The 72,089-nt window shown below is 44.8% G+C and overlaps 1 protein-coding gene and 3 pseudogenes across 1 annotated transcript; all 4 read right to left on the bottom strand.

Moving 5' to 3' along the window:
• Nucleotides 1-37,836: 37,836 nt before the first annotated feature.
• LOC112890963 lies at nucleotides 37,837-39,670 on the bottom strand (annotated as a pseudogene).
• Nucleotides 39,671-45,055: 5,385 nt separating this feature from the next.
• Nucleotides 45,056-51,663, bottom strand: LOC112889838 (annotated as a pseudogene).
• Nucleotides 51,664-55,885: 4,222 nt separating this feature from the next.
• Nucleotides 55,886-57,974, bottom strand: LOC112889839 (annotated as a pseudogene).
• Nucleotides 57,975-62,683: 4,709 nt separating this feature from the next.
• Nucleotides 62,684-64,078, bottom strand: LOC112890070 (cyclin-P4-1-like). The gene has a single exon (XM_025956916.1). It carries the CDS (start codon nucleotides 64,030-64,032, stop codon nucleotides 63,181-63,183), a length of 852 nt encoding a protein of 283 aa, XP_025812701.1. The 5' UTR covers nucleotides 64,033-64,078; the 3' UTR covers nucleotides 62,684-63,180.
• Between the last annotated feature and the right edge of the window lie 8,011 nt (nucleotides 64,079-72,089).

The raw sequence follows: 72,089 nt of genomic DNA, 5'->3' as shown, positions 1-72,089 counted from the left end.
CCGACGACAGCATTGGATCTTCGATAAGGTTAGTCAGGATGGCATATTGCCACTTCGGGGGAGTAACTAGAGCAGAGGATGGCCTACACATAAGAAATAGCAATAAGAATGCTTACAAGGTGTCGGTGTTTTACCGGCTGCCCATCGAGGGGCATACCCAAAGTGGTAAGTTTAGGTAAGGAGATGCCGAGATTAGTAACTCGAAGGTGCAAGGAACACAAGATTTAGACAGGTTCGGGCCGCGATATGCGTAATACCCTACGTCCTGTATGGTGGTTTGTATTGCCTTGGGTGTAGATGTTGTGTTTTGAGGGGGTCCCTGCCCCCCTTATATATCCGGGAGGATAGGGTTACATGAATCCTAGTCCAATACTAGCCAAGGAATCGTACCCAAGTACAACTCGAGTAGTTTCCTTCTGTACCGACTAGTCCTACTCTCATACGAGCAGAAAACAACATAGATAAGAGATAAAGCAAGCCTTATCTCCTAATCCTGTTTAAACTACATTATGTACACACTCCCGTAGCCCCGAGTCTGACACAAGGAACCTACAACTATACAAGAGCAAAAGTACTCGAACACTTGCAATGTGGATTTATTTACATTTAATTTCTTGTTTTTTAGTGCCTTAGGTGCGGGAGCAGCATCTAAAGCACTTGGCAGTGCTGACTTGCCAGCAGCAGGTAGAGTTTGCCTCGGCGAGGCTATCGCGACAATCACCATTAACCGTGTCCTAGCCGAGGGCACTGATTGCCTCGGCATGGTTCCAGCAGTACCTATTGATGGGTCCACTGTGATGGAGGGTACATCTTGCTCCTTCACAGTATCATCCCTGATTGTTTCCTCAACCCTTAGCTTGGCATGCTTTGCGTTTGGGGAGCTAGGATTGAAGAATCAAAAAAAGGAGATAATTCAATCAAGATCATTAACAGCAGGCAACAAAAAGCACTCTGAAGAACAAGCAAGGCACTTACCTATGTGTTTCATCTTCATCACCACCCGATACAGCGCTAGCTTTGCACTTCTGGGTGGCGACCCTCGGCCCCTTAGGGTGACTAGGCAAAAAGTCACCACCAGGAGAGCTTTGGCCCTCCTAGGAGATCTTCACTTTTTTGCCCCTCATCACATCCGCCAAGGTGCAGTCGTCATCAGTGGCCTCATCGTCCTCCTCGTCCACTGAATCAATAGGGGGTCGAGACGGTATCAGGTGGCTCGAACGTTCAATGTCCGGCATCGGAGGCATACTCCTATATACATTTATATCATCCTACATGATTTCAAGATCTGTCAGTACCAAATTAGAATAAAGGATACCAGAAATACTCGATAGAAAGACACAACTCCTTAGTCCTACCTGTTTTGGAGGATTCTTCGCCGAATAAAGTGTTGGCACATATGGCACGATATCAGCACCCATGAGCACTCAGCTTACTCGCAACACAACTTCACCTTTATGAATAGGGTCTGCAGAAAATTGAGATGGGTCTGAGTTACCAATGTACTCAAAGCCAAATCTGGAGTGTTTTTGCAACTGCTGGATCCGCCTGCCAAGCCATCTGTACATCACCGAGGCACTAGTGACTCCTGCATCCCTGTGCTCCATGATCTTGCCGAGCAAATGTTCGATCTGGTTCATGTCCCGACAAGCCACGGTGCACTTGTCTCTAATCTTGAGTGCTCCGGCGGTCCTCTCGGGAAGAGAGGGTTCATGGTTCCAATGTAGAACCATCGCTCCCTCTAGCTTGACAGACTAGTCGGAAATTTGTAGGGGATGTACTTCTTTTCCATCCACTACCTCAATTGGAGTCCAGCCCCACCAACCTCGTACATTTTGTCCTCACTAGGTTGCGTTTTGAGATGGAAAAGGTAGCAGAAAAGATCAAAATAGGGTTCTATCCCAGGAATGCTTCGCAGAAATGGACAAAGATGGCAATATGAAGAATTGAGTTGGGGTTGAGACGGTGAAGCTGAATGCCATAATAGAAAAGAAGGCTATGGAAGAAATCAGAAGTCGGAAGGGTCAGACCGCGTTCAACAAAATACTGAAATAAAACTATCTCTTCAGCACCTTCATACGGTCTCTTATCACCAGTGGCGGTGCACCACTAGATGATTTCCTTTGGCTGAAGGAGGCCCTCATCTACAAGCGCCTTGAGGTTAGCCTCAGAACGCTTACCATCTCTCCATCCGTCGGCTGCAGTAGCGACGGCCTTGGAATCTTTTCTCTTCGCTTTGGCGGAGCCCTTCTTGCTAGCCATCCTTGAAGTCACAAGTCGCTTCTCGCATGCGCTTGGGGGCTTAAGGAGAAGGTGCGAGATGCGAGCAAGGAGGATGCAGATGCAAGTGCGGCTACATGGCGGGAGGAAGAACAAGATGGAATTGGGCTAGACCTAGATCTGGATTAGCAGTGGCAGTAGCGGTTGTAAGACGAAGGGTTCTCTTAGTGTGGGAGTGACTGAAAGGATAAGTTAACCATAAGTTACCGCATGGTTAAATAACCAATTGGGAATCCAGTTTCACTGTGCAGAAGTTGAAGAGTTTTTATGGGAAATAATTTGTTTTGTGAAGTAATTTAGGATAATTTATAGGAAGTTATTTAAATAACCATTTCTTTTAGAGATTTTATCCCTAGAAAAGGTTTTTTTTAATTTCGAACCAATTTTTCCTATTTTTACCATCATTGCAAATATATAAAATACACTGCAATGTATGCCACATTTATTTGGATCCTTTTTTTCAAATTTTTTAGGATTTGGATTCAAGGCTTGGGGGCTGCGGGATAAGAGTTATCGATAGCTTATTTTTTAAATTCTTTGGGAGATAAAGAAAAGATTCAAGACTAATTTGACCCTCAGATTCTTCGATTCAACCTAAGGCTTGGGGGTTACTCCATATGGAGTACGATTTTCATCGCACCCCATATAAAAGAAGACTTAAAACTACTCGGGGTACGAGCACCTCACATCCTCGAAGCAGTCAAGGAAGTATTTGGAAGACGCCTCCAAGATAAAGTTTCAGAAGAACTCGAGCATGACTTTAGAAGTACTTGGCTACAAAGAGCTCTGAGGCTTGTCAGACCCGGAGCTACGGGACTACATACATAGCATAGAATATTCTAAAATAAGGGTAGGGCATATCCTATACCTTATATCTGTTATAACTACTCGTATGCGGGTAGGACTCATCGAAACAGAAGGAAACTACTCGAGTATTACTCGGGTAGGATTCCTAAGGTAGTTTCGGGCTACAATTCCCTATAACCCTATCCCCCAAAGTATATAAGGGCGGGCAGAGACCCCCTCCAGAGCATAACCAATTCAAGGCAATACAAACCACCATACACGACGTAGGATATTATGCACATCGCGGCCCGAACCTATCTAAACTTTGTGTTGCCCGCACCTTCGAGTTCCTGATCTCAGCGACACCCTGCCTACAAATCTACTACCTTAGGGTATACCTAGGTAGACTTGCTGGTAAAACATCAACACACATAATCAGAAACACTGAGTACAAAAAGGGTACTCAGCAAAATTGATCAGACTAACCAGTATAAGTAAAGGTTTCAAGGGTATGCCTGTCTTGTTGAGTGGACTGGTTGATTTTGGTACAAAACATTTGGACTCACAAGTAAAACCTGTTCTTAATAGGAAACAGCAGAAGAACTTGTAAACTAAAACCTCTGGAACCTCATCAAACTAATATGTAGTAAACTAGGTTGTCAAGCAGTTTTAAGATCATTGCATGATCTTATACTATAATGTTCAAGCGAGATCAAACGGTATTCATAACCGAGAAGTGCGGCGATTCAAATCAATTATACATCCTGAAGATCTGTGTTCGCACGACACGTACGTGCTCCCGGGATGGATTGTACGTGGCAACCATTCATAAGGAAGATATTAAACCATAAACCAAGCTTATCCAGATCTAGATTGGCACCCCCATATTGGACCCCTGTCGAGCCTGATCACAATACGACTTTCAAGCCACGACCCCGCCAACTTCCCACTTTGAGTAGGGTACAACTTGATTCAAGAATTTATGTCAACCAAGTTATATAAGTTTACTGGTCCCATTCGCCAGCATACAAATAGTACGTCCAATACTTAATCCACGGTTAAATATATCATAGATTCTTATTTCTTTCATTTGAAAGTAAGAACAGAGCTAGAACTCCTTTTCTCCCCTTTCTCCCCTGTATTCAACGGCCAACTCTTCTCGCTCAACTTAGTGCATTAAGTAGAAATCCTATTTAGCTACTCATAGTTTGATCTCGTCGAGATATAAAATTATACTTTGACTAGATTTGACTGGTATTTCTAGATAGGTGGCAAAGATATCCTTAATTCAAGAATATTTAAACATACATCAATTAGGATACCTAATCATCCATATGCAATACTGTAATATAAGCAAACTAAGTAAAGTAAGATAAAATTAGTGGGTGCAGATGCTCCTATGCTAAGATAAAATTAGTGGGTGCAGATGCTCCTATGCTGACCTTGATCGGCCTTGGGAAAGCTAAGGTTCGACATGGCACGAGCTTGATCTTGATCAACTTTCTTTTCTTGGCCTGACCCCTCGGCACCCCACGGTTCCCCCTCCCTTCCTTTTTCCCTCGCCACACACCCGGCGGCGGCCAGCGTCGCGGCACCAGGCGGCCGGCGGCGCTGGGGCTCTGCGCCCCCAACGGACTGGCCAGGAGGCATCGCCCTGGCCCCCAGACGGTCCCCGGAGGGGTGGAACGCAGGTCTCCGCGGCGACCCTCCCATGGCCGCCACGGCCATCACGACGAGGAGGTGTTCCGGCCGAAGCCAGACCGGAACCGGCCAGCAAACACCCACAGCACCCTCTCCCCTCACTCTTCCTCTCAGACTTCCCAGAAACGAGCCCAAACCCGAGTTACCCTCGGCTCACCGTGAGACTGCTCTTTCGGCGCGCCGACGAGCGGAAGGAGGAAGACGACGACGTGAGGGATGCTGCGGCGAGGGGTTTGGCTCGGAAACGGATCAAATGGATCTATGAGGTAGCCGTGATGCTGGTGGTGCGAGGAATTGGAGGGAGATCGAGCGAGGGCGAGGAATTTCGGTCGGCAAGGGGGGTCAAGGTTGAAGACGATGAACTGACCGAGAGGCAGGGAAACGATCTGATCCGCTGTATTTATTAAAATTCTTCACTGTTATCCATTGCCACCTCCTGCCTGCTTGTTTCCACGCTGCCTTTGCTCATGATTGACACGTGGTTACTTTGAATTCACCTGCGAATTTGATTCACCGGCGTTGGGGAAGAAGATAAGGATGATCGGATACTGTAGCAGTCTGAAATTTCTGAAACGAGTTCCATTCAGCACTAAATCCCTATATTTAAGCCTCTATTTCTCCAAATTTCACTACTAAAGTTGTAGCCCTGACATTTTGCTACAAATTTGCTTTCAGGCACAGGTTCAGATTCGGCCTCTATCATATCCAAAAAGTTCTCTAAACATGGCAGGTACGGTTCAGGCAACTTTCAGAATTTCAGACTTCCAATTCAAACCGCCCATATTTGAATTCAAATTTGAGCACCTTACTGCACTTTTCCATTTGAATAAATGGCATATCTGTAAATCCTGAACATACAAGTTTCCATTTTGGTACTTTTCATCCAAAGGTTCTACACAAAGTATCATTTTATTTATGTCCAAAGTTTGTCATTTTCTCTATTTTTCAGACTTCAGAATTCCTCAATCTTTGCTGATCCTCAGTCTTTGCTGAATTTTTGTTTTCTCCAAACTTTGAAGCTTTCACACATGATCAAAACACTATTCAAACCCTTCAAACTTAGTTCCATTGCAAATGTATACTTTGCACTAACTTTCCATGTTGACTCAGTCAGCAAAATCTCAAGTTATTATCTGTTGAACATGGCTACTTGACCATTTTCCTTATTTCATGCATTTGAATTACTTTTCCTTCTTTTCCTTTGAATTTGCATTTCAAATCTGACCAATTTGACCAAGTCTGACATCTCTTTATTTCTTTCCTCTTCCTTTTCTTTTCTTTTCTTCTTTCTACATCTTCCTCCATAAACACTTAGGGTTTAACCCTCCATATTAACAAGTGAGTTGTCACAGCCTCCTCCCCTTGAAATAATCTTGTCCCGAGATTCCAGGGAGTATATCTCTGTCATGAGCATGAGAAAGGAAAATGGTTTAAATTCTTCAGCTCTGAATGTTAAATGGTTTAAATTCTTCAGCTCTGAATGTTCTCATGGAGGAACTTGGTGTCACTTGGTGTCATTGCATTTCAAACAGCTTCTCTGGGTACATGGTTTTCATGGTTTTCCGAAACTCTTCATGTTCCCAAGTAGCCTCTTCTTCTGTATATTGATTCCATTGCACCTTGTAAAAGGTGATACTTTTGGTGCGAACGTCACAAGTTTTCTGATCCAGAATCTTAACCAACTTCTCTTCATTGGTTAGATCAGATTTGATCTCAAGATCTGGATCTTTAATTATCTCTTCCGGTACTCTGACACACTTCTTTAACTGAGATACATGAAAAACATCATGTATCATGGATAACAGAATGGGTAGCTCCAATCGGTATGCCACTGGCCCATGTTGCTCTGAGATACGATATGGGCCAATGTACCGAGGAGCTAACTTCCCTTTAACACCAAATCGATGAACTCCTTTCATCGGTGATACCTTCATGTACACATAATTGCCAACCTCAAAAGCTAACGGTTGTCCTCTTTTATCAGCATAACTCTTTTGTCTTGACTGAGCTTCTTTGAGATTGGCTTGCGTCTTTCTAACCTTTTCTTCCATCTCTACCACCATGTCAGCTCCGAAGTAGTTTCTTTCTCTGGACTCAGACCAATTTAAAGGAGTTCTGCACCTTCATCCATAAAGAGCTTCAAAAGGTGACATCTGAATGCTAGCTTGATAGCTGTTATCATAAGAAAACTCAGCTAGAGCCAGCATTCATCCCATTTCTTCAAGAATGTGAGAACACATGCTCTCAGCATATCCTTTAGGATCTGATTAACTCTTTCAATCTAACCTCCAGTTTGAGGGTGATATGCTGAACTTTGAGTGAGTGTAGTGCCCAAACTAGATTGTAGCTGCTCCCAGAATCTAGAGACAAACTGAGTTCCCCGATCAGAAGTAATGGTCTTGGGAACCCCATATAAAGCCACGATTCTGGCGATATACAGACTCACATACTTCAGCATTAGGTATGTGGTCTTGACTAGAATAAAATGAGCAGACTTTGTAAGTCTATCCATAATGACCCAAATGGAATCATGGCCTTGCGATGTCGTGGGCAGATCTACAATGAAATCCATAGATATGTCATCCCATTTCCAGCTTGGAATAGCCAATGGTTGTGGCAAACCAAGGGATTTCTGATGGAATGCTTTAACTCATTGGCATATACCATATTCCGACACGTACTGGGCTATTTCTCTTTTCATTCTGGTCCACAAAATTTGGTCTTCAAATCTTGATACATTTTACTACTACCAGGATGGATAGAATATCTAGTTAAATGTGCTTCATCAAGAATCTTCTTTCCAAGCTCAAAATTCTTGGGTACTACAATTCTTTCTCCAAAGTACACAACCCCAGACTCATCATGAGGAAAACATAGGGATTCACCACTTGCTAATCTGCTTCAGATGTGCTTGATTCCCTTATCTTGTTTTTGGGCTGCTACAATTAGCTCTTTGAGTGTTGGAGTTAGTTCAATATTGGAAAGGGTACCGTGAGTGACCAAACTAATATTCGACTTCTCCAACTCAGCACAGACAGCACTGTTAGTATTTCTTAACATTCATGAATAAATCTGCAAGCGCACCGATATACCGCTATAGCTCTTCACCCGGAGAGTACTCAGGGTACCGTATTTTCTCAAGGAACAGAGGTGTAACGGTCTTCTAACTAGTTTGCCCCCAACAACAAGAGAGAGAATGGCCTAGGTAGAGTGGTTTGTCTAAGGATAAAGAGTCAAGGAAGGATAAACTCTACTACTACTTGTTTACATCGAGCACCGGTCTTACCCTAGTCTGCCAGGACCCTCCGGCTATTAGCTCTACTTCAACCCTGAACGTGAAGGATTTCAAAGGACGGACAGGGCTATCACCACCTGCTGCCTACCCTGCAACACTGTGGGGTATCGTAGCATACAAAGGTAATCTAAGGCTCAGACACAACGTCTATGCCATCGACTACTACTCTAGTGTGGTACAGGGTCATACTAGTTAGAATTAAACCCTATACTAAGTTTGGTGGTTATTTCAATACTGAAAGATGCAGAAGTTGAAGGTTGATTTTGGAACTTAAGTACTGTCAACAACACCCCCACATTTAGTCCTTTGCTCGTCCTCGAGTAAAGGTTTGATGACTAAGGTGGATGCAACTCCTTTGATGTAACCTGCATACAAGCTATTCCATACTTCCTCCAGTTTTTGTGAACTTTTGAGTGGCTACCGTGCTTTCTTGGGTAATTGAAGAATGGAACAATGCAGACTTCAGGTTCCTATCTCTTGCTGCTTAGAAAATTGGGTTTTTTATTTTGAAATAAAGAAATAGTCTTGCTCCTTAAATTATTCTCTTGAATCACTCCTTTTATTTTAAGTCCTCATCAAGGCAAATTTGTCGCCTTCTTTTCTCTTATCATCTAATCAGGCTTGTGTGGAGCTCAGGGTAGGAGTAAAGAGGTATGCTTGCTTTGCTCATGTTACCAAGTCAAAGACACGACCCAAGAATAAACAAGTCATACAATGTGATCAAAATGTGCAAGTGTGTAGTTTTTGCGTATGAACTCATTTTTGTGCATGACTCTCTCTATTTGTTTTATTTTGATATTTGGGATGTGGGCTATCTTTCTCTCTTCTTTTTTTCTTTTTTTCTTGGACTTGCATATGCCCAAACCATGCCTTATTTCTTTTCTTTTTCTTCTTTTGCATAGCCCACATCTTTTTGCTAAGACAGTTGGAGAGAGTCACCTTAATTGGAGCTTTATTTAATTGATGGGTAGACTGATGGCATGTTCTTGCGCAACTTCTGGTTTTGAAGTCGGTAAGTATATGTGGAGTGTACGTGATTTTGATTATGAGAGCATGAAAAGTTTCTAACATGGGGCATAGAATTTTACAAAGCTCAAAGCAAAGGCAAGCTCCATAATCTTAGGGTTTTGCGTGATGCTCAAATTTTCACTCTGGCAGGACTTTATATTAAATTTGAAGAGGCAAGCTATTGTAGTTTTTGATTTTGTAAAAATAAATCCCAAGTACTTTGCAAGGAAGAGCATGTTTCCATTCATCCAATCATATCACATTAGGAAATTACTTAGATAGCATGGGTTCCCTATGAAAATTTTGTTCACAAGCTCAAGGTGAAAGGCTAGGAATAAAGAGTATGCAAGCAAACTGTGAGAAAGCCATGTTCAACATGAGGAGATTGCCAAGATTCATTGAGTTTAATTTTAGCAATCAACATAAAATTCATTTAAACTCACGAACTTTAAGGAGTTTGAGGGTTTTGTTGCACAAACCATCGTTGAAGGAGGAAGAAGAAGGAACTGAGGGGATTTAGAGGTGGTTCGACTGAACCAAAGGTTTAGCCGTCCCTCTCTGGATCCTATATGTCTTGTTGTTACATGTGCTAGGCCGTCTGAAGCTGTGCAACATGTTGGTGGGAGATCTCATAAGAGTTTGCACATTTTAAGTCCCGTTGGTGGGAGAAGTCTCCCCCACACTTATTCTTATACCTATTTTTATTCAAAAGAAGAAACAAAGGTGGAAACAGGCAAGGACTCTACCGGTTCTAAACACCGGGGGTCTAAATTTTATTGAATCAAGGCGCATGAAGTGTTTGAAGCACCTAAATCTTTTTTTGTTATTATTTTCATTGTTTATATTTTTATTTTTTTTTATCATGGCATATAGGGCATGATGTGTGTTTTAGCAGGATGGAGATACGGGGAAGGATGCATGAGGTTTCGGATACTTCCCTAGGTCAGAACAAAATGCCAAAGTTGCGAATGGAACAAAGCTTTGCATTTGTTCTGCTTGGTTCCTCGTGCATCTATCTTCCCATGGGACCAAGGAGTATTGTGTTAGTGTTGGATTTATTGTACACTGCTCCTTGGTTGTGTATTTTATTTACTGCAAAAGGTTAGTGAACAACAAATTCTCGAGGGATGTTTAAAGAATTTTTAAAGGATTTCATTATTGCCTTGAGATTAGTTGTTGACATCCATGTTTATGAAAAATCAGATTCAAAGATTCAATTAGCATGGATCCAAAATGCTTGCCATCATTTTATTTCATCATCATTTTTTTTGAGAGATTATTTTATTTCGAAAAGGTTTTTTTATTGTTCACCAAATTTTTATCTTTTCAGCATAACTCAAACAAGACTGAGATAAAATTACATGATTGTATTAAAGGTTGCACTTTGACAATGTGCTCACAGTGCACCTTGAAAGGTGATACGTGCCTCCTATGTATGCTATGCAATTTTTGTTGAAGTGTGTCCCGAGCCTTGGTTTATCTCTAGCATGAATTTAGCTTGAGGACTTACCAATCTATTTAAAGTCTTCCCTAATGGGGTTAGTCCGTAAAAGATATACATAAAATGCCTATGAAAGTGTTAACTTTGACAGTTCATTAATCAAACTCGACGTCATGTCTAATTTGATTAAAGAAATTGTTTTTAACCTAAGCACCATGCTTAATTTAAAAAGACTTTGAATGTAGGTCGACCATACACTCAAACCGGAGCATACGAGCATAGATGATGGAAGTATGAAAAAATGATCAAGCAATGTTCATATCGAGATAAGTATGAGTAAATGATTGGTGAACATTAAGTTACCTTTGCACGTACCTGAGTGTTCTTACTTACAGCGTATGTGGATGGAAGTTTTTGAAGTTGCTGCAGCGGTGACATAGTCACATATGGTCATCGATGACTCCTCCATTTTGATGCGGGCTGAATCGAAGGAAGGCACTTAGACCATGCCGACTCAAGTGAACAACAAGGTTAAGTCATACACACGGCTAGTGTGTAGGGACCATGGGGCTTGGTGGCATGATCCGTTGGCACAATATTTTAGGATTGGAACGTGAAGTATGTCTCCTTTCGTGTTTGCGAGCAAGTGGCAATTGGAGTGGAGCAGCAAAGGCCTGGAAAGGAAGCGGAGCAATTCCTCTTTCTTGCATGTGCAGGAGCTGCTAGAGTGATTCTACGCAAAGCTGGGAGCGGATGAGGGTTATGCCAAGGCTTTGCAAGCGTAAGTGAGAGCAAGGCTGGGTGGAGCCATGTGGCAAAATAATATCTATTAGGGCGCAATGCCATGGCTTGGAGGCATGCTCATAGTGCGGCCTTTGATCTATGTCGAGTTTGCAAGCTCACTCTCACTCTCTTCCTCTCTTTCCCTTTTCTTTTCTTGTCTTTTTTTCATTTTTTATCTCCCCTTTTCTCTTTATTTTTTCTATTTTTTATTTTTTCTTTATTTCTCTATTCTTTTTTCATTCATTTTTTTCTTCTTCGTCTCCCCTTTTCCCTTTTTTTCTTTTTCTTGACAAGGTAGAACCAACACCATCCTTGGTTCGGATGGATCTTGTTGCGGGGTGCTGACCGATCTTCCCCACACTTGGACTTTTGTGTCTCACGACATCAAAAGCCAAGTGTGCGATATCGGTGTCTCCTTCAGAGTGTGTTCCATCACTAGAGGGTACCAACTGTGCAGTTGGTGCACCTTGTTCTTTTTAATCTCAACCTGAAAATGGTTAGCGACCAAAAATACCCGAAGGTGCATACTATCTAGACAACATATTCTTGCTTTTATTTTTAGAAGAGAGAAGTTTTTTTTGTTTTCAATGATAATCGGGCTATCTCCCGGCAGTGTTTTATTTATGGTCACAAGCTCGAACATGGTTTTTTTTATTGCAACCATGATTGGTGATGTAATCCCAGGTTCACCACCAATTGTCGTTCCATTGTTAAAATTCTAGCTGCAAGGTTAGTGCCAAAGCACAACAAGTTGTGCAAGTTTTTCAATAACCAAATGCATTTGCATCTGTCCATTAGATACATTATGAAATAGAGCTCTAATGAGGATGTAAATCTTGTAGCACTTCCCTAGCACAAGAGGTTAATGAATCTGGAGATTTATGAGAGTGATCATGGGATTTTCTAAGGATGACACTCTCATGCTCATGAAAAGGATCTCATCTTTTTGGGATTCCAGATTAGATAGCTTAGGTTGTTCATGGCCCATGAGTTCTTTGAAGAACATCAAAAAGGAGTTTGAGGGCCTGTCACACCCGATTTATAAGAACATAAATCGAGCAATCATATATGCGCCAGGATCAAGTCACGCATATATACAACAGATTATCAAGATATCACAACACATGTCACGAATAAAAGCGTGTAAATTATAAAAGGAATGTCTTTATTACATCTGAATCAAGAATCAGTTCAAGGAATGCGGAAGCGTAAAATAAATACATGAAGAGCTGGGCGCCACAGGGACGTCGACTGGGAGACAAACGCCTAGAAGTCGTCGAAGCCGCTGACGTAGTCCTCCACGTTGCCGGGCACTGAGCAGCAGTCGAAGATATCCGAAATAGAACAGAAGAGTAGAGAGGCAAGTGTGAGTACAAACTAGTACTCAACAAGTATAACACAAACTATGAGGCTCTAGGCTAGCTGACTCAACTGCATTAGCTTTTAGTCTTAGCAATTTTTATTAAAACTATTTACTATAAGTGGATGAATTACCATAACCCAAGTTGCATAAGAAATTAATCAGTATTAATTAAGAACTACTGAGAACCATCCAAACCAAAACCACCCGGGGAATCTCCCTAATCAAAGGTTGATAACCCCACTAATCAAAAGGAGGATCTGGACCGCTCATGACTGTGAGCACAGCTGATATATCAGTTTTACACTCTCGAGAGATTGCACAACTTTACCCACAAGTCGTGAGCTACGCTAGTTGTTCATCACACTTCCTTAGGTGAGATGGCTAGCAAGCACACTACGAGACCGTTACAAAGGATCACATTGGTAAAGTGTAACCGCTAAGGTTTCTGGATCAGCGACGATGGGGCCCACCTCCGGGGGTACAAGACACACAGCACAGACCAAGCCGGAGGAGCAGGGACCATTGAAGCTTACCACCCCTCTTGCCCACGCAGGTAAGTTACTCCCGAACCAACATGACCTAATTAGTAAGTCAAGACCGTCCCATTCCAGTCTTGTGGTTGCGCGGTTGTCCCAGGTTGTCGCTCTATGAACCGGTCCTTATGGAGAGTGGCCAACCAAGCACTAAGCACCGTGCTGGCCCCCTAAACCAAGTTTTTAACAAAATATCTTTTACGGAGACGTGAGCCACTCAAGCACACAGCACAGAGGGCCACACTCAGGATTAAGTTGCATAAGACCATTAATCAAATTTAATTAAAAAGGACCAAGTTTGTTATAGCGCAGCAACCTAGCACAACTAACCATAATGCAACCCAAAGGATATATATATAGGATATAAAGTGGCTAGGAAAGTTCTTATGGGCATACAGTATTAAAATGCAGTATGAAATCTGTATTTAAAAGTGGTAGGATGTTCATGTTATACTTGCCTTCCTCAAACTCTCCTGACTACTGCTCAAACTGCTCAGAAGATGGTGGCTCCTGGTACTGCTCCGGTGGCTCGACGGCTAATCACGATCGTAATCATCAAGCATGGTCCACACATGCACACACATGCAAACAAGGACAAAAGATAAGAAATAGTACAACATTACATCAAAACAGCACACAAGACTAGTCTAAAGCTATTCTACGTGTTACAACGATCGCGTGAGCGCAAGAATCAACTAAAACGGAGTTAAGACGCGAAATCTACGGCTAAAACAAGGTTCAGGGACCTATTTGCGAGAAAAACTGAGCCACAGGGGGGTTCTGGACAAAAACCATGGACCTAAATGTAATTATAGGGTAGACACAGGGGCTAGCACGTGAAAACCCGGGGCTTGGACAGCGGGCACTAAAACTGGAAAGCTCAGGGGTCTAAACGAGTAAAACAGGACTAAAACATAAATACTTTTGAACTAAAGAGTACTGCGGGTTGGTTTCCCTAAAAGACAGGGGCTCTTTAGCAAGAACGCCAGGCCGAAGCGGTATCCTTCGTTCTGGATCGTCAGATCTAATACCAACGGCTCGGATTAGATCCATCTCGCGAAGGGGTACGCGCTCACCACGGCCGCCCGATCTAAATCGAACGGTCCGGACCTATACTTAAACGGATCTAATCCGGATCGCCCATTCTAAATCTGACGGCCCTGCCTCTCACTCAACTCGAACCGGTACGCGCGAACTCAGACGCTCGGATCTCGATCACACGGTCCAGATCAATGAGCTCCCAATCTAATCCTAGGCGTTAGCAGCGGATCGGACGGCCCGGGACAAAGGGACGCGGGGTGGCGGCGCTGGGTCGCCGGAGCTCGGCTCCCGTGGTGGCGCTTCGCCGGCGCTGGGCAAACGTGACCGTCCGGGCTCCATCTGAGACGAGGTCAAGCCCTGGAGGATGCTGGCGGCATGTGTAATCCATCTGGGCAGTTGTGGTGGAGGATTTGGGCACGACTAGGGCAGAACGACGGTGAGGGCGGCTCGGGGCGGCGAACATCGCTGGCGAGAAGCGTTCCAGGCGCTACAGGTAGCTAAAGGCTACGACTTCTGGTGCAAAAGGACCAGGGGAAGGAGGCGAAGCTTACCAAGGGCTGTGGAGGCCGGAACTGCGGCGGGAGGAGGAAGACGACGGCGACCGGCGGTGGAGAGGATCGGGCTCTCGCGGGAAGTGGTGATGCAGGGGCGATCCAAGCGGCTGATCGCCTTGGACCGGCTCAAGGGGTCCCTGCGGAGGTGTACAAGGAGTCAGCAGGACCGGAGCGGCACCGGCGGCGAGCAATTGCGGCGGCGGACAGACTTACCCACGAAGGTTCCTTCGGGAAATTCCGTCGTCACCGAGGCGTAGAGCTCCAACGCTGAGCTCGAGGGGCTTTAGGACGGCGAGGTGGAGCTCTGGCGAGGAATGTGGTGGTCTGGGGCGAGGAGAAGCAGCCTGACCACGGTGAGGCCGAGGTGACCGGAGCGGGGAAGGAAGGGGCGGCGGCACTGGAGATCTTCGGGCGATGCAGGGCTAGGGCTAGGGTTCAGATGGGTTGGGGCTGCTCTTTGTAGGGCGGCGGAGCCACACTGGCGTGCGGGCCCGGGGAGAGAGGGTCGCCAGCGATCTCGCGGGGGCCGTTGCGCACCGGGGAAGAAGGAGGAGAGGGGGAAGAAGGGCGCTGACCGGTGGGACCGCGCTGCCAGAGAGAGGAAGAGGGGAGAGCGGGCCATGGGCGGCTGCGCGCGTGAGGGGGAGAGCCGGCTCGGGCTGGCTGGCTGCTGGGCCGCGCGGCCCACGCGGGGGAAGGGAAAGAGGGGAGGGGAGCGCTGGGCTGGGCCAAGGGAGAGAGAGCAGGCCGGATGCTGGGCCCTTTTCCTTTCTCCTTCTTTTCTTTTTTTTCTTTTCTACACTCAAACCATTCAAACAAATATTTGAATTCAAATGAATTTGAATTCAAATCCTACAAACTCAACACAGTTAAAACAATTCTCCAGCATGAATGTACAAACAAGTTGATCCTATAATAAATTTTAATTACTTGCGTTTTAAAATTACTTTAAATGCAAGGTAAATTAGAGAAAGCCCTGGAAAATTTATTTGAGCCCAAATAATTCGTTTAAAATTTGGAAAAATTACATTAGGGTGTTACAGGGCCAGAGGAACAAGGTTTAGGCTTTCAAAGAGGGAGATGATGGTTGTTCGGAAAGATGGGTAATAGCCATGGGTGAACGAACATGGATATCACCTCCTCTAGGATTGGTCTTGAGAGGCTCATGAAGGTTTAGCTGGTGCTAAGGGCTCATCACCTAAGAAGGTGAATGCAAAGGGTTTGGACAAGAAACTAGCACCAACAACAAGATTGCATAAGACATCCATCATAGTTCCTTGAATGCGGCATTGAATGGTTTAAAAGGAGATACCAATCTGAATTTCTTCAGAAGAAAAGCTTCTCATCTTTTGACCACTCATTTCGCAAAATGATCATTAATCCCCTCAAGGTTTTATTCAAGAAGCGTTCTTTGATAGGATCAAGGGGGGTTCGGGACCTGGTGGTTTCTTTTGGAAAAGATAATCTAAGGTATGTCCTAAATTTTTGAATAGTTCTTCCTCGAGTTCAAAAGGGAACTCCGGAGGTTGAATTTCTTCTTCCTCTGGTGTTCGTGGTTCGGGTGAGGGCTCTGGGGTTGAATCTAGCAAGGTATGAAGAAAGGATTCAGGTTTAGCCGCCGAGGCTTCCTCATGGCTTGACAAGGCTTCTACCTGGACGGATTCTGTAGTGGAAATATTTCCTAGAACATGGTCTAGAATTTGCTCCCCCATGGAATGGTATTATATTTGAAAAAGCTTCTATTAATGATGTCAAGGTATAGGGCAGACTCTTTGTAAGGCCTAACCAAAAGTGTTGCAGCAACAAATGGTTGGGTAAAGACAAGTCTGAGCCGGAATGGGTTAGAACTGAATACCAAGCTCAGGGTGCACCTATGGTTCCCTTCTCTTGTTGCCGAAAGTCGAAAAATTCAATTGCTCAAACTTTCACAGGAGTTGTTAAGGGTTTATTTTTTTTCAAAAGAAGGGTTGTTCAAGAACCATAGCAATGAAGCCAGGGCGGAGTTCATAGCCAGAAGTTGTGATGGGCTTGGAGGATTGTGGTGGCTCTACAACTCGCATTATGGAGCAGGAATGTTTTTGGATAGAAAAGAATTTTTTTTTCATGGGAAAAAAAGGGTAAAAGAAAGAGAAAGGTAAAAGAAAGGATACATGGGCAAACTAGGTTCGAAGACAACTACAACAACCGTCCCTAAAAATGGCGCCAGAAATGCTTGTTGGTATTTCTTAACGTTCACAAATAAATCCATAAGCACATGGATATACCGCTGTAGCACATCACCTAGAGAGTATTCAGTGTATCGTATTTTCTCTGGGAATGGAGGTGTAATGGTCTTCTAGCAAGTTTTCCCTGAAGAACAAGAGAAAGAATGGCCTAGGTAGAGTGGTTTGTCTAAGGATAAAGGTCAAGGAAAGATAAACTCTGCTACTACTCATTTACTTCAGGCACCGGTCTGACCCTAGTCTGCCAGGACGCTCTGGATATTAGCTCTACTCCAACCCCGAACTTGAGGGATTTCAAGGGAGGAACAAGGCTGGCACCACCTGCCATCTACCCTGCAACACCATGGGGGATCATAGCATACAAAGGTAATCTAAGGCCTAGACACGATGTCTATGCTGTCGACTACTACTCTAGCGTCGTATAGGGTTTACCCATCTTTAATAGAGGCCCTCTACTAGAGCATCCAATACAAGAACGGATGATGATCCTAAAACAAACCGGATTTTTGAAATGAAAATCCGACTCCCTATACCTTCGTGATAGTCCTTGAATCAAGCGCTATCACGTACAGAACTCATTCCAGATACATAACATAGTCATACAGCATGAAAAGTTAATACATGGGTTTATGTAATATATAAACCAAAGGACTGTAAGACGGATTTATTACAAGCCCGTTGGGCTAAATCGAACATACACAAAATAGAAACGCTAGTGAAGCTTCAGGCCATCCTTCATCTTCTAGAATCTCCACCACAGGCAGACTCGAGCGTAGCATGGAACTTCATCTCATCATTCTTCGTGGTTGGGGTCGATCTCCAGGTCGGGGCCTGCACCTACTCCAACTATCCCCAAGGAATGGGATAGGTCCACATAACCATCCGTATGCAAGCTTTAAGGTGAACTATACTAAAGGTATAAAAATTATTCAAGGAAATAAGCTAGGGTTTCCAATGCATAACAACATCATAAGATATATCATCATCCAAACTCCGAACTCGGGCCGTTCCGGCACCCCAGACTCCTTGTCCAACACACACCTTCCAAAACTACCAAGTCAGTGTGAGAACTCCCACCCCTCGTGCCTCAACTGCCCAATGCAGAAAGTAACAACTAGAGGGAGGTAGAAAGCATGAGTAGCACTAACTAATAAGAGTAACAGCAGAGTAGGGTTGTTCATGAATGAGGACACGGCTATACTTATAGTTTTCACCCTGCACGGGTTATACACTTGGACCCACTCGAATCGAAGCCAGCCAGAAGTGACCCAACTAAACAACAAGACACCGGTCTGCTAACACAGAAACTAGTAGCCTCGGTACCGTCCGGCTTTCCCGAATCTTGGACGCATCCTCCCGCAAGAGGTCACCCTAGGACTGTGAGTCCTCCCTTGCATCTCGGGGAACGTGAGCTCAGCACTTCCTCCCCCTGCACTGATACTTGATCCTCCTACCAGCTTGGTACTGCACTTGCTAGTCCCGGATCAGGCCCACACGCATAATGGGTAAGTGGTGTGCACGCTTAACATAGTTCCACAAATCATAGTTACTCTCAACCTATCCTCATATGCTGAAGCGAGCATCTTCATCACATGCATATCCACCGTGGTGGTCCATAGCTGCACCCATTACGAGCAATGACATGTGGCAGCACCAGAGCATGCCACGTGGCATGCTACATTAGCCTGACATCACTGGGTCCTGGCTGACGTCAGTGTTGACTGATCAATGCTGACCGGTCAACGGGTCTACGGGTCAAGGGTCAGTGGGTCCACTGGTCAGCCTCACCCCGAGGCTGATAGGTGGGGCCCTTGGGTCAGGTCGGGTAGAAGAAAGGAAAACAAGAGAGGGCATGGCTCGGTCTCCTAGCTCAAAGCAGTTGGGTTGGCTCAACGGCCCAACTCAGTCTTGGCTTGGCTCATAGGCTGGCTTGGCAGGCTGGCTAGTAGGCCGGCTTGGCTTGCGGCTCGTCGGGCCAGCACACGGCTCGGCCCAATCGCGCTCCTCCCTCTCTTCTCACTGGCAAGGCGGACCCATGGGTCAGCAGCTCTACCTCGCACGCTGATCTGGTGTGGCAGCACCCAGATCCGGTGCGGCACTCCAAGTGTGCGTGTGTTCGTGTGTTCTAGGGCGTGTGCGCCCGTGGGGCGTTCGACGAAAGGTTGCACTAGCCTGACCGCGACGCGAACGTGATGTCGTGGCCGCGCTTGGGTGGTGACCACGCATGGCGAGGCCATGGCACGATAGGCATGGCTCGACGGGGAAACAGGCGAGGCCTTTCGGCCTTTGCTGCGGTGAGCTTGTATGCGCGCGAGTCCCTGGCCTCCCAAGGTCGCAGCGAGATGGCAGGGCCAACGGTGGTGAGGTGAGGCAACGGTAGTTGCGGGATGCAGAGGCAGCATGATGGGCTCCTGCAGAGGAGGCATAACAAGGGGGTTAGGGTTCTAGGGCTCCTCTACAGAGAGTTCCTCAGCGGCACCGGCAGCACAAGGGAGACGAGGAGCAGCAGCGAAGCTCACTGGTCAGGCTCGGGAGCGAAGGTCTTGATGTGGCGGTGAGTCAACACAGGCTGCGCGGCTGCGTCGGTGTAGGTGTACAGGCGCAAGCTCGTCGAAGTCCACCGACAGCTGCGGCAGACCTCCTCCTCATGTTCCTCCTCAGTTTCTTCTCTTCTCCCTTCTCCTCCTCTTATCGGTGTAGAGGGTTGCAACGTGGAAGATTTGGGGGGGTTCTTATAGGCTGGCGCTAGGGTTTTGGGCGGCATGGACGTCAAGGATAGCCCAACGGGGCTCGAGGAATGTGCGGGGCTATGTGGTGGCCATCCAGTGACTACCCGAGGGTTTGAGGCGCGGGTGGAGGGGCGCTGCAGTGGTGGGTGACATAGGCGGGGAGGCGCGGTGTGGCGTCCCTTTGGCGCGGTGCAGGCGAGGTGCGGGCGGTGTTGGGAGGCAGGAGGAAAAGTTGACATGCGGGACTCGCATGTCAGTCGTTCGGTGGAGGGCAGGGTCAGGAAGGTGGTGCTGGGCTACGGTGCATTAACGGGCCACGCGGGTTGGGCTAATGTGGGCTGGACCGGTGTGGGCTGTGTGGTGTGGGGCGCCTGGTAGGCCGAAATGGCTAGCTGGGCTTGCCGGGTGGGGGTTTGGGTTTACTCCTGTCAGCGGGCTGGGTTAGCAGTCTGGGTTGGTTAGTGGGTAGGGTTGGGGTTAGAGTTAGGGTAGTTAGCTTTTGAAATTAAATCTGAATGGCTCAATTCAAATTTAATTTCCACATAGATTTAAACTCAAACCAATTCAAATATTTTTGAAACAAGGAGAGTTCAAATAAATCCAAATAACTCCAACTTATTTCACACTAACATTACGATCCTTAACTCAAATTAAATTTTATTTACTAGGAATGTGAGGGAGATGAGATGCCAACCTTAGGTTATTCTAGCTATTAGCACTTGCACACAAAAACTTTTTAAAAACTCACATTTTTGCATAATTATAACATTTCGGAAAAACCCAGGATGTTACAGATCCCGTAAATGAATAATAGCAAACACAAACTTGCCAAGAACTTTACCACTATAGATAAACTCGGATACAAGGTAGAAGAGAGGCCGACACGTCCGGCTCATCTCCACGCTTCTCCTCCCATGCTCTCTATCGTAATCCTAGAAGTAGGCCCAAGGTGGAGTCCCTCTACATCTCTTCTTCTTCACTTGTATCTTGGTGTTGAAGGGTGCTTTCCTCCTCCTTTTTATAGGTTGGATAGGTCGGTTCCTGGGGGAGGTTTACATGGAAACACTCGGAAACCAACGTAAGGAGCGTGGGAGGCCTTCCTGCCAAAGATGGGCCCAAGAGGCGCTAGCGGTGGGTCGGCTGACCAAGGGGGTCGGCCCACCCCCCACCGACTCCTTTTCCACCGCCCTTCGGCTGAATGACTGCTAGGTGGGTCCTCATGATGGTTTGGGGTATTTGGTGGTGAGTTAAGGCGGTTAATCTGTTTGTGGGCCTCTCATCTTTGTGTGTTCGCAGGATGGGATCTTCTGTGCAATTCTTTTGCGTTCATGCATGTTTTCTCCTGTTATTCACTTATGGTTGCATGCAAATCACAATTCAACAAAACTTGTGGAATTAATTAGAATTAAACCCTATACTAAGTTTGGTGGTTATTTTAATACTAAAAATGTAGAAGTTGACAGTTGATTTTGGAACTTAAGGACCATCAACAAGTACCGTCCTAGGGTTGAGCAGTCATACAATGACACTGTGGGTTTCTGCTCAACACATCGGCAACCACATTTGCCTTTCCGAGGTGATAATGCACTTCAAGGTTATAATCCTTTGTAAGTTCTAACCACCTTCTCTGCCACATGTTCAAATCTAATTGGGTAAATATATACTTGAGACTCTTATGATTAGTGTATATATGACATAAATTACTCAACAGGTAGTGTCTCCACATCTGCAAGGCATCAACTACTGCCGATAACTCCAGATCGTGAGTAGGGTAGTGTTCTTCATGCTTTTTCAGTTGCCTAGAAGCATAGGAAATGACTCAGCCCTCTTGCATCAGTACACAACCGAGTCTGATACCAAAAGGATCGCAATACACATTGAACGTCTTCTGAATATCGCGCTGGGTTAATATTGGTGTTGTGGTCAATAGCGTTTTAGTGTTTGAAAGGCCTCTTGGCACTCATTTGATCACACAAACTTATTTTCTTTCTTCAGCAACTCCATTATTGGTTTAGCTATCTTGGAAAACTTGGGTATAAAATGACGATAATACCCAGCTAATCCAAGGAAGCTGCTGACCTCATGTACATTGGTTGGAGATTTCCAATTCAGAACATCCTTTAACTTCCAAGGATCCACGGCTACACCTTCAGCTAGAAGTCACATTTACTGAACTTGGCATACAACTAGTGCTCTCTAAGTCGATCAAGGACTACTTGCAGATGTTGAGCATGTTCTTCTTCATTTCTAGAGTACACCGGTATGTCATCAATGAATACCACCACAAATTTATCTAATTCCAGCATGAAGATGGAATTCATTAGATATATGAAGTATGCTGGAGCATTGGTTTGTCCAAACGACATAACCAAATACTCTTATAGTCCATATCTGGTTGAGAAAGTTATTTTTGGAACATCTTCCGCCGTAATCTTAACCTGGTGGCATCCAGATCGAAGATCAATTTTTGAAAATACCTTAGCCCCAGCTAGCTGATCAAATAGCAAATCAATTCTAGGCAAGGGATACTTGTTTTTGATTGTAACAGCATTTAACAGTCGGTAGTCAACACATAACCTCAAGGTGTCATCTTTCTGTCACACCCGGTTTTAAGGACAAAACCGAATGTATAAATATATGTATGCCAGGATCAAGTTTCATACATATAGTAACTTCATCAGTGAATAATCAGCAACGGTATCATGAAAAGAGAACTAAAAGACTATAAAGATTATCAGAGATATACAGCTTATTCTGGAAACAAAGGGTTCAACTTCACAAGCAATCCACAAGGGGTTGCGTAGACCTAGAACACAGCATCATCTTCAACAGACTTCATATCAACTTTCTCTTCTGAGCAGCAATTATAACAAGTATTAGTACACTTATGGTTGGTACTCAGCAAGCAAGTGTTGGGAATTATATGACATGAAGGCCAAAAGTAAGGAAAGACTGACTGGCTTACTTCGATAAGCAATTTTAGTTGGTCAAGTTTTATTAGCACCTGATTACCATGCTATAAGTTCATACCAAAACCCACATTAAAAGAAACATAAGAGATATAACTGAAACATAACCATAACCATAACCATGATCCACAATTTATTTCATCTTCGAGTTCATTAATCATGCGAGGGTCTAAGCCGCTCTTAACCGTGAGCACGGCTGATATATTAGTTTTCACTCAGCAGAGGTTGTACACTTTACCCACAATTCGTGTCTCCCAATTTGCCTGACGTAGCTAGCCTCTTAAACACTTCAGAGGTGAGTGGCAAGGGATTCACTACGAGACCTTTATAAAGATTCCCTAACTTACAATGATCCGCTAAGGTTTCAGGCCGCAGTGGTCGTAACCCTCCCTAGTGAGGTGGTACCTTAGCCAAGCACCACAAACAAAGCCTCCAAGAGGACCGGGCTATACCCCATCAACGCACTCCCCTCTTGCCCTTTCGTTAAGATCATCACAAGCTAGAGTTTCTAATTAATTAGCCAAGACCAGAGCCATATAGTATTGTGGTTGCACTATTTTTCTAGGTGGTTCTCCATATTCCGATTAAACAGATATGATCTTGTGATTAACAATACAAAGAGTATGAACATGGATAAAATTGGTGTAGCATCATCATTGTTGTCATCATGGTTATAAATTATTCCCAAACCAGAACCAGCTATAGCAACTAAGTAGAAGCTACCCAACACAAAAGTAAAACCCAGGTTGACAAGGAATGATCATAAAGACTAGGCATATCCTTAATTAGGATCCATCAGGTTAAGACACATGCATGCATAAAAGAAAGTTATATTTATTACGATTATTAGGACAAAAGCATGATCAAGCAACACTTGCCTTTCTTCTAGAGAATAGCTGCTCAGAGTCTTCAACTCTTGTTCTTAAAACTCTTAATCTTCAGAGCTCTTGGACTACGCTCCTTCTAACATCACACAAGCATCGGGCCCAAGCACAACAACAAACAAATAAAAACAACTAAGAATAGATGCACCAAATAAAACAAAAGCTTTAAAAGAGCATACAAAAGGAGAGGGCTCGCTGCTATGGTCACGAGAGTGCAAGAAACGCGAAAAACAGAGCTAGGGTTGAAAAGAAACAGCTATCGAAAGATTTATATTATAAAAGAAAACAAACAACTATAAGTTTCATTTATTTTAATTTAGAAAATAAATATAAATGATATTTGAAAGAAAATATCCTTGATTATAATTAACTCATATTATATTTTGCATATGTAAAAACGGAGTAGAACTTAGTCAAATTTTATTTATAATTCTATATGTATAAATTACACTAATTAAACAATAAATTAGAAAATAAGACTTTTGAGAAGATCTAAGCATATAACTTTATGATTCGAGTTGAACTAAACAAAATTTGAGTTGATATTAATCAAGTTACATTAACTAGATGGGAGGACATTACTCAAAATAAATCCATATTTAATTTTAAAATAGGAACTATGGTACAACAAGACTACTAAACGATAGCTTAGGGTTTTAGAAGACTAACGCAAAAAGAACAGATCAAAATGGATCTAAAACGATCATTCGAGGAAGAAACAAGGTTGCAGGGATGTACTCACGATTAACTGTAGATTTCAGGGGCTAGCAGGGAAGATTTGCAAGACACAGCAAACTGTGATAGCAAATAGATCAAAGTTTAGGGTTAGATCTGTAAAACATCAGGGCTGGGTTAGGGTTGAACAGATCTAAACTTAGGGGGTTTTCTGCGAAGTTTGCAAGACACAAGAAAGAACATGAAAATTACGTGATTCACTGGGGGTCTAATCGCAAAAGCTCAGGGTGTTCCTGGACATGGCCGGCGGCGGCACTGTTGGTCGGATTCCCGGCGATTCCAAGCACGGGAGATTGCGGGGAGAGGGGGAAAATAAAGAGGACGACGAAGGGATTCGATTTTAGGGCTTACCGGCGGCTGGGACACACCAAGGCGGCCGGAATCGAAGCCGGAAGGGACTACGGTGGTCTGTGCCATGGTTCAAAACTGGGCGGCGATGGGCGCCGGGGGATGCGCGCAGGGGCTGAGGTACGGCTGCAGGGGGCGACGGCACATAGGGCTGGGCACTTCTGGTGGCGGCGCGCACTCGGGAGAAGGACGCAGGCAGCAGGGGCGGAGCGCAGAGCGCACGGGGGCTGGTGCAAGCAGGGCTCGGCAAGAAAGGGCGGCGGCGCTGGCTCTTGGGTGTCGGCGGTGCTATGCAAGAGGGTGGCAGTGCTGGGCAGAGTGACACGCGGGCATAGGGACAACGCGGGCAGATGGCGCCGCGAGCAGCAGGGGGACGGGGAGGCCTGGGCACCCGGTGGAGAGGTAAGGCGCGGCTGCGCTGCAGGGGCGATGGGGGAAGGATGCGCAGGAGGAAAATGCGAGGCAGAAGGGGGCGACGACAGCCTCTGCTCAGCTCTTGGTGGCGGCGCTGCGCGAGAGGCAGGAGACGCGGGGAGTAGGGGGTCATGGTGGAGGCCTAGGGCTGGTGATGCAGAAGGGGGACATGTGGGGGTTAGGGCTTCACGTGCTGGAGGGAGCACGACTGCAGCAAAGGTGAGGAGAGGCCTAGCCCTGCGATTCATAGGAGCTAGGAGAAAAGGACATGGAGCTGGCTAGCAGGATAGATCGTACAAGTCGTATAGGGAGAGAAGGGTCGAGCGGGCTGCACCTTTTATATGTGAACGGTCAGGTTTGCATGACACATACGTCGAGGATAGCGTCTTGAGTTGTTTAGTGTCAAATGAAGTCCAAAACGAGCACATGGTATGCTACCTCAGCTTGCAGGTGGCATATAGGCATACAGGCGTACGATGAAGATGAACATGCATGGCCAAACTGAACTCGGTCAACAAGTCATAGCACGCATGCGTAGGAAAATTGAGCATTGCGTGGTATGGTTATCATGGTGAAAACAAAAGGAAGAGGAGGAGGAGTGACAAGCGGGACCGTGTCTTCGTAGAGAGCCAAAGAGGAGCGTCTGGCAGGGCCGATATTGGTTTGGGCCGATGGATAGAATTCGGATCATGGAGAGAAGGGTAAAGAGAGAGGCAAAAAGGTTGGGCTGCTGAGGGAGATTGGGTTGAGTCTAGGATTTCAGAGCGAAGATGCTAGTTGCTGGAGCTCACGGTGAATACAACGAAGCATCATCGGAAAAGCACAGAAAACGAGCCACGAAGCATTTTATCGAGCGTGAGTTGATCGGGGAGAAAGATTAGAAGATGGAGAATTCGAATGGGCATCTTAGGGTATTGGATAAGACATGGTAAAAATGGAGGATGGTGATATAATGGATCGGTCCGACTATGACAAGAAATTTAGAACAAAAGATGAGACAAAGAGAGGGAAAAGGGGCTAGGACTTCTTCACCTAACCGGAATACTTCTGGACAACACCAACTTGGCGAAGGAAGGTGATTAGTGGTAAGTGGCGGTCGGCTAGCTTCGACGAGCTATTTAAGCTTCGGAAAGGAAGGGCAAAAGACAAAAACAAGGGTGTTTCCTTCTGTACATCAAAGAGAAACTTTTGATTTCCTTTTTATCGACAAAACACGACGGATAATATAATTATGGCAGTGGTCAAGCTCAAGCTTGCATGTGGCACAGTTCTAGGGTCTTGGGGCGAATTGGACAAAAATAAATTGAGTCCAGCTCAAGATGAAAAGAAAAGAATTTATTTTTCAGAATATATTTTCAAGCTTAAAATAAATTTATAAAAGTTCAGATAAATCTTTTAAACCATGAAAAATATATCCAGAAGAATCCTAAAAATTCTGAGAAAAACTCGGGAGGTAATTTGGGATATGAGGAATCCAAATAAAATACTCGGAGCCCAAGAAAAAGAATTTAGAGCTTTCCAATAAATGGATTTAGCTCTATGGAAAAAGAGAATAATTTCTAGAAAAATCTGAAAAATTCTCGAAAAACCCTAAAGATGGATGAACATATTCTAAAAGATATTTACATTCTAAAATTAAATATTTTAGGGTGTGATACTTTCTACTTCACAACCCCAAGGTGAAGAACTTGGCTGAATGAAACCCTTATCGAGCAACTCTTGCAATTGTTTCTTAAGTTGCGCCAGCTCATTTGGAGGTATATGGTAGGGTCATCTAGAGATAGGTGTTGTGTCAGGTTCTATCTCAATAGAGAACTCTACCGTTCTATCCGGAATCATTCCTGGCAAATCATCCATGAATACGTAGAGATACTAACGGACCACTGGAATCTCGTGAAACACTTCTCCCTCAATCTTACTCACTACCCCAACCTATATTAAGTTGTAAGGGTAGTTCGACTTCTATCAACTGTCGATCCAGAGTGTTAAGACGAAGACTTCTAGTAGACAAGTCCATCATGACTTGATACTGGTTTAACCAGTTCATTCCCAAAATCAAGTCTATACCCTGATCTTCTAATACCAAAGGAGTGATTTGCACTTTAGTTCCACTCAGATCTAAGACCACATTCTTGGCTATACGGCTGGTAGTTAGCAAAGGCCCAGGTGGATTAATTGTGTAGTGTGTCTTTGTTGAACATACTTCTATCAGATTTCTTTCAACAAAAGCTTGCTGATTAAAGTATGTGATGCACCATAATCAAACAGAACAAATGTGGGGCAATCGTTGAGAATAAATATACCAGCCAGCACAGGATCCCCCTCTGGGATTTCTTCCACATTCATAAAATGAACTTGCCCAGCGCGGCGGGTTCAAGAACCTCCTCTTAACAGACTTCGGCCCCAAACTCTGTCCAGCAGCAGAGGCTTTCCTTTGATTGCCCGCCTTGGGAAACGGCCATTCCTGAGCATAATGCCTAGGCTTGCCACAATTTTAGCAGGGTTGTTGGCCAGACGGTATAGCTGGGCGTCAGTTCTGTAGCGTTGGCGCTGCAGCATATGATGCTCCATAGGTAACTTTAGGCACCGTACCCATGGTTGTTGCTGCTGCTTAGGAGGACGATAATTGGGCCTAGCCGGAATACGGTAGACCACTCTAGTCCTTTGGGCAGCACCAGGGTTGGATACTTCTGGTGCAACCTTTCTTTTCAATGATGCCTCCAGTGCCACCATCTTAGCCTCAGTCGTGAGTGCTAGGCTGACGGCACAGTTGTAGTCAGGCATGCTGTCCAGACTAGTAGATAGCTTGTCCTGCATCCTGAGGTTAAGACCCCTCAAGAAGCAGTCACTTTTCTTTTCCTTAGAATCCACATGATAGGAGGCATATTGGGCCAGGTGGTCAAACATATTGATATAGTCTTGTACACTTTTGTTTTCCTAGCGGGGCACTAGGAACTGCTCTACTTTGGCCCGTAGGATGCCATCCAGTATAAAGTGATTAGGGAAGGCTTCTGTGAATTTTGCCCAAGACAAAACTCGGCCAGCAGGTTGTCGGGATTGATACCCCTGCCACCAAACTCCAGCAGGACCCTGCAACTGAAGCCCTGTGAAGTCTACCTTTTGGTTATCCGTAATGTCAGGATACACCCGGAACTTCTGCTCCACAACATTGAGCCATTCATTCGCATCCAACGGATGATCGGCTTTGTAGAGTATCGATGGATTGGTTTGCAAAAACTCGGGGTATGTGACTGACCCCGGCCCTGTGGCTCGGTGGGATCGTGCAGCTGTGTTTTGAGCAATCATGTTGAGGAGTCTCTAAGTCTCCTCTCCATAGTTGATCAATGCTGCAATGGCTTCTTCTATTGTTGGTGGTGGTGATGGTGTACCACCCTCTCCGCTAGGACCCGACTTGCGGCTAGCGTTTCGACGATTCATTCTACAAAAAGTAAAGTCCCCATTAGGTACTGGCAATCTCCCATCATCTCGTATAAAAGAACTTGCACCAACTTGGCAAAATACTCAAGCAACTTGAATATCCCACATAAATTATATAACGGCATCAGATGTTCAGAAGTACAACAACACCACTCATCATCAACTCAATACGGCATGCCCCTTAGACCATATGCTACAACATCCCACTCTGTACATTAATCAGACAATGGCTGCTCTAAGGTAACCTGCTGCTCTCACTGACTCATTCTTGTCATGAATACTGCCCCATTATCTTTGTAAAACCTGATATCTCATGATATGTATCTGTGAATCAGCCATTGTAACTGTGTGAACTCTGACTCTGACCCAACTCTGCCATCTTAACCTGCAACAAAAGGGGTTAGCCTAACAGCACTCACCACCCAAACCCTTGGTACTCATCACCCAAAACCCAAAATCTTTCACAAACATGCACATGCTCTAAAAATGCAAACGTGACCTACATCCTTGCTTACGTCCAACTCATCGTATAAAACTGGTGGTGTGTATGACTCTCTCTAAATATAGGGTCAGTCGAATCTAGCAACACGAGATTAGCAAGTTAGGGTACCTGCAGAAGAACAAAATTATCTCCATTCATCACTACTCACTATAGGAGTAGTGCCCATACGTTCAACGCCGCATGGATAGCGCTTCATACGTTACAAGTAACGTATTCACTTCCCATATAAATCGCCTTACGAGACATAGGTCAGGTAGATGTTGACGCTCATTACAGACCATTTTCGACGGTTAAATCTTGCATAAAAATGGAATAATATCAAAAGCCAATACTAGAATATGGCGTTTATTTAACGAATTCCACAAGTGCTAGTCTAAATACGTGTGCAGGTGAATTTGGGCAGAAATTGCATAAAAAGGGCAAGCAAGATCCAAGGCAAAGCAACTCCGACCAATCATAACGTGCCGTTCAGCCTCACATGGATCAATGGGCCCACCAGAGCATGCAATCGACATAGGACAGCGCCAATGCACGCACATCAGCATGTGGGACCCACCTACCAGTGACTCAGCCAAAGTAGGTCGGTTGGCGACCTGGCTAGGTCGGCCGAACCAGGATAGGCGCCACCGACCTTCTCCTTCCATGTGGCGATGCCTCAGCTCCTCCCCAAGTCAGTTCTGTAGAGCTTCAGCTACTTCCACGGCCGAGCACCAACCAACACACCCCTATAAATATAGGGGGGGGTAGAATTTGGACACACAACGCATTGCTCTCTCTTGCTCTCTCACTCTCATACATGAGCTCTAGGCTCATTCTAGAGGTGTAGCACTGCCTAGACGGTGTTACAAAATAGGGAGAGAGCAAGGGGAAGTCGGGGAAGTGCCAGGTTTGTCGGCACTCTTCTCCAGCTAGTACCTTGATGGATGCTTATCAATCAAAGTAAGTGTTCATGACTTCCTTTATGCTCTAGTTTCTTAGTTAAGTAATAGTTCTAGTTCCTTAGTTGTTTACGGGATTAATAGTTCACTAGTATAGTGGGTGCTCTAGTCTAAGACTTCTGATAGAGACAGATGTTCTTAGCCAAGGCTAAAGTTAGTAAAAGATAGTCTAGACATGGTGTCTAGACTAGACTGTACCTGTTGGTTAGATGAGGTACGTAACAGGTCGTGACACCCTTGTTTACTCAACGTAACTCTCCCCGTTCAGGTATATCATATTGACATATTGCTAGAGCAGGTCAGGTCTTGTCCAAGCGAAGCCAGCAGCCCGAAGTAAACAATTAGGATAGTTATATCTTACCTTTGATTCTCAGCCTTATGAATGCTCTCTACTCCTTGCCTCTAGCCAGTGTGGTATCCTTGGACGCACTCGAACCTTAGAGAGTATACACACATTCCTCGATGGATACGATACCCTAGAATACTCTTGGATGAAAGCTAGAACAGTATTTGTGCGTTTGCGAATTTATCCGTGATGTTAAAAACTAACAACAGTAGACATGCCCTGCCTGCATGATCATGCCTCATCGCATGACTAACACCTTACACCCCATATCATTGCCATACGGGATGTCCTCAAGGAAGCCACGTCTTGAGGAACGCGACCGTGATATCATCCATGATAGGATATCTATCTCTTACATTGGATAGCTAATGTTCATACACTCATATAAATATGAGCGTATTCACTCCCTGTACCGTGCCTTATGGGGCACTCCATATTGATGTTGTATGGATGACATCGGTTTAATGCAACTGAACAATGAATACTTTACCTTTCTTACCTGGATGTAGGTGCGTTATTACAGAATCGTAAGTTTTGGTAGAAAGTAAATATCATAGTAACAAGTTAGCTTTACCACCACCTTTCGACTTGACTGGTTTTGTAATTTTGAAAATAGAGTCAAAAACAACTACTATTGTGGTAATATTAGACAGATCCTCTATGCACGGCTCTGATATTAGTTGTGGCAAAACTGACCACTTTAGCACGGCTTAAGAGCGCCTAATCATCCTTTTTCAAAGATAATCCAGCTAATGCTCTTAAAACGGAACAAATCCGGTAGTCCGTCGAATTTCACTCGAATCATTTACTGTACAACCATGTCACAGACATGCATACATGATCGTTTTGCATTGGAGCATTAGATATTACACACGGACGTTGAATGTTGATCAGGATAACAAGATGAGATTTATTACATAATATGCATAAACCTTAGTGCAAACCAAGTCTAGAGTTTTCAAACGAAGATCATGCGGTCGTAGGGTTTGATTGTTAAACTAGCTTTATTATAATAATTTTTTGAAAACTTCTAGAGGTGTGTGGACTCAACAATTTATTGGCATTAACAAAGAAAATATGCAATCATTAGAGAAGCTAAACATGGATAACAAAAATGTAGAAAATGCATTTGGAAAATAAATGATTCATAAAAATGAATATAAAATGGATCAAGGAAGAACTTGAAATAACGGTAACAAACAAATCATTAAATGGAATGCTGTACTAATAATACATTAATATGTAGGCTGGTGTGAAAACAAAAATAGAATTTAAAACCATATATCTATTATCACCCAACTTACATAACACTTCACAAAAAATTACACCAAGACACAGACCGGAACTCGTGGGTACCTTGACCGTAACTCCAACGGAGAGTACATGTAACTTATATATATATATATATATATATATATATATATATATATATATATATATATATATATATATATATATATATATATATGAGCTCAACCGGGAAAGAAGGCATGCAATATAAATACTGATAATAGAAATTGAACAAATTTATTTAGAAGGTGTCAGGTTATCCGTAAAAGTTCATCTATAAGATTATAAAGTGGATATCGTATAGCATGATTAAATGGAACCTAACATAATCAAAACTGCATATTCATGAAGTGTGAACAAAACTAATGAATTTTATTTTGAGTAGACATCAAATGGTATACTAACTCGAAGCAAACTGATACCCTACAATTAAAGATGAAAGTTGAAAAAAAAATACTACCTAGACAAACAGAAATAGCAGCATATTGCATCTTAGTTTATAAAATCGAATGAGGTGAAGACCTAATCAACATATTTATGAAATTAATCATAATAATTCCACATATCACTGAAACTAAAGATCAAACTAGACCATCAGAAAAAAAATATCAATTAACTGTCAGGATGTTGTCTATGGTTACCTAAACGAACCTTAATGGTTTGCACTCACAGCACTTGGCTGAAACTAGTAATTTTTGGTTATCAATCAAAATTGCAAACTTGCAGACAAGATAGAAGCTAACTATAAAGTGAGCAAGGACAGATGACCAATTCTCCACTGATTCAGTCGATGTAATTCCTAAAATTTCAGAAGTCTGACAGCCTCAAAACTCCCGATGCAAATCTCTCAAACCAAGCTCTAGTTATCCACGGTGAGCAAGAACATATGCATACCCAGGCCTCCGAGGAGTACGAACCTCCTGCTAGCGTTAGCTCCAGCCTCACATCGGCCACAACAGCCCGAAGCCTCAACGAGCTGGGAGAGAGACTGAAATCACCAATGGATTTGGAGGAGCGGCGTCAAGTGTACAGTAAACCAAGCAAACCAAATCTTCTCCATACAATTTCCTAAGGCCTTGTTTGGTTGCAAGGGGGTTGGGAGAGATTAAATCCCCGGCAAGTTAAAATCCCCCTCAATCCTTTCCCATCTCCCTCAATCCCCTTGTGGAGGGAATTAACCGAACAACGCCTAAGGGCGCCCATCAGAAGCCCACAACCATACTCAATGATAAAGTTTTGACAACGGCAGCAAATACAAACATACCTAAAGACACATATAACCAAAAATCAAATCAACTGGATGCGAATTTGAGTAAGACCAAATGCTAGCAAATTAGGTACAAGGAAGCAAACACACGGATATTGATATCATCGACAAACGATTTGTAGGAACACCTCTTTTTTCTAGGGACGGATCAAAGGTAACCCGCTCCTACAAATGGAGCGTGGTTACTGTAGCATCCGATCCGCCTCTAGAAAAATATTTTTATAGGTAGGTGATGACGTCACCTGCCCTAGAAATATCCACCATTTTCAGGTACACATGACGACGTCACTCGCCCCTAAAAATAGCATTTCTAGGGGCGGGTGACGTCACCACCCGCCTCTGGAAATGGTGACTATTTCTAGGGGCGGGTGGTGGCATGACCCGACCCTATAAATGGTTCTATGCAAAAAAATTCATAATTTTTTCATATGATCTCAGATGGAGTCAAACTTTATATCAAAATTATAGAGGTTGACGTGATCTAAAATTTTATAGTGATAACTTTTTCATTTAAGGTCATTTAATGGTCAAAAAATGATTATACTGTTTTAATTTTAAAATCTAGAAGTTTTGATTTTTTTTCAAACAACCTCGGGCTCCTTATTAAAGTTGCGATGGTAAGATCTAAAATTTAAATTTTGTAGTTTATAAATTATCCATTTAAGATCTTTAGAATCACAAGATCATTGAATAGTTGTACTCTACATATGGCTATGACTATATAGCATCTCATACAACTTAAATCATACTTTGAGATTTCCATAATCTTAACCTTTATATACACTGAAATATATTTGGTATATTTTTTATCTACAGTTCGCAGTAAGCATAGTGTAGAAGTTTCATTTTTTTTTATTTATTTTGCTACATGTAAAGATTTAAATAAAGTTTCGGAATAAAATAGAAAAATATTTTTAGGGGCGAACGGTGGCATCACCCGCCCCTAGAAATTAGTTTTAGAGTTAATATAAAAGAATAGCAGACCTCATAAAGCCACAAGTGACTGTGTAGCGTGGTGGAGAGGAAGGTACGCGAGGTAAGCGTTCGAACCCCGGGTGATGCAAGTGTGTGCATATTTCATTGAAAAAGTTGTACCTCTATGGTACAAAGGCTTGTAGTGTTGGCTGGGATTTTTTTTATTTTGCTATTTTTAATATTTTATTTTTTATTTTCTGAAAATTAATTTGTATGGGGTGATCTGCCCCTAGAAATTAATTTTTAGGGGCGGATGCGTTATCTATTTTTAGCTGTAAGAAGTAGCGGCGGATACCGTACCCACCTGTAAAAATATATTTTTACCCGCTCCTCCTCTTCGTAGTAGTGATGGGAGATGGAAGAAATTAAACCTAGACTCGCCTCACCTGGACGAGCTTGTGGAAGGTAAGGCGAAAGGGCAAAATGCTGAGTAGGGGTGACGAGGTCGCTCCGAACTATCCGGGCGGAAAGCTAGCTACAAACTACAAGAAACACATGAAACTGCACTTGCAAGAACACATAAATACGAGCAGCAAAACTCAATTGAGTCAGATGAAAAACGAGTACGAGCATCAAGAACAAAGGCAAGTAATCACAAACTCATGAAGAACAGATACATCTACTGGAATCACATAGAAAAGGAGGGGGGGAATCACTCGAATGCTAAAATCGCCTCACCTGACTCAATCCGGGGAGGATGGGGAAGATGAAATGGCCTCATCCGTGAGATACATCCAGAAAACCAGAAGATCTGGGCTCCTTCAAAATGCAAATTTTTCATGTGGCTCTTGCTGCAAAAGTGGGTGTGGACGGCCGATCGTCTGCTGCTGCGCGAATGGCCAAACAACTATTTCTATCCACTTTGTGTGAGGAACCTGGAGACAGCGCAGCACCTCTTCTCGGTTTGTCCGATCACCTGCTCCATCTGGAAGTCCGTAGGTGACTGGAGTCGTTGCCAGCATTTTGATCCAGCAAACTGGCCTTCCACTGATGACCTGCCATCCTGGTTTCAAAACATTACGGGGTCATTGACGGGCACACAAGCTGAGGGGGCTCGCTCTCTGGCAATTCTGATCATCTGGACGGTGTGGGGTGAAAGAAACAGATGTATTTTTGATGACCAAGTGAAGCCGGTAAGAAGGATAATTGATGAAATCAAAGAGGCGGCTAAGCTATGGGTTTCGGCAGGAGCAAAGCACCTGGCTGCGCTAGTAGATCAACCTTTTAGTGAGTAATACCTTGTAATCTCTTTCTTGGTGTGGGGCTTTTCTGATGCTCCAACCTGTTTCTGGCGAAGTTTCTGGCTTCGCCAGTACAGGTCTAAAAACTTGGCGCTATTGGTGCTTGTAATCTGCTTTCTTCTTATCAATTAACGCCGGAATCATTCTGGATCTTTCGAAAAAAAACAGGCTGCATTTTCCAAAACACAAACAGTAACCGGCGCTGACAAGTGGGGCCCACATCAAAGCGAGAAAGAAAAATGTACACAGCAGAACAGATTAGAAGGACGAGGAGAAGCGCCAGAACAGATCAAACGGTTACAAAATCGAGTGACAGAAGGCGCTAGATCACTCGGGTGACCTTTAGCTTTTTCCTTTTTTTAAGGGAACTATATCAACCTTTAGGGCAAGAGCAATGTGCAATGCTCAAATAGCACTAAGATGTGATCCAATAAAAACAAGCATTAGTTATTTCCGTCCCCACAATGCCTAAGTCTAAGGTTGAAGCTAACATTAAGGAGGATCCAATTTTTAATAAAAAACATCATATCCTGCATAGTTCTCCTAGCATCAAAGGCCACACTAGTCACATTGAGCAAGTGAGAGGAAAGAGAAATATTTTTTTTACTCCTTATGTCCACATCTTAAGCTTAAGGTTGACCTTAAGATTTTTTCTCTTAAGGTTTTTTACTCCTTATGTCCACACCTTAAGCTTAAGGTTAACCTCAACTTTATTGCATTGTGAAGACAGATAATTATTACAAAGATTACATAAGCTAAATTATGGCACTTCATAACTGTGATCTGGGGTGTTCGCAACAATGAACACTGCTTATTTCAGAAATAAAAGGAAAAGGGAGAATGCCTTATGCCGATCTCTTTTTGAAACCTCTATGTGGTCTCATCAAACTTGCTACACATTTTGGGCAAGCAAGCTATATAGGAAAAAGTTGTTATCTAAGTTGACCTGTGATTTTAAATGGCAATTAAATCTATGTGACTACTAAGTTCAGGCCACAGATCCTAGTACCAGTACTTGAAAAAAAAACTTGTATGTGCACCTTGTCATCAAGCATCTCTGATGCAGCATCCCCACTTCCTCAGAACCCGTACACCAGCAGATTAACTAGCGCTCTGGATTTCGGCCAGAACTTCACATATAATAAACCAGTCCTTCATTGGATCATCCAACCAGTTTACTAGCGATTACCAAACCATCCAAATGGCACAAATCTGGCATTAATCATAAAATGATTTATGATGGTGCATATAAACTGGACAAAGAAAAGCTTAATTTTACAATAAGAAATAAAACCAGGTAGAAACTATGATTTATGATGGTGCATTTCTGAATCCAAATGCCAAATGCCTTCCTCTTGGCCTTTTGGCAAAATTTAGTTTGGCATTTGGTGCAATGTGCTTTAAATATGAGCAACATTATTTAGTCTCTATATTTAGAAATAGAATACCAGAATTTGAAAAGTACACAATCTACCATCACAGTTCTCGGTATCCCTTATTGCCTGATGATTTGAATAATTCAGAAAAAGGAATAAAAAAGTTGTTACATATCGCCCATTATGGAACTTCTATAAATCTTAAATTATTCATGGGCCGCTCGCTGCATTGATAATGATTCAGGGGCTCGAGAAACAGTTGGGCTTCGTTGGGCCTGTAATGGGCCGTCTCGTTATCTTCATCTCCGTGGCTCCATCGGCGCGGCAAGCCGGCAAAGCCGTTCCACCCGCCGGCCGCCGCCCTTTCTGATGGTGCGTTTGGTTCAGCTGTGAGCTGTGAAAAAGCTGCTGTTATATGTCTACTGAGAAAAAGCTGCTGTGAGATGACTATTGTGAAAAGGCTGAAAGTCGTTTGGTTGAAACTGCTATGAGTTGTCGACTATGAAAAAGTTATATATTTTCTTTATGCAAATTGACAGTATACAATATTTCTTTGTGATGATCAAATTATTTTTCTTTAAATCTTTATTTTTATAAATATATATGAAAATATTTGGAGTTAACTTTTTTTATTTTTTTATTTTTATTTTTCTATATATGAAAATCTTTATTTTTTATATATAAAAAAGAATTGAAAGGATATATATGTGACCAATAATAGGTATGTAGTTTTTATAAATTTAAAAAAGCTGCAAAAGCAGAGTATAACCTGCTTTTAAATTTATATTATAGAAAAATAGCTTTTTCAATGCAGCTGCAGAAAAAACCAAACGCAGACTAAGTGTGTGCGGTGGCTCGCCCTCTACGCGTCTACTGAGTCTTGCTCGCAGTGCGGCCTGCGCGGCGGCCTTTGACCTACCAACAGTGAAGGTCCGGTGCTGCACGCGACGGCCATGCTCTCGTCAAAAGCCACGAGGCAATTATGGTTAGCATATCCTGTGCTCAACCGCAATTGGTACGCTCCCTTGCCTTCAACATCTTATCTTTCTGATTTCGAATCAACCTTTCCGTAGTTGGTTGAGGTTCTGTCTGTGATTGCAGAACCGTATGGATACGAAATATCTGAGTTTTAGATCAACGAAACATTGAGATAATGCGAAGTTTATGAGATGCGTATGTGGCATCGTTAAAGGATATCGATCAAATAAAAATTTCACCATAATTTTAGTTATGGTATTATAAGAAACTACTTTTAGCGATTACTCATGAATCTTTGCCCCAGTCTGCTTACTTCGGGTTCCAGCAGTGGAATACTGAATAGAAGATTCAGATGCTTATCCACCCCAGAAGAGATTCAGATCTGAATGTTTAGACTCTCATTACATATCGCCTAGTATGCAATGGATATTCACCCCATATATACTTATACAATAAAATTCCACTATAACTGAGAGAGGACCACAAATGTTTTTACCTTCCTCCTGAGATGCTTGACATTGTACCAGCACTCATCATCATTTGTCGGCATGACATAGAGGAATGGTTGAATCCCCTGTTTTCCATCAAGGTTAACATGCTCATCCTCATATCTGATGGTGTGAACTCTGGCAGCTGCATGTCACCGTTGAGGTATTGCATTACTAGATGCATCCGAGGCCCTGCACTAGCGAATGGTTGTGAGCACATGAGCCCAAGTTTTAGCACCAGGCACGCCTCATCTATGTTACAATCACCATCTAGCCTCTTGTCAATTCGCTATCAAGAAGCACATTGCTTGCTTTGATGTCTTGGTGGATTACGACTTTATCCCATTTCTCATGGAGGTAGAGCAAGCCACATGCAACTCCTTTGATGATATGAAATCTTGTAACCCAGTCTAGTGATGGTTTGTTCTGTTCACAATATAGGAACTTGTCAAGACTACCATTTGGCATGTAGTCATATACCAGAAGAAGTTCACCTTTTTGCCTACAATAGCCAAGTAACTGCACGAGGTTGCGGTGTCAAAGGTGGCCAATGCTAACAATCTCAGTAATGAATTCTTTGGCCCCTTGCTTTGAATCATGTGACAACCTCTTAACAGCAATATCCAATTGTGATGTCGGAAGTATGCCTTTATACACCTTTCCAAACCCTCCAGCACCAAGCACATTCCTATCCTTAAACCCTTCTGTGGCAAGGAACAAATCATGGTATGCGAATCGATGTGGTCCAAACTCAAACTCCCAATCTTCCAGTAACTCATTATATGCTAATTTCTTCCGTGCAAGTAAAATAATGACAGCTCCAACAACAAAGATGAATGATGCAATGACTATGGAAGAACTATCATCAAGACCTTTGAGGTTGACCTGGGCCCAACATGTGGTAACTTTGGCAACTTGGTGTTGTCAATCTCTGGAGTGCTATTATTCATGCTGAAGCTCCAACCAAATAAGCAATATCTTGAGTTAATTACTGAAGTTGCAGATGAAAAGCCAATGTATGCTGTATCTGTCAGAACTGTTGAGAGATTGTAGATGGCTGAGACTAGCGGCTTAACAGGTTTAGCCATTTTGATGGGAGCCAACGTTACATCGATCTGTGTGGTCCCTTCATCGTACTCCACCCACACTTGCATCATGTCACGGCTAATGAGTGCCAAGTTCTTGAACATACCATTTTTGTCATTGTAGAAAGCAGCACTTTGGGCTTGCACAGAGTGGAGATTATTGATGTTGATGCCAACATGGTTGTCGTTGATATCCTCAAACTCACTGTTTTGTATGGTGTCAAGCTCAACTGCGAAGATATTGTTACTTGCATTTCCATTGTTCTGGTCATTGAGGAGGCCTAAGTACTGAGCTGGAAATGCTCCGGAGAAATTCTTGTTTTTTGTGATGAAGAATGCCATGGCATCTGCACTCTTGTCTGGGTAGGCAGAGAGGATGCTAAAGATGAAGGTGACCGAGAAGGACTTCACATTTCCACTAGGTGACTTGCGGAAGTGCAGACGAAATGGGTAGAAAGCATGGCCTTTGAGGTTAAAGCTGCCATTAGTTAGCTCAAGGAGTCCATCTGGATTGATTGTGGCAGTGCCATCTAGGCTGAGATTAGCTCTGGAGAAGCTGGACTACACGAACTGATCATTGGTGACAATGGACGTTGCAAAGTTGAGGCTTGAAAAGTAGAGGAGTTGATGTAGAACGAGCCACTTATGTTTCTTTTCAGGCATGGGCAGTGTAACTTGTGACTATTCAAGGAAGATGCGAGGGCACAGTATTTTGTAAGCTATATGTGGTTTCCCCTCTATCTCTAGCAGTCCATTTGTCACTAATATATAGTGGAACTGAATCAGCCAGGCAATTAGTCGTCTTTATTTTTTCCATGCATATGACATCTATGAGGGAGTCACTGTCAGTAGACGATGAAAGCAATAAAATTAGACTCAATCAGGTCCAAACATGTGCTGGATACTTTTGACCTTTTTCCCTTGAAACTTCTTTCAAGATTTCATATTGCGAGGAAGACTTTTTTGTGGTTTACTAAAGTGGCGTCTTGATTCATACCTTCTTGCAACCTTCAGAGCAGGTACCTTTCTTTCTGGAGGGTTAATGAAGTTTTAGTGAACGAGTGGATACGTGAAAAAAGTAAGACAGACCCAAAATGCCAACATTACATACATAGTTGATTTTCATAGCTAAAAGTAGTGGTTGTGTGTGTGTGTTTTATTTTGGGGGGGGGGGGGGGGGCGGTTCAGTAGTATAATCAAAGTGTCTAATGCAAACCATCTAATGTCTCCGGAGACAATTTCTAGAGAACGGAATTCCTCTGTTCATGGTCTAGATGTCTCAGTTGTTGGTAATGTGTCAGAAAATTGTCACATCTTAAGATATTTAATTTTAGAATGTGAATATCTTTTAGAATATGTTCATCCGGATTTTTTCGAGAATTTTCCAGATTTTTCTAAAATTTATTATCTTCTTCCGTAGAGCTAAATCCATTTATTGGAAAGCTCTAAAATCTTTTTCTTAGGCTCCGAGTATTTTATTTGGACTCATCGTGTCCTAGGTTTTTTCCTGAAATTTTTAGGATTCTTCATGATATAATTTTTGTGGTTTAAAAGATTTATCTAGACTTTTCTAGATTGATTTTAAGCTTGAAAATATATTATAGAAAATGAAATTTATTTTCTTTCCTCTCGAACTGGATTAAACTTATTTTGCGTCTAGTCCGCCTTAGATCGTAGAACCGTGGTGTTCAGCTCGGTCACCACCACTATCTCGTCGTGTGTCGCGTTTCATCGAGAAAATAGACCAGAAGCTTCTCTTTGGGGAACTTTAGGTGAACCTCCTCGTTTCCCTCTCTTTCTATTCCGGAGTTTGATTGCTCATTGAAGCTAGCGAACTGCCAATTCCGATAACTAGAATCGCCGCTGCAAGGTCCTGAGCGATCCGCCAATGACCCAGCCTGATCTCTTTCTTTCTTTTCTATTTCACGTTCTCGAATAGCCCATTCATGTTCAACCAGCACCGTTCAGCACATTTTCATGTTTAGCCTCCATCCGAACCTATTTCAGCCCATAACCGAACTCGCTTGCCACTCAAGTCTCGACGCGAGATCGTTTCCTCCTTCCTTTACCTCTTCCTTCCTCTCTTTGCTCGCTAACTTGTGGGGCCTACTGGTCAGCCCAATCTCGTTTCTCCCGTGGGCAATCTGGACTCAAGGACGAGTCCCAGCCCGATGCGCTTCACTGCTTGCCAAACCCCCGCGCCCCTATAAATCCTGCACGCAACCCTAGGCCCGCATCTCCTCCTGCTCGCTCTCCCCCTGTACAGCCGCCGCCGTTGCCTCCTCCCTGTTTCCCCGCAGCCCCCAGCGCACCTGCGTCTCCATGCCTAAGGCTCTGCATCACCGTGCGCCTAGGCCTGTCACCGCTCCCTGTACGCTGCCCTCACGCCCCCGCCGCCTGCGTCTTCCCCAGCGCCGCCCCTGCTACCGCGCCCGAGCCCCTGTGCTCCACCGCCAGCTGCACCATCCCTGCGCAGCTAGCGCCGCTGCCCAAGCCTGTGCCCCTGCCCCTACACGCGAGAGTGTCGTCGCCCCTGCCCCGCTCCTGCTGCCGCGCTGCCCCTGTGCCCGTGCGCCGTCACCACGAGTACCGCCTAAGCATCGCCGCCAGCCCGAGCCCCTGCCGCCGCGCCTCGCCTCGCTCCCTGCCTGCCTCCTCCTGCAAGCCGCCTCTCAACTAGTGCCGCCGCCCAGGAAAAGGATGAGCAGACCGCCGCCACCCTCTTCTCCGGCGAAATCTGACCACCACGATGCATCCCCGCGGTAAGTAAGGTATGGAATCGAATCCCCTCGTCGTCCTCTTTCTTTTGCCCCGCTCCTCGCGACCTTCCGTGCCCTAGAACATCGGGAATTTGCAAAATAGTAGCCGCCGGCCACCATGGCTATGCTATGAAGCTTTTGCAATTTAGCCCCTAAAAGATTCTGTAATTGTCATGTACTTTTCTGTGTCTTGCAAATTTCGTAGAAAACCCCCTGGATCTATTGCATCTTTTCAACATAGCCCCACCTGTAGTCTTTTGCAGATCTAACCCTAAACTTTTCTTTATTTGTGAGCATTATTTTCTGTGTCATGCAGAACAAGAGTTGAAAACTCTGAGCAGCTATTCTCTAAAAGAAAGACAAGTGTTTCCTTGATCATACTTTTGTCCTAATAATCGGAATAAATATAACTTTCTTTTATGCATGCATGTATCCTAATTTTGATGGATCCTAATTAAGGATATGCCTAGTCTTTATGATTATTTCTTGCTAACCTGGATTTTATCTTTATGTTGAGTAGTTTCTGCTTAGTTGCTATAACTGGTTCCGGTTTGGGAATAATATATAACCATAATGACAATAATGATGATACTACACCTGTTCTATCCATGTTCATGCGCTATGCGTTGTTAATACAAGATCATATGTTTAATCGGAACATGAAGAACCACTCAGGAAAACAGTGCAACCATAATACTATATGGCTCTAGTCTTGGCTAATTAATTAGAAACACTAGCTTATGATCATCTTACTGAAAGGGCAAGAAGGGTTTGCATTGACGGGGTATAGCCCGGTCCTCTTGAGGCTTTATGATATATGGTCCTTGGCTAAGGCACTTCCTCATTAGAGAGAGTTATGACTGTTTTGACTTGAAACCTTAGCGGATTGTCATAAGTTAGGGAATCTTTGTAAAGGCTACATAGTGAATCCCTTGCCACTTACCTCGAAAGTGTTTAAGAGGCTAGCTACCTCGGGCAAATTGGGAGACATGAATTGTGGGTAAAGTGTACAATCTCTGCAGAGTAAAAACTGATATATCGGCCGTACTCATGGTTAAGAGCGGCTTGGACCCTCACATGATTAATGAACTTGAAGAAGAATTAAATCATGAACCATGTATATGGTTTTGGATATGCTTATGCTGTATCTCTTCTCTCTCTTTTAATGTGAGTTTTGGTATGAACTTATACCTTAGTAATTAGGTGCTAATAAAACTTGACCAACTAAACTTGTTTATCGCAGTAAGCCAGTCAGCCTTTCCTTGATTTTGGCCCTCATGTCATATAATTCCCACCACTTGCTGAGTACCAACCATAAGTGTACTCACGCTTGGTATAATTGCTGCTCAGAGGAGAAAGTGATGCGAAGTCTTTTGAAGATGATGCTGAATTCTAGGCCTACGCAACCCCGGTCGATTGCCTGTGAAGTTTGGAGTCTTCGTTTCTAGGATAAACTATATAACTCTGATAATCTTTATAGTCTTTTAATTCTCTTTTCGTAATACTGTTGCTGATTATTCACTAATAAAGTCACTATATGTATAGAACTTGATCCTGGCATACATGTAGTTATGCATTCGGTTTTGTCCTTAAAACCGGGTGTGACAGAAATGTATTTTGTTCTAGGATTTTTTGTTAAAATTACCATCATTGCTTTCAGTTTCCCTTGGTCTCACTGGCCTTATTATCTGCAGACAATCATGTCTACTCCCTATGTTTAGTTTGTTTCAATATTGTGGAGTTACATGGCTGAATTATATTTTTGATATGTGAAAAACTAGGAATTTGTAATTTTTATCAGTGAAAGTCGTTTTCATATAATTTGAACATTGCAGATGGAAATCTAATGAGCACATGAAAAGAAGATGATTGTTAATAGATCTGTCTAAAATGTGACTCTGTTGTAACTGTATTTGGTCACTCTACAGTAAAGAACAAACAAATATTGTATTCAAGTACTTTCCCGTTTATATATAGATGACGAAGGTTTTCTGATTCACATCATGACAAATCTGTCAATTTCTATTAGAGTATTACATAGCCTATTGAGTGAGAATGTTTTTCTATATTGAAGAAAGAATATCTTAATGTCGAACATAAATGAAAGCAAGTCAGCTGGGTAATTCGTTAAGCATTATTAGTGTAGGATATATTGTTGTAACCAAGTTTCTTGTAGATTTGGTACCACATATCTGTTACTTTTCTGTGTTAGTGGCCGGACTAGAGCCATAGCTATATATATTTATTCCATACAGAGGGATGGGAATGGAGCTTTTGGTTATGGACAATAATTTGTTTTCGCCTTTTCTGTTTGTGTTGATTCAGTCGATTTTTCATTGGATGTTACTAATAGTCAAAGGTCATTTTGGTCCGTCTTGCAGGCTAAAGATTGACGCTATCTAGGGTCAATGAAAGAAATAATGATCTGAATAGAGAGGCATCGTCCTGGACAAGGTACTAAACCAGTGATATGATATAGAGTCCGAGGAATTTCCAGTACCCTGATAGTCGGTCCAAGAAGTTAAGTGGCGATACTGTATTTTTGTCCATCTACAATGAAGAGTATATGAAGTTATCCTGAAGTATGTTCTTTCTTTGTAGATGAAGTTTTTCTGCATCACATCATGATCAGGTTCTAAAAGAAACTAATATATTGTACTATTACATATAATCACAGCTCTCTTTTTATCTTGAAGCTTTGTTCTTTGTAAATGAAGAGTCAAGGGCAAGCAAAACACGTCATCACGGTAATTTCTAGACTATTACCGGTGGAGGACGTATCGTTCCAGTTCTTTTATTTAAGTAAGAACAACTGTCTAACTTTATTTTTGATCTGGTAACACAGATCTCGTATCCTGTTTTCTGTATTTCTGGCTTATGTAGAAGTCATTGTTATACTTGTGTTCAATATGGAAATTTAGCAACTTATGTAGAACAAAACATGTTCAATGCCATTTTGTATTCTTTTTATTTGCACCCTTGTATAGATGAGGAATAGTCCTACAAGTGTAGTTTTAGTAATTTGTGATCTCTGTTTTGGTTTGTGTGTGTGTGAGTGCGCCTCCTTTGATGTCTCTTGTTTCTATGTACTCGCTACACCCCACTTCATTACAAAGCCTTGAATGTCCCAACAAATAGATTATAGGTGGATCAACAATAGTACATTACATATGTAACATCCACATAGAAAACAAACATTAAGAGACAAACTGTTAAAAACATATATTATTAAGTCACCTAGGAATATTAAAGGCCATGTATCCATGAGTCTCATACTCTCATCTAGTCATCATCTTCCTCCTGAGATGGTAGATACTGTGCCAAAGCCCATTTCTGATTGACACTGTGATCTGATGTATGGGTTGAGATCATCATTCTGCATCAAAGCTAGCATGGAAAAGCTTAGATTTGGCATTTACTCTGATATTGGCATTTCCTTGTTGAGGTGGCTTGCCTCATATTTGGCCTTATGTTAGTAAACGGGTGGGAGCACTACAGTCCTAACTTTAGTGCTAGGCATGCCTCATCAATATCATATTCACCTTGAAGTTTGATGTCCACTGTATCTGCGAGTGATCCGTTATGCCAATGTTCAAGCACCCAGTCAACTAATATTAGTTGTCCGTCTTCGGTATTTATCTTGATAGGCCTTTGCCCACATATGACCTCAAGAATGAACATGCCAAAGGCAAATACATCTGTCAGAGGGGTTGCATTGCCAGTGCGTGCTAGCTCTGGAGCTAGGTATCCTATGGTGCCAACCACATGTGTGGCTTCTGGGATAGTGCCATGATCATACAATCTTGCGAGACCAAAATCACCTATTCGCCCATTGGTCCTGGCGTCGAGGCGCACATTGCTTGCCTTAATATCACGATGTATGATGAATTCTCACACTCTTCATGAAGGTAAAGTAAACCGGATGCTACTCCTTGAATTATTTGAAACCTTTTAGTCCAATCTAGTGTAGTCTTGCCATCTTTACCATACAGGTATTTGTCAAGGCTTCCATTTGGCATGTAATCATACACTAAGAGAAGCTCACCTTTCCGCCTGCAATATCCCAACAACGGCACAAGGTTACGATGTTGGAGGTGACCAATACTAACAATCTCTGCAATGAATACCTTTATGCCTTGTTTTGAGTCATGTGACACTCTCTTCACAGCAACATCTAATCTGGATACAGGGAGAACCCCCTTATATACTATTCCAAACCCTCCTGTACCCAATAGATTTTTATCTCTAAATCCTTCTGTCGCATCAAACAAATCCTTGTATGAAAACCTATGAGGGCCATACTCAACCTCCCAATCTTCACGTAGCTCAGCATTCTTTAGATTCCTCCGCACAAGTACAAAACTAATAATGCACGCACCAAGGAGAAGAACAATAAACGCTACCGGCAAAGTTATCTTTAATGTCTTCGACTGAGCCTTTTGACCGAGACGAGGAAGCTTGGTAATTTCGATTGGTGGAGCAGGACAGTTGATGCCAAAACTCGAGTTTTTTTAAAAAAGGGTTAAAAAATTAAATTCGAAAAAGGGGTGCCAGTTTGGAAAAATTCGAAAAATGGGTGCCTCCCGCCCAATCAACGGGCGGGAGGCGTGGGGCCGTGAGACCTCCCGCCCATCCAACGGGCGGGAGGTCGAAAAATATTTCCCAGGCCCCTCCCGGGGGCCTCTTCGTGAAAGAAAACTTTTCTTATTCGTGAAGAGACCCCTGACGCGGCATCCAGCCCGACCAACAGGCGGGAGGTCTCCCGAGGGGCATCCCGCCCTCCCAACGGGCGGGACGTCCCCCCCACCCACCCCTAATTCTTATATTATTCAGCAAAAATCAACAAAAAAAAAGAAAGGGAGGAGAGGGAGAGAGGAGAGGAAGCGGCGAAGCCCTGTTCACACGTCGGTTTGGAGGTATATTCTCGTTCTAGTCGTATAATTATCAATTATTTTTAGGAATATTTGTTAGGATAGTTATATTTTAAATAGTTTTCAGTATTTTCAATAGCTTTTAGGAATATTTGTTAGGGTAGTTCTATTTTAAATAGTTTTTAGTATTTTCAATAGTTTTTAGATATATTTCTTAGGGTAGTTATATTTTGGATAGTTTTTAGTAATTTCAATAGTTTTTAGATATATTTCTTAGGGTAGTTATATTTTGAATAGTTTTTAGTATTTTCAATAATTTTTAGGAATATTTCTTAGGGTAATTATATTTTGAGGAGTTTTTAGTATTTTCAATAGTTTTTACGAATATTTCTTAGAGTAGTTATATTTTGAGGAGTTTTTAGTATTTTCAATAGTTGTTAGAAATATTTCTTAGGGTAGTTTTATTTTGAATAGTTTTAGTATTTTTAATAGTTTTTAGATATATTTCTTAGGATAGTTATATTTTGAATAGTTTGTAGTATTTCAATAGTTTTTAGGAATATTTTTTACGGTAGTTATATTTTGAATAGTTTTTAGTATTTTCAATAGTTTTTAGGAATATTTCTTAGGGTAGTTATATTTTCAGGAGATTTTAGTATTTTCAATAGTTTTTACGAATATTTCTTAGGGTAGTTATATTTTGAGTAGATTTTAGTATTTTCAATAGTTGTTAGAAATATTTCTTTGGGTAGTTATATTTTGAGAAGTTTTTAGTATTTTCAATATTTGTTAGAAATATTTCTTTGGGTAGTTATATTTCTTAGGGTACTTATATTTTTCATGCAGATATGGTGCAGACACCGGAGCTCTTTGACGCGAACACCGACGAACGGCACAGGTCGTACCTGGCAGCGGTGGAGGGGCAGCAGCTTCACGAGTTGCGCCCTCATGTAGCAAAGGAGTTGTTGCACCTGGACGACCGCTGGCTTGACAAGTGATACTTTGAATTTTTTTATGCAACTAATGTATAGCCTGTACGATAATTGTAACCACAATGCAAAATATACACGTTACGTGAGGCTGGTTTGCTGCCACTCGCACGTATGCTTCAGGCCGGCGTCGGGCAAGACGGTGGCGCCAAGAAGCGGATGCAGCTGGACCGCTCTCTACTTGCGGCGTTGGCGGACAGAGACGCACACGTTCCACTTGCCGTGCGGGGAGATGGCCCCCACGTTGCAGGACGTGTCGTACCTGCTCGGGCTTCCCATTGCGGGTGAAGCGGTTGGCCCGGTTGCCGTCCCACCTACCTGGAGGGCAGAGCTTCAGGAGCAGTTTGGTCCAGTGAACCCGCCACTTTTTGTGAACGTACCGGACGCGCTCGGCCCCGCCAAGAGTTGGGTAATACAATTTAGGGTAAGTACAATTACTTTTTAATTAACTTAATTGAATCATATGTGACTACCTCTAAGCATTGAACAAATATATTTCAGGCTCAGGATCTCTACCCTCTGGCTAGGCAGTACGAGGTGTCGCGCTGCCTGGAGGCATATCTGTTGTGGTTGTTCGGCTGGACTCTTTTCTGCAACTCTAGCGGCAATTATGTGGACAAGGTTCTCATCCAGTACGCGCGCGCGATTGCGGATGCGGAGCCGGGCCAGGTACCTGGGTGGAGCTGGGGATCGCCAGTGCTTGCTGCCATGTACCGAGGCCTTTGCTAGGCCTGTTTCAAGACGGAGAGGACCGCCGTCATCACAGGCTGTCCACTTCTGCTGCAGCTATGGTCGTATGAGCGATTCGCCATAGCACGCCCCCAATCAGCGAGGAGCCTTATCCGCCTGAGATGTATGGGATGTGGCACGAGGATAGCCCAACGATGGGTTCGCTTTGGACCGATCGACGGGTAAGCTCTTTAAGTTACTGTTGTACGTTTCTGCACATGCAAAGTACCAATGCAGTTGTGTAATTTTGCAGATGAGCTGGGCACATCTGCAGGTCCGAAAAGTATACCCGCAGTTCATGTCCGAATTTGATCGGATGCGGCCACAGGATGTCATCTGGACACCGTACACCGCTGCGGCTGTCCAGACACGTGCGCCGCACGGGTTGTTCTCCCTCTGCACGCGTGACGAGGCGTACTGGCTCACAAAGGCGAACCTAGTGTTCGATATTATCGTTGAGCCGTACTGCGTCGAGCGAGTGATGAGGCAGTTCGGGTGACGACAGCACTTTCCTCTCCTACCTCGAGCATTCCAGGCCGTGCAGTGCAACGTACACGAGTAAATTTTTGATAACTCATTTTGTATTAATTATATAATCATTATCATAAAATAATGTTGTATTTCAAATGTTTGCAACAGATATTTGCGCAGGGGATATCATGCCAACAAGGTCAACTGGATGGTCAAGCTGCAGGAGTACGTTGGAGGGTGGCTAGACGCACCTGACGGTGCATACCTCCGCTGGTACCTCCCTCGCACGCGTCCGTACGTCACTCTTTCACGTATTGATGACGCGGAGCATCAGCACCAGCCGACCATCTCGGACACGTATCCCTCATACCGTGATCAGGCGCAGCGTGGCGCGGTACGTCTTTCGCAACTTGAATTATTAAATCTTTTTTTATAAAAGATTGATAACAATATTACTCTGCTTCCCATTACGTATGCAGATCGATCTGATCAACTGCACGGAGGTCGAAGCTACATCTCAGATCACGTTGCTTGAATGTGGAGTACGTGTACCGGACGCACAGTACAAAGACAGCTTTCGTAAGATTCAAGACAACTTGACGCGAGCGTTACGTGCATTGACATGTCACGGCAGAGACAACGTGGGGGCCTCCAGTTCATCTCATGCGTCCGCCCACGTGTACACAGCTGGCCCGTCAACCTCTACAGCACCGCACGCAGCGTCCAGCGGTACTGCCGCTAGTTCCAGCTGTAAGTCCTTTATAATTGCCATTTCGATCAACTTTGATTTACACGACTAATTTTGATTGTTTTTATAGTCATGCACCCGACGGCAATGGGACCTCCTCCTACAAGAATGGAGCCTCAGACGTTTCGCGCCTATGCTCCAGGAACGTCTCTCCCGTCGGGTTCGACGCCAGCTGCTCCGTACTCTCAGGGCTATACTCAGCATGCATGGTCGATGGGAGCTTCTGCACACGGTGGTCAATTCGGTGTGTCGGACTGGGACGACTGGGAGGGCGGCTCCGTCACTTGGTCGGAGTTGGTGGACGGCGGCGCCGGGCCTGACATCATTGGTCCCTCCCAGATATATGATGCTCCAGGTGCACAGTCCCAGAATGACCCGTTCACGCCAGCACCTCCTCCGCCTCGTCCTCACCGTGCTCCAGATGCATTCACGTACTCGGAGCACCACATACGCTGACGGCCTAGGACTAGGGGGGAGGATGAAGAGAGCGCGAGGTCCGGGACAGGCGGGGTAGATACTCCTGATTCGGTGGACTTTTTATATTTAAACTATTTTTGTATGATACTATTTTATTTTTAATGGGTTGATGTATCGTACTTTCATAATATTTGGATTCTACGTTGCAAAACGTTATCATTTAACCATCTTCATACGAGTTTTAGATACAGTAATCTTCTTCGTAAAATTGAATTAAAATTTTATATGCATACAAAAGAGTATGGTGAATAAATATTTTATTTGAAAAACGTATGAATTTAAAATAGTATGTAAAATAAGAATTCGAACAGAAAATAAGAAATTAAGAAAATGGCAACTTCCCGCCCGTTGGGCGGGCGGGATTGATGTATCGTACTTTCATAATATTTGGATTCTACGTTGTAAAACATTATCGTTTAACCATCTTCATACGAGTTTTAGATACAGTAATCTTCTTCATAAAATTAAATTAAAATTTTATATGCATACAAAAGAGTATGGTGAATAAATATTATATTTGAAAAATGTATGAATTTAAAATAATATATAAAATAAGAATTCGAACAGAAAATAAGAAATTGAGAAAATAGCAACTTCCCGCCCATTGGACAGGCGGGATGCCTCCCGCCCGACGGACGGGCGGGAGCCTCAGGGGCCTCTTCGCGAATAAGAAAAAAATTTCTTATTCATGAAGAGGCCCTCGGGAGGCCCTCGGGAGAGGCCTAGGAAGAATTCTCGGACCTCCCGCCCGTTGGATGGGCGGGAGGTCGCCTCACGCCCGTTGATCGGGCAGGAGGCGCCCATTTTTTGAAATTTTTCAATACGGTACCCTTTTTCAAATTTAATTTTTTATCCCTTTTTAAAAAAAAGTCCGCCAAAACTCCAGGCAAGCAAATAGTGTTGTCCAGTTGCTGTGCCTGTTGAGGATGAGAAGCCCATATACGCCAGATTAGTGATGACTGTTGATAAATTGTAGGTAGTAGAGAGCAGTGGCCTAACTGGTTTTGCAATGTTGAGGGGAGCCATGGTGACATTGATCTGCGTGGTTTCTCTGTTGTAGTCCACCCAAACTTGCATCGCCTTGTGGCTATTAAGTGTCAAATTCAAGAAAGCACCATTCTTATCATCATAATAGCCTGCTTCGTAGGATTGCATGGATCGAACACTATTGATATTGATGCCAACATGGTTGTCGTTGATGTCATGCAAGTCATAATTTTGGACAGTGTCAAGCTCAATAGCAAAGATATAACTATGTGGGTCACCATTGGTCTGGTCGTTGAAGAGGCCCAAGTATTGGGTTGGGAATGCAGCTGAGAAATTTTTGTTTGGCGCAATGAAGAAGGCGAGGCCACTCTCAGGGTAGGTAGACAGGATGGCAAACACAAAGGATATGGAGAATGACTGCACTGTACCAGACTTGTGGAAGAGAACCGGACTTGGGTGGAATGCATGGCCTTTCTGCCGAACCATGCTGTCGGTAAGCTCAATAAGGCCGCTTGGCATGATTCTAGCTCCACCATCGAGGGTAGACAAACTGATCTTCCCCAGAACTGCATCCTACAATACTAAGACCCATGAGCAGGCAGAAGAATGTAATCTCCTTTGGCATGTGTGTTACCTTGTAGTTTCTGGATCATGCACTGTGGTGACAAGCTTAATGGACTCTGTTTGGCAATTTGGCAGCTCAAAATTAGCAGTGGAGCTACTCAACTTGTAGTTGATGAGGCTTCTACTTGTTCAAAACTTCTGCATACTTTTCTCAGGTAATAAACATGGAAAATGATGTGTTTCTACTACTGAGAATGATGGTTTGAGATTATAATTAGTCAATTATACAGGTCATCAAATTTGAGGACGACTTGGGTGGAAATTTGCATAGCTGAAAATAGTATTTTGATTACGTATGGCAACAACTTTGAGACTGACTTGTTGAAACTTCACATTCTAGCACATATCATGACATGGATTTGTTAAACATTTCTTTTCAATCAATCATACCTTCATTAGTGGTTACTAATAGTCAAACTGTCCTTGTTTGCATGAAAAATATTGAGGCTATCCAGTTTCAATGAAACAAATGTATGGGTTTTGAAACTGTATTAGTTTGAATATTCTGACCAAAATCAACAATCTTCTGAACTTGGAGGTGGAATCCTTGACATGGTCCCAATAGAAGTTCTAATACCATATGATGCAAAGTCGTCGAATAACATCCAATTTACTGGTTCCTACTTCCTACAGCACTTTCAATGGAGAACTAATCTGGAAGGCTGAAGCTGAGGGCAAGCACAAGTTCTTCACATGGTTGCTGCTGCAATGCAAGATCTTAACAAAGGACAAACTGATGGCGCGAAATTGGCCCTGCAACCTGATTTATGAACTATGCAACCGACACCAGGAAACAGCGGTGCATCTCGTCCTCAATTGTACTTTCCACAGCAAGTATGGGAGAGTGTTAAGAGTGTGGACGCATGATCTTGTTCAGGTTCCTGCCATTGACTCTGATGTGCTGGATTGGTGGCAGAAAGCCCTAGTGGGCTTACCAAAGAAATTAAGAAGGTTGAAGGCAGCAACTATGGTGTATACATCTTGGAATAGTTGGAAGGCGCGGAATCGACGTGTCTTCGATCAACAGCTACTGAATGTGGTGCAGGTGATCCAGGAGATCAAGAGTGAAGCGTTTGTTCGTAAGATGGCCTGTGGTGCACCAGAGATCTTAGATCCTCCATTAATTTTGCCTACTTACCTAGAGTTTATGAGTTTCTTTTCATTTATGTAATCACAAGCTTGTAAGAACCAGCATGCTTATCCCTTCTTAAATGACAAGGCAGTGCTCCTGCTAGTTTTTCAAAAATAAAATCTAATACCTGGTATTTTTGTATGGGTCTTGGAATATGTTTTGGTACAAATTCACTTTCTTTTTTTGCTATTTAATATACACATATTTGTACATGGACCTATGTGTCAAATACATAATCATTTACTCAGTCCAACACCTCTGTTGGTGGCATGCCGTCTTGTCTGGGTTCTGGACGAATGAAAATTTTCTCCAGGTCTATTCACGTGTGGACCAGTTATTTCTCTTGCGGCAACTGCTGAAATATTTTCCGGGTAGTTGAATGATGGTTCAAGGTGATGAGAAGTCATTGCATGCTGGACTACCGGTTGCATGTGCTAGATAACCAAAATCACTGTACTACCTTGAGTCTAGGTTACATATACAAGATATGGGCCGCATACTGGGCCAAAAGCTATGTAAAGCCTATATACATATTAACACCCCCCTCAAACTAAAGGTGGCTGCAAGGAATCTAAGTCAGACATATTTAGTTTGAGTACATGAAAATGATGTTGATCCTGAGTCTGAGCTTTGGTGAAGAAATTGGCAAGCTGAAGTTCAGAAGGTATATATATACTGAAGATCAACGACAGATTGTTGGCAATGGGAACATATGAAAGAGGCATCAACACCAATATGCTTAGTGAGCTCATGCTTGATAGGATTGTTGGCAATCTGAATAGCACTAGTGTTGTCACAGCAGAGAATGGTAGGATCGGCACAAGTAACCCCAAAATCAGCCAGCAGCCAATGCAGCCAAATAATTTCTGCTATTGTTGTAGCAAGAGCTCTTAATTCAGCTTCGGCACTAGACCGAGAAACAGCAGTTTGCCGCTTGGACTTCCAGGAAATTGGCGAGCCACCAAAAAAAATGCAGTAATCAGTAACGGATCGACGATCGACATGGTCACTGGCCCAAGTAGCATCAGAATAAGCATGAAGTGTAGGCTGACTTGACGTGGCATAGAAGAGTCGGCGGGACATTGTCCCCCTCAGGTACCGCAAAACCCGAAGCAAATGAGCATAGTGAATCGTGGTAGGTGCACTCACAAATTGAGTGAGAATATGAACTGCATAGGCAATGTCTGGTCTGGTGGTAGTGAGATAAACAAGACTACCAACAAGATGGCGGTACCTGGTCAGATCAGCAAGAGGAAGACCATCCGATGGCTTCAAATGAAGATGAAGTTCCATAGGGGTAGCAGCAGTCCGGGTGTCATAGAGACCAGAACGGGCAAGTAGATCATGAATATATTTGGACTGAGAGAGATAATAGCCAGCAGCAGTTGATTCAATCTCAATGCCAAGAAAATAGCTGAGAGAGCCCAAATCAGACATCATGAATTGGTCACAAAGATGGTCTTTAACAAAGGTAATATATTCTGGATCATCTCCAGTGATCAACATATCATCAACATAAAGCAGAATTAAAGTGCGACCACATGAAGAGGTGTGAACAGAGCTGGATCATGGTCACTAGGAGTGAAACCTGCAGCACTAACAACCAAACTGAACCTCTCAAACCGGGCCCGGGGTGCTTGCTTGAGGCTATAAAGAGCACACCGAAGATGACAAACATATCCACGAGGAATCTCAACCCCTGGTGGTGGATGCATATAAACATCATCTTACAAATCACCATGAAGAAAGGCATTCTTAACATCCATTTGAGAGATGGTCCATGACCGAGCAGCAGCAACAGCAATAAGAGTACGAACTGTAGTCATATGAGTAACATGAGCAAACGTCTCCTCATAATCACGACCATAAGACTGTTGGAAACCCCGAGCAACTAGGCGAGCTTTGTACCTCTCAATAGAGCCATCAGCTTTGGTTTTAACCTTGTATACCCACTTGCAAGTGATAGGAACAACATTAGGAGGCAATGGAACAACCTCCCAAGGACATGTGCGGTGTAAGGCATGAAGCTCGGCAGACATGGCATCTTGCCAAACAAGGAGGTTAACTGCTTCCTGATAAGAAGAAGGCTCACAAACAGCACCAGTAGTGAGAAAACTATATCAAGCGGGAACATGAATATTAGAACGATCCCTAAGATCATAAGGTGGTGTGGGGATAGGAGAAGCATCATCTAAGGTAGGGCTGGAGGTAGGAGAAGGAACACGAGACGGACGACTATAGTGAAAAGGAAAAGGAATAACAGATGAAGGTGGGGGCCGTGATGGTGGAACAGAAAATGGAGGTGGAGGTGTTGGATTAGGAGGTGGTTGTAGTACATGTGGAACGCCAGAGGAGTCAGAAGGAAGAGGTGGAACCATGTCAACAGAGGAAGTTGGGGGGTAAGGAGAGATAGGTGGGAGGAAGAGGAAGGAAAGGTGCTCAACAGATGACGATAATGTAGGAGTAGAAGAGTGAAAATATGGCTTGTTTTCAAGAAAAGTGACATCACGAGAAAAACGAATACAACGAGTTGAGGGATCATAACAACGATAACCTTTATGTTCAAGACTGTAACCAAGAAAGACACACTCAACGGATTGAGCTGTCAGTTTCGTGCATTCACGGGAAGGTAGAAGAACATAATATGTGCAACCAAAAACACGAAGGTGAGCATATCTAGGGGGGATCCATGCAATACTTCTCTAGGACATTTACCCTAAAGACGAGATGATGGCTGAAGATTGATGAGGTAGACAGCAGTAGACAACAGTAGATACAGCTTCAGCCCAAAAATGAGGGGGTACAAAAGAGGAAATGAGAAGAGTTCGTGCAGCCTCAACAATATGACGATGCTTACATTCAGCAACGCCATTTTGAGCATGAGCACCAGGACAAGAGAGTTGAGGCAGAGTTCCCTCAGAAGAAAGAAACTGATGAAAAATAGTGGAAAGATACTCCCCCCTTGAATCAGAACGAAAAATACAAACAGGAGAAGAAAATTGAGTATAGACCATTTGAGCAAAAGATTTATAAATGGACAACAGCTCATAACGGTGCTTCATGAAATAAATCCATGCATAGCGCGAGTAATAATCAATAAAAATGACATAGTATTTGTGACCTCCTTTGGAAACAAAAGGAGCAGGGCCCCTTCTATCCGAGTGTACAAGAGCACAAGTAGTTTTGGAGTTACTAGAGGGATATGGAAGCTGAATCTGTTTCCCTAACTTACAACCAGTACATTCAAAAGAAGGATCAATAGGTACATGACCCAGAACACCCTGCTTGACCAAGGTAGACAAACGTGAGCCACACAAGTGACCTAAGCGATGATGCCATTGAGGAAAAGTAGCTGCAACATAAGCTGGTGACGATGATGCGGCGAAAGACAATGGCGATGCAGGGGTTGGCAAGCGAAGATGATCAAGGATGTAAAGGCCCGAGGAGCTCTTAAGGCGATGGCCAGTACCAAGAAGAGCTCGGGTTCGACGATCCTGCATAAAACAAGAGGTGTCATCAAAACCAATAACACAATTCAGATCAGCAAGTTGGCCAACAGAAATCAGATTCATGGAAAGTTTTGATACAAGAGAAACATCAGAGACATCAAACTGAGAAGTGAAAAGATTTCCTTGATGAGTAACTGTGCAAAAGTTACCGTCAGCAGTTTGAACAGGATGAGGATGAGAGATAGGCTGACAAGAATCCAACCGAGAGAAATTGGAAGTCATATGAAAAGAAGCTCCAGAATCCAACACCCAAAAAGTAGCACCTGGATGTGATGCAGAGGACAAGGAACTAGCTGACATGTATGCACTGACAGGATCAGAGATGGTACTGCTGGACTGCTGTTGGAACTAAGGTGCTGATTGCTGGTGGTACTGAGGGCCTGGTTGCTGTGGGAACAGTTGGAACGGAGGTGGTGCTGCCGCTGGGAATTGAGATGCCGCTGTTTGTGTGCCAGAAGAGGTTGTCCCCCGGCGTGAGGCAGAACGCTTGGCTCTCATTTCAGCCAGGAGGTGAGGATACTTCTTGAGACACCGTACATCAGGATGATTCGTCTTGCCACAATGGCTGCAAGGAGTCTTTTGAGCAGAGGCGGCTGCGGCAACTTCAGCAAACAGGGGAAGAACAGCTAGCACGGAATGCTGAGACACCGATAAATTTAAAGCAAGAGTCTTAAGACGTGTCTCCTCAGCCAAGAGAGCAGATAATGTCTCAGACAGTGTAGGAAGAGTAGGTCGCCCCAAAAGCTGAACACGAATGGGTTCAAATTCAGAGCGCAAACCCATCACAAAGTCAAACATAGTATTTTCTTGATCATACTTGTCTCTGGCAGTCCAAGAGGGGACACAATCCTTGCATAAGGAAGAAGACTTGGGTACCATGGATGCAAGCTGGCTTGACAGCTCAGTAAAGGCAATGTAATACTCCTCAATTGCCATGTCCTGCTGTTGAAGATGATGAAGATTCTGGCGAAGTGAACAGCGAAGGGCTGAGCTGCTTTGTTGATAGCGACATTGCAGGTAGTTCCACATTGCTTTTGCAGTATTGTAATCCTCAAGACGTGCGAATGCTCAGATCAATACTCATACAGATAGCTGCCATCACCCGATCATCTTGAAGACTCCAATCTTTGGCCGCTTTATCATTAGCGCCAGCTGCAACTGCTGGGGGGTCATCAGCAAGATGCGAGGCAAGACCGACAGATCGAAGGAGCATCTAGAAAGAGAAAGCCCAATCTCTGTAATTTTGGCCAGTGAGCTTCACATCCAGAACGAGTGCACCAAAGGGAACAGGGGCAGAGGAGGCCTAACAGCAGCAAGAAGGACCTAACGGGAAGGGGTGTTGCCTCAACCGGCAACAAAGGACAGCCGCACCACCTGAATCGGCACGCAGATGAAGGGCGGACAACAGCGTATCCCCGCGACGGCGGCGCAGATATGGAGAAGGGGAGGACGGGAGGCGACAGGCAGCCGGCAAAACGGCGACGGCGGAAGCTGCTGCGACGGGCAGCAAGCGAAATCGCCCCGGAAACGAGCTGCACAAGGGAGGTAGAGCCGCAATCAGACGGCAGGGAGGGTGCGCCGCCGGATCCAATCAGCGGCAGGCTCGCTGACGGAGAGAAGTTCCGAGCGGCGGCAAGGGCGGCGGCGGCAGCGTGAGGACCATGCTCGATACCATGCTAGAATTAATGACCAAAATCACTGTATTACCTTGAGTCTAGGTTTCATATACAGGATATGGGCCGCATACTGGGCCAAAAGCTATGTAAAGCCTATATACATATAAACAGCATGTTCACATATATCCTGAAAGAAATGAAATCTCTGAATTTTGCCTCCCTTGCAGCCAATACCAACACAGAGAGTTACGAAGAAGTCAAGTCTTGCTTTGAGAAAATGGTGACATCTCCAGCTAAGATCGATTGGTATTCATTGTTGAACTATAGGCTTCGTCTTCAGTCATGTGAACTCAATGGCGTTGTTTGTGATGGAAGGTGCCTGGAAGTTCATTAAATATGCAGGAGGTTTTGTCAACTATCAATTTTTTTGGGCAGAGATACTTTTCAATTGTTGACCAAATGGCGCATAATATTTGCTCACTTTTTACTTTTTATAATAAATTTTTCAACTTACGTAAGAGTAACAGTAATTCTTGAGTTCCATTTTAAAAAACTAGGCCTAAAATTGAACAAACATTGGGGCCCATAATAGTTGTCCGAAAATTATCAATATGGGCTGAGTTGGGGTAGGCTCGATTCGCATGAATAAGTTAGGCTCCAATAGAATAAGATTTCTTCTTGTATCACCTGACAAAAATCTTTATAATGGACCTAAGGAGAAGGTGAATTAGGGTCTGAAAAACTAAAGGCTGAATAACGTATAAACTGCATGAAGTCCCTATTTTTTATTTCAAAGACTAACTTCAAGTTTCGACCAACAATCAAACTATATTCATTTTACAGTTTCAGTATGTTTCTGCCTTTACTTCAGGTTAGGCAGGGTGTTGAAGGTTGTGTAGAGGGAAACCCCAATTACTTGTTGAGGAACGCAGAGACGAAGTAGAAACCAGAAACTAGCAGACGTCTTGTGGAACCCAAGTTTTTCCACCCTTCACATCCTACATCATCTCTGTCCACCGTTGCGCCAGGATGCCGATGACAGAGACAGGTAACATGTTCGCCGTATTTGTTTTGCCCGAACGATGAGGCATGCGCCGGAGTAGTTCGCCGGGTCGGTGAAGTACATCACCTATTCGACCTCGAGCTCCAGGATGGACCCGCCGGCTAGCTCGAGCCTGATGTTTGGCAAGAAGATGGTCTCGTTCAGCCCCGTAAAATTTTAGCACTGTTAGGCCCTTGCTGGCTGTAGATGACCACCCCAGGAGCTCGTGTTGGCAACAAAAGTTCGTGCATCCTTTCAGGGATGAAGATGCCTGGGATTCGTTCATGAATATTTTGCTGACGTCTTATCGGAACAATTGTGGAGGACAATTATAATTTATCAATATAACAAACCAAGAATGAAGTAATAGTCAAAGATATATAATAAGGATCCAATTTCATAAAATATATAACAAGGACATAAATGGTCAAATTATTTTTTCATCTTCAATTTTCAACACGCATGCAAGCATATCCAGATTCAATGTATATTCTCCAAATTCAACATATTCATTAGAAAAATCAACGTATCACAAACTCGAAGACTAAACCCACCCTCTGCTCAAGGCTAAACCAATTGTACAGACAACATGCACACCAGATAAAAAAGAATAGGTGACAATGACATAGGTGATCGTACAGACAGAACAAAACTTTATTCCCCTTTTATGCTCCTCAGGTAGGTCTTAGTGAGAGCTTCAAGAGAAGATCTTGATAGCATGGTTAGTACCGTGCCTATCAGTGAGAAGCTCTTCATAGGAAGAGACCTCAATGGACATATGGGTGCGACTAATGTAGGATATGAGCGAGTACATGGGGGTTTCGGGTATGATAGTAGGAACGGGGGGGAGATGTTTTGAATTTTGCATTGGCATACGATCTGCTGTTAGCGAATACCCTTTTTAGAAAGAGGGAGTCCCATCTAGTGACCTTCCATAGTGGACAATATTCGAGCCAAATCGACTTTATCCTTGCTAGAAGAGAGGATAGACGTGCCTGCTTAGATTGTAAGATGATACCTGGGGAGTGTGTTGTCCCTCAACACAAGCTTGTGGTGGCGGATTTTCGTTTTTGAGTACGTGCCCATCGGGACAAACGTGCCAAGATTGCGAGAACGAAGTGGTGGAAGCTTAGAGGGGAAGAGGCACAAACGTTTAAGGAGAGGATGCTAGGCGAGGGGCATTGGGAAGAAAGAGCAAATGTAGATGATATGTGGTTAAAGATGGCGACATGTGTTCGGAAGGTGGCCTCAGAAGTGTTTGGTGTAAGTAGGGGAGGCAAGAAGGAAGTGAAAGAGACTTGGTGGTGGAATGACGAGGTGCAAAGGGCTATTAAGGAGAAGGAGTGTTTCAAACGCCTTCACTTCAATAAGAGCGCAACCAACATCGAGGGCTATAGATTAGCGAAGAGGTCTGCAAAGCGAGCTGTAAGTGTAGCGAAAGATCAGGCTTTTGATGACTTTTATCAACGGCTAGGTATGAAGGAAGGAGAGAAGGACATTTATAGGATCGTTAGGACCCGCGAGAGGAAAACAAGGGACATAAACCAAATCAAATGCATCAAGGATGGGACAGATCGACTTCTGGTGAACGATGAGGAGATCAAGGACAGATGGCGAGAATACTTCGACAAGTTGTTTAATGTGGAAAATAAGAGTCCTACTTTTGAGTTGGACGACTCATTTGATGATACCAACAGACACTTTGTGAGGAGGATTCAGGAGGCAGAGATCGGGGAGGCTTTGAAGAGGATGAAGGGAGGTAAAGCGATAGGTCCTGATAGCATCCCCATTGAGGTATGGAGATGCCTGGGCGAGAGGGCGGTAGTATGGTTAACTAAGCTTTTTAACCTAATTTTCCGGTCAAACAAGTTGCTGAAGGAACGGAGGAGAAGTATATTAGTACCGATCTTCAAGAACAAGGGAGATGTTCAAAATTGTACTAACTACTGGGGGATTAAGCTGATGAGCCATACGATGAAATTTTAGGAGAGGGTTATCGAGCATCGCCTAAGAAGATTGACAAGCGTGACCCAAAATCAGTTTGGGTACATGCTGGGAGGTCGACCATGGAGGCAATTTTCTTAGTACGATAGTTGATGGGGAGATATAGAGAGGAGAAGAAGGACTTACACATGGTCTTTATTGACCTAGAGAAGGCGTATGACAAAGTACTGAGAGACGTTATGTGGTGGGCCTTGGAAAAACACAAAGTCTCAACTAAGTATATTACCCTCATCAAGGATATGTACAAGGATGCGATGACTTGTGTTCGAACATGTGATGGCGATACCAGTGACTTTCCAATTAAAATAGGACTACATCAGGGGTCAGCATTGAGCCCTTATCTATTTGCTTTGGTGATGGATGAGGTCAAAGGGATATACAGGGTGATATTCCTTGGTGTATGCTCTTTGCTGATGATGTGGTGCTAGTTGACGAGAATAGGGCAGGGGTTAATATGAAGTTAGAGCTGTGGAGACACACGTTAGAGTCAAGGGGGTTCAAACTGAGTAGGACCAAGACCGAGTATATGATGTGCGATTTTAGCCCGACTAGGCATGAGGATGGGGACGTTAGCCTCGAAGGTCAAGTGGTGGCCAAGAAGGATACTTTTCGGTATTTAGGATTAATGCTTCAGAAAGATGGAGACATTGATGAAGATGTTAGACATAAAATTTCAGCCGGTTGGTTGAAGTGGCGGCAGACTTCTGGAGTCCTCTGTGGCAAGAAGGTGCCACAGAGGCTAAAAGGTAAGTTCTATAGGACGGCGATTCGCCCGGCGATGCTATTCGGTGCTGAATGTTGGCTTACAAAAAGGCGACATATCCAGCAACTGAGTGTAGTAGAGATGCGTATGCTGCGTTGGTTCTGCGGGCATACAAGAAGAGATAGAGTCCGGAACGAAGAGATTCCAGATAGGGTCGCGGTGGCACCTATCGGTTGAGATGGTTTGGACATGTACAACGAAGACCTCCCGAGGTGCCGATGCGTAGTGGAGTTTTAAAGCGGGGCGATAATGTCAAGAGAGATAGAGGTAGATCTAGACTAACTTAGGACGAGACGGTTAAGAGAGACCTTAAGGAGTGGAATATCGCTAAGAAATTAGCTATGGATTGGAGCGCTTGGAGATTAGCTATTAACATACCTAAATTGTGACCTTTGTTACTTTTTGTTTAACCTTTAACTCTTCCTTTGTCTTGTGCCCTTTTTGCGTTTCTTATTCATATTTTCTATTCTTATTCTTATTTTCTGTGGGTTTCATCTCTAAGCTACCCTAACTTGCTTGGGACAAAAGCCTAAATTGTTGTTGTTGTTATTGATCTGAAAGTCTTACACAGAAGAAAAGAATCATACAGAAATCGGTTACTGAAAAACTACATCCTAATCAGAACTAAATCCGGTACTGCATTAACACAGAAGAATAGCATTGAGACCTCCTTTGAAGTGACATCTGATAGAACCGAAGGATAATATACTCTCACTGAGTTAGCAGTAGCTCCATTTTATTGACTCCAAATCTTGAAAACCAAATACTAGGCCGATTCCAAATTTTTCTAACTTTTGATACTGTAGCGCTTTCGTTTGTATTTGACAAATTTTATCTAATCATGGACTAACTAACTAGGTTTAAAAGATTCGTCTCGTGATGTACAATTCAACTTTGCAATTAGTTATTTTTTTACATATATTTACTGCTCCATGCATGTGTCCCAAAATTGATATGATGGAAAGAGAGTGTAAAAAGTTAGAATTTGAAGGGGATCTAAATGGACCCCTGATAATAAAGTCTTTCACTGAGCCAACAGTGGATCAAACAGCCCTTGGCTAAAACAAAGATTTGCTCGACTCCCCCGTCCAGGCTCTGGCAACTTTGGCGACGAGCAGCTGAACCCTGATCGGACGCTGAAAGACGCCTTCTCCAACTCGGACATCTTCTACTCGCAGCATTGCCCACCTGCAGCCAAATAGACCGAACAATGAAAACTCTTTCACCGAGCCAACTGTGGCTCAAACAACCATGGCTAAAACTAAAACTATTAGTTTGGCTCTCCTCCAGGCAGGCTCCAAAGACTGACGCTGGACGACGCCTTCTCCACCCCGGACATCTTCTACTCGCAGCCTTGCACACCTGCAGCAAACTAGACACACGAACAATCAAAAGCAGCTAAAACCAGAAGAATTGTTAAATGAAATGAATGCCAAACTCGAAATTCAAATCCTAATTGGACACGACAGCCGGAGACGGCAGGCGAGCGCGGACGCGGCGGCGCTCGTCCTCCTCTCCGGCCGCGGCGTCCGCCTGCCTCTTCTTGCAGGCGCAGCCACCGCCGCCGCTTGGCGCTGGCGCCCGAGGCCCCTGCTCTAGGACCTTGCAGAACCCGTCGAACCCATCGCTGTCGACGAAGAGGCGGAAGCCCATGGCGCGCAAGAAGCGGTCCTCGAGCCCCGGCAGCTCGCCGGCGCGGATCGCACCTTCCGAGCTGGCCTCGAACACCGCGGTCCACCTCCTGGGCGGGTGGCCGCCGAACTTGGCGCCGAGGAAGACCGCGGCGGCCACCAGGCGGTGCGCGGTGGCTGGCTCCACCAGGATCCCTGCCTCCCGGCCGGCGGGGCTGCGGACGAAGCGAGTCAGGTAGATGCCGGCGAGCACGAAGCAGGTGCCGTCGATCCGGACGATGCCCCGGGTGGACAGCATCGACCGGGTCAGCAGGTGGATCCGCTCCAGGAAGGCGCGGATTGGGACCTTGGGGGTGGCGCCGCCGCGGAAGGCGCGGACGAGGCCAATCTCGGCGGGTCGGGATGCGGCGGTGGCGGCGTAGCGGCGGGCCTCCGCCTCCACGAGCGCCGCGAGGAGGGGAAGGGATCGGGGGATCCCCCGGTCATCCTCGCGCAGGACGGGGGTGGCGACGGCGGCGGACATGGTGGCAGCGTGGGCTTGGGTTTCGGTGGATCGCTGGGCAGTAGTAAGCTTTGGAACTTGCGATTGGATCTGCTCGTGCAAAGCGTGAGGGGAGAGAGATCGTATACGCGGGATATGAACACCGTATATACGGGTGTATCCCATACGCATACGCGTACTTTGTACGCAGATACGTAGTTTTCTTTCCCTTTCTCATTTCCCCCCTTTTTCTTGCGGACTTCTCTGTTTCGATTTTGGCTGTTGGTTGGGGCCAGTGGGCCTATACGCAAGTACATAGCCCAATTGCTGCTAGGGAAAACGAAGACGGTAAACTTGATGGGCTAAGCATGTATGTGTGATCGTTTTCCATCGTGAGACACGCTAAGGTTTGTCGGGCCAAGCAACTTAGATGATTGTAGCTTAGTTGTTAAGTTTTTTTTGGGTGGAATCTGATTACTCGAGATTACGTCTTATATTTTTTAATTTATTTTAATAGATTTCTTTTGGGATTTAATCGGCACTTTTTTCTATGGTCGGGGACGTGCCTATCGACAGCGGTGACTTCGTCAATTTTGAGATCTATTAGCTCATTCTCTCTGAGAGGTATGATTGCATATATGTATTCATACGGGTATGTGTTGCGAGTGTCTATAGACCATCGAACCAAGGCGTGCACGTGGAGGATGCGCCATGACACAGGTGAAGTAGATTTTAAGTGTACAAACGTAACACAGGTGAGGTAGATTTTAAATGTACGAACACGGGAAGAAAAATAGATGATTCAAATAACATCTTCACATTTAAAGAGAATTTTGTTGTGAAAATTTCAATTCTTCGGCTCTTGGTTTCTTATGTGTCTTTTTAAAAAGATATCCTTATATTTTTTTAAGTCCTACTCATATTTGTATTAATTTATTGGATTACTCCAAAAAAATTCATTTATTTCGATCAAGGTTACCAAAATAGCAAGCGCCTATCAGATCCGGACCCATGAGACCGCACACATAGCCTACATCTTACAGGATAAGGGGTGGGACATGATCCACGCACTATACCAGTTGTAACTACTCGTAGCGTAATAGAACTACTCATACAATAGTGAAAACTAGTCGGAACAGAAGGAAACTACCCCAATACTATTCGGGTAGGACTCCTGAGCTCGTATCTGACTAGAACTCTTATGTAACCCTGTCCCCCCAAATTATATAAGGGCGGGTAGGGACCCCTTCCAAACAAGAGATCACCCGATTACCGTCTAAGACAATACAAACCACACACAGGACGTAGGCTATTACGCTCTCGGCGGTCCGAACCTATCTAAACTTTGTGTTCCTTGCACCTTCGAGTTCTTGATCTCGGCGATACCCTACCTACAAGCTCACCACCTCGGGGGTATCCCTCGGTGGGCGTGGTGGTAAAACATCGACAGCTGGTGCGCCAGGTAGGAGTGTTCATCGAGCATCCATCGGAGAACTCGATGGCATCTTTCAGCTTCACTGGCACCGTGCTCGATGAGGGTACAATTTTCATCTTCGGCTCCTGGATCTGCGTCGCCAACGGCTTGGGTGGCTTCAATAGCCACCTAGCCGACTTCAGGAAGCCGGAGGCCTCTATGCCAACTCGATGCAGTGACCTCGACAAGTTTGTCGACAACTTCGACGAGTTTTTGCTCCTCAATCACGTCAGGGAGATCGAGACGGCATCCGTTTTCGACATCAATTGCGCAAGCATGCAGGGAAGATTTTTTCTCGCGTTTATCTTCTATATCAGATTCGATCTGCGAGGCTTACTTGGGTCGTGTTATAAATGCTCTCGCTAAACCTATTGATGGGAGGTTGTATTTTTTATTCTTGGCAAGGATTATTCTAATCAATTTTTCTTCTCATTATGCATGCAAGACGGATATGATGCATGCAATTTCCATTGCTGGACGCACGCATGCATGAAGAGGCCGGAGAAGTACACGCGTGGATCGCCCTCTGGTCAAGCACCGTTATGCTGTCCGATAAGGCCACCACAACCTATGACAATCGATTAGCCACCGACGATCTCGACTACTCGGACTCTGATCGAGCTCCCGCTGCAATATTGATATGTCACGACTACTTCACTACTCGTCTCAACTGGAAACTAGTCAGGGACGAGTCTTAAATTACTCGGCGATTAGCTCCGCACAATCAACAACTAGCCGGAATCAACTCCGACTAGTCGGCTTCATCGACAAATCGCCCACAAATCAAAGCTACTCTTCATCACCTACTTTTTGCGCAACGCACATTCTCTCCATCGGCAAACTCAAAACCTCCAAGCCATGCCTAGTTTGGCCTGAGGCGGTTCAACCCAGGACCCTTTCTGCATTGGAAAAGGATTCGGATCATCTACTACCACTCGAAGATGGAGTAGCCCTCGCACGTCGGGGGGCTATTGTCTCCGACAACTACTCGGATTTGGCTGCTCATATGACACCTATAATAAGTAATCCCCGAGGTCTGGTAAGGGGATCAGATTGGTTGGGCAGGTTTGAGCATCGGAAGGGCATGAAACCCTCCAGGTTTCTGAAATCAAGTCCACCATGATCCATTACCACACCCGGCGAACTCCCTTTTTAAGAAGGCAGACTCCTCCCTCCTTCCGATGATGAAGACGAGGGCTAGGTGGTGCGGAGTGCCATTGCTTCGCCCCCAATTGAGAAGTGTTCATGATTCACGCTAGCGAGGACTGTGAAGGCTTAGAGCGGGTCCAGCTAGACGACTACGACGACTACCTCCTTGATCCACTCGACGAAGATGTGAACGTAACAATGGATAGTGAATTCCCAAACAACATCAAGGTAGAAAATGCATATGACATCCAGAAGGAACACCGTAACGATACAGTAGGGGATCGGCAACCTCTACAATTCCTCCACGGGCGACCTCCACACTATCATCAACGCTGGCCAGGTGCTCTCAATGTCATCATTGCCAGGCAGCAAGAGCGTGAAGAAGTGGAAGCCTACAGCCCCACCCACTATCAACTCCCTCTCGACTACCTGGAGACAACTTGGAAGCGCAAGCCAGAATCTGGGAAACAATCCACCCATAGAAAGAAGACTCTCAATTCGAAGGAACGATTTGAGGAAGCCCTCCACGGGCGATGCCCGTGGCACCCGAAGAGCAAGCATTCCGTGTTTGAATATCAAACCCTTCGGATGGTCCTAGGAGCTCCGCCAAAACTACGAAGAAAGGCGACGGGACTACCCGAGTAATGATTTATTCATAAATTAAGTGCCCGATTCAAGGAGGTTTTCCGAGGTTATTTTAGGTGTTTCATTTGTTTAAACCATTGTTTTGGGACTATATCTCAAAACAATGGGTTCCGTACACCTAAAAGCACCCCTTTTTACCACTTAGTCAGGGTCGCTATTTATGTTCATTATTCAGGTTACTCATGATTTCCTCACTATATTACTCTGAGACGTGCCCAATGAACGTCCAGCCTAATTAGTGCAACATTTTTCTAGCCGATCTCTTGTCACCTGTTCCTCCTATTCCTCATGTCACGAGCCTTTTTTACCAATGCTGGGGGGCTAAGGATAGTGCCAGTGGGGATGGGATCGGGAAAGAAGATAATGATTCAATTTCTTCAAGGCTAAACTCAGGGAACCCTATCACAGCTGAGCCATGCGACTGCCAAAAGCGGTCACCTTGTTTGGCAATGATTAGTGGAACCCGTTAATTAGACAAATAAAGCACCTACATGATTATCTTTCAAATACTTCCAGTAACGCTCAGATTACTAGTTCCCGACTAGTTTTCTATGTTACTGAAGGGGCCTTGCTCCCAAACTTTCAGTAACACTCCGTTTACTAGTTTTTGACTAGTATTACGCACAGTTTACTGAAGGGGCCCTGCTCCCGTACAACCTCGCCAATGATCTCAGCGAAAATCAATTTTCCGACCAGAAGTAGTCTGAAGCACGTGTACCACCCGCATGGAATTCAACTGTGCAATCGATGAGTTGATCGACAACCTGGAACCCCTCGAACCGAATCCGCCTCGGTCCGAGGACCTGTACCACAAGTTCTTCTCTTAGTCGGAGGAGGATTTGGATCGTCTACCACAAGTCGGAGGAGAATTTAGATCGTCTACCACAAGTTGGAGGAGTACTAGCCACCATCCATCGAAGTGCTCCCGTCTCCGCTGACTACTCAGACTTCATCAACAATGCACTACCCTTATCAAACGACCACTAGGTCCTGAGGGCGCCTCCAACTTGGTCGGGCGGGCTCGGGCATCGGAAGGGCATGGAGTCCTCTAAGCTACTTGGCTCAGCCCACGTTTCTACGCTTCCAACTTGGTCGGGCGGGCCCGGGCATCGGATGGGCACGAAGTCCTCCAAGCTACCCAGCTCAGCCCACGTTTCTACGCTTCCAACTTGGTCGGGCGGGCCCGGGCATCGGAAGGGCACGAAGTCCTCCAAGCTACCCGGCTCAGCCCACTTTGTGCTTTCAACTTGGTCGGGCAGGCTCGGGCATCAGAAGGGCAAGGAGTCCTCCAAGCTACCCGACCTCAGTCCACTTTTCTGCGCTATCAACCCCGACAACCTGTCGGGCATAGAACCGTTCCTCCGATGAAGAAGTGGGGTGGATCGCCAAAAGTTCCTCGCCGGATCGCGTGATCTTTTTGGTTTTCATTGAAGAAATCCCATTCATGGAGGCGGACACATCGGATCGTGTCCAACTCAACGACTACATCACCTTTGCGAGGGCACTCGGCGACCTCCCGATGACTACTTTGATCGCAAAACTACTCGGGAGCGGGACTCACTCCATCAAGGACTAGTTGGAATTGATTCCGACTAATCGGGTCTCATCAACAAACCGTCACGGCTCCATCGACGAGTGATACGGCTTCATCGGCAATCACCCATGAATCAAGATCGACAACTATCCACGCTCGTCTGGTTTCTATGCTCAGGGGCTAGGCGCACCAAGGCGCCTGCCCACGTGAAGACTAAGACCCGATTCAAGGAGGTTTTACGGAGATCTTTAGGGAACTTATTTAACCATTGTCTTGAGTTTTTATCTTGAAACAAGGGATTTTTTCCCAAAGAATTTTTTCAACCACTTGGTTAGGGACTCGATGAATACTACACAAAATAGGGCTTTTGTCCGTTCGTCCACATTTCAGCGTCGTCTTGGCTCGCCCAAGGAATTCCTTCAGGCTAGCCGAGTCATCTTCGCACGACGACCACTTTGGTAACAACGCATGTGAAGGATTGCATCATCACTTCCTTTGGGCCAACCGAGATATCTTCGCATGGCAACATACGACTTGTCTTGGTCCACCCAAGGAACTGATCAAAATCAAGTGAAGGATTGTGTCGTCCCTTCCTTCGGGCCAACCGAGATATTTTCGCATGGCAACATACGACTTGTCTTGGTCCGCCCAAGAAACTAAACAAAATCAAGTGAAGGATTGCGTCGTCCCTTCCTTTAGGCCAACTGAGATATCTTCGCATGGCAACATATGACTTATCTTGGTCCACCCAAGGAACTGATCAAGATCAAGTGAAGGACCTCGTCGTCACTTCCTTTGGGCCAAGGCAAAATTTGCTGGTGGACATCCTTCAACTGTGGCTTTTGCTAGAAACCATTAAAAAAACATCTCTTTGGCATGAAACATCCTTCAATCATGGTAATTTGCCACAAGACACAAAAGGCTATTGTTTATTCAGATTAATTGTATAGGAACTCAAAATGACCAAATTACCCCCGCTGCCTACACAACCGAATCAGCAATCCAATCCACATCGAATCCCTCCGCATCAGTGTATCACGCATCCACGCCATGCCTGCTCGCGAGCGACCAGCGGCGGCAGTCCTACCGGCGGCAGGGCCACTTGCCAGCCGGCGTCCGCCCACTGGTCCAACGTGCAGGGCGTCCTGCCGCCCGCCCGCCTGCCTGCTGGGCCGACCCGCCCGCCCGCCTGCCTGCTGCGTCAACCCACCTGCTTGCTGCGCTTTGGTCTCGGGCATTTAGCGCGCAGGGGCATCGCGGCGCGCAGCCTGGGCGTGCGAGCCTAGGCGCGTGGATGTGACGCACTAAAAAAAAAATTTACCAAGTCAAATCACGCGATTAAAAACCGCTCGTCGTCAAACCTTAGCCCTAACCCCTGACCGTATCGCGGCCCCACCCCGCGCCGCCCGGAGGCTTGCCGTCCGCGCGCGGTCACCGCCGCGAATAGCGCCGGCGCAAGTCACTTCCCGCGCAGCACGCGGATTCCGCGCGCGCGTGGCCGACCGGCCGCGGTCGCCGCCGCGACCGGCGCCGACACGCGCCTCCTCTCCTTTCTCTTTCTCTCTCCTTTTTCTTTCCCTCTTCCATTTCTTTTCTTCTCTTTTTCCCTCTTTTTCTCTTCTCTTTCCCCTTTTCTTCTTTCTCCTTCCTTCTTTCTTTTCCTCTCCTTCCCTCTTTCTCTTCCCCTCCTGGTTTCCCCTGCCGCACGCCCGCACGCCGCCCAGGCCGAGCACCTGCGCCACCCCGGCCGTGCCGCGCGCACGCGCCCGCCCTGCGTGCTCCGCGTGCCCCGCGTGGCCGCGCGCCACGGCGTGCGCCGCGCCGTGCCCGCGTCCCGCTCTGGCCCGCGCCCCGCCGCGCCGCACGCGCACGCGCCCGCCCGACCCCGCGACGCCGCGCCGCCCGCCGCTGCCGCACCTGCTCCGACGCGCCGCCCGCTGCTGCCGCACACCGCCGTCCTCCTGTACCCACCCCGCACGCCACGCCACGACGAGAGCGCGCGGACAAACGCCATTACGGCGCCCCGCACCGCTCGCCGGCTCCCCCCTCACCGGCCACCACCCCTCCGCTGCCCCGGCCGCCTATAAAAGGGGCCGAGGAGCACCCCCGGCACCCCACGACCGCCGCCCCACGACCGGCCCCTCGCCTCCACCGCCCTAGCGCCGCCACCGTACGCCCCACCACCGGCCGCCGCCCCTCACCGTGGACCCGCTCCCTCACCACGCCCCAAGCCGAGGTGAGGCCGGGAACTAGTTCCCCGTGCCCCCCTCCCTCTCATCCCCCATTCCCCCGAGCCGCCCATGGCCCGGCCGGCCGGATTTGGCCGCCGCCGGCGCCTCCCCCCCCTCCTCTGTTTTGCACGGGGAAGAAGGGGAGAGAAGGGGCCTTTTGCCCGAAGCCCCCTCCTTTTTCCTGTAATACCCCAAAGGAACCCCCCCCCTCCTCTAGATGCCCCCCTTTTTGCTAAAAAGACCCTACTCTTTCTAGTATTTCGAACCAAACCCCTCGATTACGTAAACCTAAATACACTCGACACCTTTCAGCGTACACTGAGTGTTTCTAGGATTCGCAAATAAGTCCTTGTCCTTTCCGTATAGTTACGAATATACCCCTAGACCCCCGTTTAAGCCCTGAAACCACCTTTAGCGCGTCATTTTATGTGCGAAACGACCTCCGATCGACCCGAAACTTTACCATGCCCTTTCTAGTATAGTTTTAGTCATGCCATTAAGAAACCACCCAAAAATATTACCCCTACCTCCGTGACTAAATTATTTCCGATTCAAGCTCAGCGATAAAAGCTTTTAGTTTTTGTGCTTGATTGTGTGTTTGTTTGTTTGCGTCGTAGGACACGGAGTGAACGAGGAAGGCCTCGACTGTGATCAAGCGAACGAGAACCAGTTCCGCGACTCCGAGCCCGAGGGACAGTGCTACGATCAGGACCTTCCGCAAGAGTTTGACGATGGCAAGTTCAATTCCGCCCTTTGATGCATGTTTCTGTCCTAGTTTTTATAAACACAACCCAGTGGCCTGTTTTATAAAATTGCATGGTTTTGCGTGCTGAAAACATGGTAGGATAGCCACCCTTGTTTGAGATAACCCTACCTTGACCACCTGATTTTATAAAGAAAATGTGTGTGTGTGGGAAGGGATACAATGTGGTTTTGAAAGACGAGTTAGACGGGATGGATGGCATTTCTGTGTGAATTGCCGTTGGTGTGCTCGTACCTGTGTGGTTGAGCGAGGAAGGGAGATATCCATCCTGTCACCCCTAAGGACCGAGTTGATGTGACATCTCACCTAGCTTCTTGTCGTGCGAACCACTTGACCGTTGTATGGGCAACGGCTTAGCATAAATCCCACTAGTTAGCCTGATAGCCATCAGGAGAGCTGAGAGCAACGGGTGATCAAGGAGACGGGATTAGCTCTGTGTGACTTATGCCCCGG

This window comes from Panicum hallii, chromosome 4, assembly GCF_002211085.1.
Source record: "Panicum hallii strain FIL2 chromosome 4, PHallii_v3.1, whole genome shotgun sequence".
NCBI classification, from domain to species: Eukaryota; Viridiplantae; Streptophyta; class Magnoliopsida; order Poales; family Poaceae; genus Panicum; species Panicum hallii.
This window is presented reverse-complemented; position numbering and strand designations above follow the sequence as displayed.

What these genes read in the sequence shown, in the direction of transcription:
- LOC112890070 (XM_025956916.1), bottom strand. Translation starts at nt 64,032, where the DNA reads ATGCGTATGGGATACACCCGTATATACGGTGTTCATATCCCGCGTATA.